Source organism: Solanum dulcamara, chromosome 8, assembly GCF_947179165.1.
Source record: "Solanum dulcamara chromosome 8, daSolDulc1.2, whole genome shotgun sequence".
Taxonomy (NCBI): Eukaryota; Viridiplantae; Streptophyta; class Magnoliopsida; order Solanales; family Solanaceae; genus Solanum; species Solanum dulcamara.
In genome coordinates, this window is record NC_077244.1 from 18,537,385 (window position 1) to 18,609,473 (window position 72,089).

The 72,089-nt window shown below is 36.4% G+C and overlaps 2 protein-coding genes, 1 long non-coding RNA gene and 1 pseudogene across 9 annotated transcripts; 3 read left to right on the top strand and 1 right to left on the bottom strand.

The window, feature by feature from the left end:
* The first annotated feature begins 1,943 nt into the window (after positions 1-1,943).
* Positions 1,944-3,264, top strand: LOC129898613 (uncharacterized). Its single transcript, XR_008769408.1, has 2 exons — positions 1,944-2,203; positions 3,063-3,264. It is a non-coding gene; the product is annotated as an uncharacterized LOC129898613 (long non-coding RNA).
* Positions 3,265-4,574: 1,310 nt separating this feature from the next.
* On the top strand, positions 4,575-37,099 carry LOC129898851 (uncharacterized). Of its 7 annotated transcripts, none has more exons than XM_055973554.1 (24): positions 4,576-4,773; positions 5,241-5,357; positions 14,773-14,903; positions 16,349-16,571; positions 16,750-16,841; positions 16,927-17,024; positions 18,541-18,616; positions 18,789-19,242; positions 30,950-31,288; positions 31,382-31,591; positions 31,732-31,842; positions 31,934-32,006; positions 32,774-32,889; positions 32,988-33,276; positions 33,431-33,588; positions 33,674-33,798; positions 34,066-34,183; positions 34,657-34,712; positions 34,863-34,953; positions 35,035-35,206; positions 35,303-35,371; positions 35,456-35,559; positions 35,642-35,704; positions 36,853-37,099. In XM_055973554.1, coding segments are annotated over exons 5-24 (2,832 nt in total). In that variant the 5' UTR covers positions 4,576-4,773; positions 5,241-5,357; positions 14,773-14,903; positions 16,349-16,571; positions 16,750-16,839; the 3' UTR covers positions 36,961-37,099. The 7 variants fall into 7 exon arrangements, with proteins under 7 accessions (XP_055829533.1, XP_055829534.1, XP_055829529.1 ...); XM_055973556.1 differs by having other exon boundaries at positions 16,349-16,402; XM_055973552.1 differs by lacking the exon at positions 5,241-5,357 and adding an exon at positions 15,826-15,910 and having other exon boundaries at positions 16,349-16,402.
* A 21,750-nt stretch (positions 37,100-58,849) lies between these two features.
* LOC129899532 (omega-3 fatty acid desaturase, chloroplastic) lies at positions 58,850-61,303 on the top strand. The gene is made up of 7 exons (XM_055974534.1): positions 58,850-59,606; positions 59,682-59,748; positions 59,837-59,929; positions 60,008-60,193; positions 60,273-60,353; positions 60,623-60,760; positions 60,847-61,303. Exons 1-7 carry the CDS (start codon positions 59,062-59,064, stop codon positions 61,024-61,026), a joined length of 1,290 nt encoding a protein of 429 aa, XP_055830509.1. The 5' UTR covers positions 58,850-59,061; the 3' UTR covers positions 61,027-61,303.
* Positions 61,304-63,970: 2,667 nt separating this feature from the next.
* Positions 63,971-72,089, bottom strand: part of LOC129899832 (N-(5'-phosphoribosyl)anthranilate isomerase 1, chloroplastic-like) — a 20,819-nt pseudogene continuing 12,700 nt past the window's right edge.

Here is a 72,089-nt window from a genome sequence, read left to right on the forward strand (position 1 = left end):
CAAACAACACGTACAGATAGACATCATCGTTCAATCTGATACCTACTGTATAGTATATGAACAGAAAAATAAGAGAGATCATAAGAATTAAACTCTATTCACTTGTCCACCCCAACCAATAGGTACACTCCTTACCCTCACCCTTAAGGTCTTTACCACTCTACCCTCCAGAGATTTACTATCCACTCTAATTATAATTTAAGACCTATGGACCCACTTTATTACTGTTCATTCTCTCCAACAGTCTCCACTTAACAACTTTAATCGCTCAATGATTTCACCCAGCCTTCAATGTTTGGTCCAAGTGTCTCAAAACATAAGGGCCTATCCATCTCACAACTGCACTTCCTAACTAAACCCTATTTTAGACAACCATTACTACTCCCATAGTTACTCGTGGGAACTTCAATGATAACACTCCCAGTCAACAAGCAACCTCCAACTCTAAGCATACGAATACTGAATACTTCATTTAACACATATGTCACATTAAGGCCTAATACGACCCATCCTCTTACCCACCAATAAGTTTATACCTGCTCACAATTCCTTATAACTAACACCCCTCACCTCAAGCTTCCCTTACAGGTCCTTAATCCCTGGTTCATTTACCACTAATATTATTAATAAATGAAAAATACGGACATCATCAGGTCCTCTCATGGGACCATCCACACACACATACTTGGCTCTCTCAAGGGACCCAATCCAGTCAGATTTGTGTCGGAACGTGACATTCAATCCAAGAATGTGTCGGAACGTGACATCCAATCTAAATACGTATCAAAACGTGACACCCGATCCAAGAATGCAATTCCAAAAACAGGTTTATCACACAACAGGCCAGCAAGTGATCATTTCACAACACGTTTCCCTATTCATATACACATAGGCATATCATGAGGCAATTTTATAAGTATATGACACATATGAAAAACAAGACCATCACCTACACCACCAAATCTTTAAGGTTTATCTTCAATGTCTACTTGTTTTATAGTTGTACACAATACTATGCCCGTTCTAATTTAACCATCTGTATACTATAATATCACAACCAATAAACTTATCCAACCATTACAACACCTTTTTACCCAGGTCACATTCAGATTAAACCATAACACAATCGAATTTTTGTCCGTGACCCATGACCACAACTTAGTTATACGATTTCTCATTAAATTCCTTATATACTACACAATAGGTATAGATTTACTACTCAGAAAAGAGAAACTTAGTCTACCAGGGTGTCAAGCAACTGTGGAGGGATAATGTTGTTGAAATCCTTGGTCCCAGGGGTTCTATGAGCAAGACCGCACTGAATTCCACTGGTTGAAAGCCTTCTAATGCTGAGATTCCCTCTCCTCTTCTTCCCTAGTCAAGAGCAGCCTTTTGGAGAGTTTTTGTCATAACCCTCGCCTTTAACCTGTCTTTTGGAAAATGTGTAAAAAATAAGAAAATTGCGACTTAACCCTCGCCTTTAACCTATCTTTTGGAAAATGTGTAAAAAATAAGAAAATTGCGACTTAAGTTCTGACACACGTCCTCCCATTTTGGTGGCCATATTCCCGCTCTTGCGGCGCTGCTTAGGCGGAACCACCCCCCTCTGGCGGGATGGTGGGATCCAGTTGAGTAAATTTCTTACGATTTCTTTTAATCATAATTAACGACGCTTCGGGTCGTTATAGTTTTCCTATGTTTTGAATTTCTGTTTCTGAGTAATTGGTGATGAAGAAGAAAATAAGGTTAATATTTATTTAGTAATTATTAAAAAGATAAGCTTAATATTTATTTATTAATTATTAAAATTAGGAAAAATTTACATAGATAAGAAAATTTGGCAACGCTATACGTGTAAACCGTATCTTTAATAATTTTAAAATTAAATTCAAATTTTACAGTTTGAAATAACGATGCATCAGTTTTAATCACAATGGACTCTCCTTACTAAACTACCCAATTTCCCCACAAACTCAACTTTAAGTTTTTTTCCGAATGAGTTTTAAAATCTAAATAACACTAAATAAGAATTTGAGACGGTTATTCATGATAAAACTGTCACTATTCACTATCTTCATATACCATTGTCTTCTCTTGTCATTGCTGCCAGACACTAAGAGAAATATTATGAAATTCTCTTACAGATGAAATTGAATAATGAAACAGAGTATCATAATCCGATTAGACTTGGCACTAAATCAGTGTAAGTTCACTTTTCGTGCATTTATATTATGTTAGTGTTTTAGATATTTTGTGGAGAAATCATCCATCCTAAAATTGACCATATCACTTTCACAATTTCTTAGAAAATCACAAGCATTTGCAATGAAGAGATACCTGCAATTGACATTTATGATGATATTGGCATTGATCAATGGTGTTGTCAAAAAGAAAATGAGAATTATCCTAAAAATATTTCAGTTACAAGTTTATTTATTAATTGTTTAAATTGTACCACCTTCATCCTGTTATGTTAATAATCTTTTTCTCGATTTTGAGATGGGACCAATGAGTTATATGATTTACATATTCTTAGATAAATGATTTTTCAGATGCTCACAAAAGCTAAAAAAAATCAGAGGTTATTTGTATTCCCCAAAAACCCCACCTGCGTCACCATTCAATATTTCAATATAAAACTTTTTCATTCTTTTTCTTTTTTAATTATGGAAATTCTTTAAAGGAGAATTATATTGAAAAATTAATTATTTTTTTTTACTTTTAAAAAATGAATGTTTGCAGGTTAATTTCATTTGTGCAATCCAAGGATCATGAACATGGGTTAATATATAAGCTTATGTCTTCAATAAACTAAAATATTTTGTAACCGCAAGATTCTTTCAGAATTCTACACAAACATATTCTCCTCTTCCTCTTCCTCTTCTTCTTCTTTTTCATAGAAAAAACTTTTTGTTGTTTGCAAATTAAATTCAATGTAGCTTTGTATTTTCTGATAATACATGTCTCATGATTTACTAACTATGAAAAATTGATTGCAATTGCTTATGCTTATGTTGGTTTCATGTCTTTTTAGTAATTTTAAAAATTATTTTATTTTGCAGGAACAATTTCAACATGTGTATTGTTGATGAGGATAATGAAACAGATGTTAGTTTTGTTATGATGATATATTGAGGGAATACAATGATAGTTATATATTGAGAGTTGAGGGAATACGATCGACAGTTTGTAAATGTTTCAACTTAATCATTTACTGGCCTAATTCCTTTGATCAACTATCATAGTATTCAATGATTCCTGTTTGACTTGATGTTTTGGAAGATATAATCATTTGCCGAAAAAATTTAACAGTTTCGTTTGATTTATAGGATAAGGCCTATTTTGCTATGTTTTTGTTGTATGTTTAATATTTAATGACTATAAAAAATTGAGTTTTTGGAAAAGTATTTCAAATGAACAGTAGTTTGTGTTTGATAATAGTTTTGGTACTAAATTATTTCTGTTTTATCTATCTTGCTTATAAAAGATTTCAAGTCATGTTATGAGAAGAGACATTATATAAGATATTAATTTATTATTGTATTACCCAAATAAATAAATAATTTTATATATTCATTAAGAAAATTTTGATAAATTTTACCACTTTGGTATATTCTAATTTTTCAAAATCATGACTGAACATATTTTTTTCGTTCCTTTTTACTTGTCAAATTTTGACTTGACACAATTATTAAGAAAACAATGATTGGTATATGAGTTTACCATTTTACCCCTATTAATTGATAGAGTCTTAATCATATTTATTCACTATATTTTTTAAAGACATTAGCTCCATGTTAATAAATTGAGGTTATAAAGGACAGTTCGGTGCACTAAAGTTCTCGCTATGCGCGGAGTTCGGTGAAGGACCTAATCACAAGAGTCTATTGTACGCAACCTTACCTTGTATTTCTGCCAGAGGCTATTTTTAAGGCTTGAACCCGTGACCTCTTGGTCACATGACAACAATTTTACCTTAAAAAAACCGAGGAAGTATTAAAAGAGACTAATGAAACTTCATATTGGTCGTGGTGCAATTGTGATGGGTACTAAATGCAGTGACCATGCATAAATTGCCTATATATTTTTTTTATATTAAAGTAATATTGAATTAGGTAGTGTGTAGATCAAGCACAATAAATTTTAAAAGTGATTATTTTGCTTTAAATTTTTTTTACGAATAAAAAGACATGATAAATTTCTATCTATCATGTTCAATGCATTAATTAAGGTGGTATAAAATGAAAATGCAGGAAGAATTCTACTAATATACTTATATTTTGTAATTTTATTTATTTTCTCTCGTCACAAAAATCTTATATGCATAGTAATTGACTAAACTATTGGAATTGAAGTCTTAGTTATTTTTAAAAAATAGCATATTATAAAATTTGACATTCATATATACTGCAGTGTATCTAAACTAGTAAAACTAGAAATAGACAAAGTGAGTGAGTGTGGTAAAAAAAACACAATTATATATTTTTTCCCTTTTTTTCTCAACCTTTTGTCTCACTCTTTTTTTTTTTTTTAAATAAAATAATTTCCATCGCATTTTTGATATCCACCTTGAAGCTGTTAAAAAGCTCAAAAGTAATTTTGAGATTTGAGCGGTAGTTTTTGCTCATTTTTCTCTCATCTCCTACATATAACAAAGAGCCCAACAATCAGCAAATTGAATAATAACTGCTTCGCTCAGAAAAAAACTAACTCGGTGGATTCAATAGCGCTATGTTTGCTAAATTTTTTGAAAAGCTCAATCCCACGCCACCGGTAAATTTTTCGATTTCACGGTTTTTGAATTATGAATTTTGCATATTAATCTCTTTTCACATTTGACCACAAATCTGCTTTGCTTTCCCGATCTGTTTTTTTTTTTTTTCTTTTTCTGGGTAAATGTTAGAATGATGCAATTATTCTATGATTCTTTCTGCTGAATTTGTTTGTTTAGAGCATTTTATCAGAGGGGTAACCACTGTCAGACATTTTTTGCGTCTTCTTCAATTAGTGCTTGATCTTTTGATTCTTAGAGATTCTATGCTACCATTTATGTTGTTTATCCAATCTTGTAAAATCTGACAAAAAAAATGGAAAGTCTGTTTTACTTCATTATACTTATGCATTAGTAATTATTGCTGCAAGAGGAGATATACCCCACCTAAAAAAGGACAGCAGATGGTATGTCTTAGCACAAATGTTGGCATAGGAGTATTTGACATGACTTCATATCTTTTATGAAGTGGAACGGAGTGTACACTACAGAAGATCAAATGGAGAGTAATTACTACTCTAGGCTTTTGGTGTAAAGAACAGGATATACAAGAGGAGTTCCAATTAGTGGACTTCATAAGCTCTCTGTAAGTATGTTTTTTTTTCCAGTTTTTTCCTTTCTTGTAACAGTTTTTGGAGGTGGCCAGCATAGCCCTTAATGCTGAGGAATACAAAAAGTTACCAATGTCAAAAAAAAAAAAGGATTAGAACTTTTATTAACTTTAAGTTTAGTCCCATGAAATGGCTGATAAGGGTAAGAACTAAAAAGATAGAGAAACCTGTTGAATTACTTCCCTTTAAGTGAAGTAATGGCTACTATTATAATTTTTAGTTGTTTGAGACTAAAAAAAAGATACATTTTCTTCCTCTTCATCCAGTTTAAAAGAAGAATACCCAACACTTTTATTTTGAGCTCTCCTCTGCCTCCACTTCTATGCCAAACAAGGGAATTACTCTTAAAGATATTTTTTTTAAACAAAGTTATTGTTGTATAGAGGTGATAGCAAAACCTTGGTCAAGTGTATACTAAAATATAGAAACTTATGTTTGATTTGCATTAAAGAGCATCCATTCAGCAAAACTAACTTGAATATAGCATACTAAAATTGCAAAGAAGTATATACAACAACAACAACCCAGTGAAATCCCACAACATGGGATCTGGGGAGGGTAGGATGTACGCAGACCTTACTCCTACCAAGGTAGGACGGCTGTTTCCTGGAGACCCTCGGCTCAGTAAAAGCATAAATGCATACAAAAAAAAAATGTTAGATAAGAATAGGAAATTAAAAGTTTTATGAGAAAAACAACAAACAAATAACGAATAGATAACAAATAAATACAAACAAATAAATACCAATAACAAATAATGATTAAATAAATAATGAAAGCGACACAGGTAAAATAGAGTAATCAAAACATAGAAAGTAATAAATAATAACAGAAATAACAGAAATCAGAAGTCAAAGCGCAAGAGATCGTAATGCACTACTACGCCTATGAATAGAGAAGAATAACGAGACTATGAACTAGCCTTCTACCCTAATGTGGGTCCTCCACACCCTCCTATCTAATGTCATGTCCTCCGTCAGCTGTAACTGCGCCATGTCCTGTCTAATCACCTCTCCCCAATACTTCTTCGGCCTACCCCTACCTCTTCTATAACCATCCATGGCCAGCCTCTCACACCTCCGCACTGGGGCATCTGTGTCTCTCCTCTTCACATGTCCATACCATCTCAGTCGCATTTCTCGCATCTTGTCTTCCACCGAGGTCACTCCTACCTTGTCCCGAATAGCCTCATTTCTAATCCTGTCGCTCCTGGTGTGCCCACACATCCATCTCAGCATTCTCATCTCAGCAACTTTCATCTTTTGAATGTGAGAAGTCTTAACTGGCCAACACTCCGCCTCATACAGCATAACCGGTCTAACCACCACTTTGTAGAACTTGCCCTTAAGTTTTGGTGGCACATTCTTATCACATAGCACTCCGGAAGCGAGCCTCCATTTCTCCACCCTACCCCAATACGATGTGTGACATCATCGTCAATCTCCCCGCTGCCTTGCATGATAGACCCAAGATACTTGCAACTACTTCTCTTTTGGATGGCCTGAGCACCAAGCATAACTACAGCGCCAACCTCCTGAGGTGTCTCACTGAACTTGCACTCTAAGTACTCTGTCTTTGTCCTACTCAACTTAAACCCTTTAGACTCCAAGGTATGTCTCCAATCCTCCAGCTTAGCGTTAACTCCTCGGCGAGTCTCATCGATCAGGACTATGTCATCCGCGAAAAGCATACACCATGGCACCTCATCTTGAATTTGTCGCGTCAATCCATCTATCACCAAGGCAAATAAAAAAGGACTAAAAGCTGATCCTTGGTGCAACCCCATCACCACTGGAAAGTGCTCTGAGTCCCCTCCTACTGTCCTTACCCTGGTTTTGGCTCCCTCGTACATGTCCTTGATCACCCTAATGTATGCCACAGGTACACCTTTAGCCTCCAAACATGTCCATAGTATTTCTCTTGGGACTTTATCATAAGCCTTTTCTAGGTCGATGAATACCATATGCAAGTCCCTCTTCCTCTCCCTATGCTGCTCCACCAATCTCCTCATAAGATGGATGGCTTCTGTAGTTGAGCGTCCCGGCATAAATCCAAACTGGTTCTCTGAAATAGACACGTCTCTCCTCACCCTCATCTCTACCACTCTTTCCCACAGTTTCATAGTATGGCTTAGTAGCTTAATACCTCTATAGTTGTTGCAACTCTGGATATCCCCTTTGTTTTTGTATAGAGGGATCATTACGCTCGACCTCCATTCTTTGGGCATCGTTGCCGTTTTAAAGATGACATTAAATAACCTAGTCAACCACTCCAAACCTACCGAGCTCATGCTCTTCCAAAATTCCCCAGAAATCTCGTCAGGTTCGGTTGCTCTTCCCCAGCGCATCCTACGAACGACACTCTTAACCTCCTCGACCTTAATACTCCTACAATACCCAAAATCGCGACGCCTCCCTGTATGTTCTAAATCTCCCAACACAAAGTCTCTGTCCCCTTCCTCATTCAAGAGTTTATGGAAATAGGACTGCCATCTCTGTTTAATGAGGGTCTCGTCTACCAATACTTTTCCATGCTTGTCCTTAATGCACTTCACTTGGTCCACATCGCGTGCCCTTCTCTCCCGCGCCCTGGCTAGCCTGAACAATTTTCTATCCCCACCTTTCTCTTCTAGTTCAGCATAAAGGCGTTCAAAAGCTATTGTTTTTGCCATCGAAACCGCCGACTTCGCCTCCTTTCTTGCTATCTTATAAAGTTCCCTCTTCGTCCACTTCTCCACCTCATTTGTGTTTTCTATCAACTTTGCGTACGCCATCTTCTTTGCTTCCACCTTTTCTTGCACTTCTCCATTCCACCACCAGTCTCCTCGATGCCGACTACGACTACCAGTCGAGACTCCCAACACTTCCCTTGCCACAGTCCTAATACAACTAGCCGTCCTATCCCACATACTGGTCGCATCCCCATTACTATCCCAGGCCCCCATGACCTTCAACTTCTCTCCCATCTCCAGGGCATTTGAAGTGGTCAAACTCCTCCATCTGATCTAGGATCGATCATCCCCGACCCTCTTATTCCTCATCATCTTGATCCCTAAATCCATCACCAAAAGCTTATGTCGGGTTGTAAGGTTGTCTATCGGAATAACCTTACAGTCTTTGCACAGACCTCTATCGACCTTCCTCAGGGGTAAAAAGTCTATCTGAGTCTTAGCCACCGAACTATGGAATGTTACCAAGTGGTCTTCCTCAAAGAAGTATATAGTAACCAACTAAATTCCAGCACCAATATAATGGGATTTGAGATTTGAATTCTACTTTTATGGAAATAATAATTAATAAAACCTAACTAAAACTTTTAAATTAGGAAAACAAATAGAAATTAATTAATGTCAAACTTCATCCCTAACAAATAAGTTAGTGTCAAAATTCTTGGCTTTTTGGGCACCAAAATCTCACGCCTAAACTTCCCCTTTTTGGCATGAATTCTCACGTGTAATGCAGCCCCATTTGGCTTGATTTTCATGTGTATTACAATTTGAAAAATCAGCTCCTTGAACTCTCCTTTGGTCTCCATTTGGGCGTGGAAAATCAGCTCCTTTGGGCCTCTATGTGGGCTCAATCTTCTGCCTCTTAGGTTTGTGATTGGACCATGAAATATGTGTCGCATCTAGCCCGTTCGTCACCACAATTCTTGGGTTCTTTTTCTACGATAAAAATCTTCTAGATCTCCCATTGAAGCCTGTCAACTTTAATGGAGGTTTGCCATCGTGGATGTTATGACCATATCTTCCAGGATCACTAAGGGCCTCCCCACTATTGTGGTAGAAGTTTAATATTTGGGTCCATAGGAGTGCCAATGGTTTTACAACCTTTCATACCTCTCTCCTCAAGAATGTCTAGGGCATATTTACACTGTGAGATGACAATTGTTGATTTAGACTGCCCGACCTCTAGGGCTGGGCGTTCGGTATTCGATTCTATATTTTCAAAGTTCGGATTTGGTAATTCGGCAATCGGTAATTCAAAGTATATACCAAATACCGAACTTTCAAACTTCGGTTCGGTAATTCGGTAATCGGTAAATCAAACTTCGGTTCGGTACGGTATTCGGTAATACCATATTTTTTTAATAGTTAATGTACAATAAACATTTATCCGCATTTAATATTTACATTAACCTAAAGAATACATATCTTAACTTACATTTTTATTACTACACCATAATTAAGTAATATATACATTTTAACTTACCGAATACCGAAATAAAAATTGCTCTGAAGCCACATTCTACGGAGGAGAAATGATACATCGTAAACAAAGAGAAAATAATTTATGAATATATACAGAATAAAAAAAATATTACCATGTAATAAAAATGATGAAAAAGAGTGAAAACAAAAATCTCTAATGTATCACACATAATTTTTATACATATGTTTTTCTTTGAATTATCCAAAAACTCTACATCACTGCACTAATTATTAATTAGTTCCTGCAAAGATATGAAAGAGTTGGAATCTTTCGTTTTCAATGTAACTACCAAACAATTTATGTAGATAACTGATGTGGTGAATCATGCAAAGTGAAATTAGAATTCTTAACCAATTGCATAAATTTGAAATTAGAATTTATAATTTTTACATGTACATGAATTTAAATTTTAGCAGTTATCCATAATGTACGTGTTTGAAAGTGTGCATATAGTATGCTGTAAACGTGGGAAAGTTGAAATAGAAATGGTAAGGAAAATGAAAAAATGGGATAGTTTCCTCTTACTAAACTCTTCTCTTTTTGGTAATTTTTCTTCTTTTTTTCCAGTTTTTTTGTATTAATAAAAAATAAAAAAATAAAAAATCGGTATTCGGTATTTCCCGAATACCGAAACTGAAATACCGAATTTTATATTTCAGTACCGAATTACCGAATACCGAAATACCGAAATAGCCGGTTCGATTCGGTAATTCGGTTTTCGGTATTTTATGCCCAGCCCTACCGACCTCAATGCTTAGGAAATACTTCAATCTACTATGATCTTTCGTCTGAAAATCCTGAAAAAGATGTTGCTTCAATCTAGTTATACCATCTTCATCATTTTCTGTGATGACTATATCATCAACATAAATGACCAAATAAATGCATAGATTTTGAGTTATAGAATGATCTCCTTAATGACAGTGCTGAACTTACCAAACCATGCTCGAGTAGATTGTTTCGAACCATATACGGACCGACGCAGCTCGCATACAAGGCCACTAGACTCCCCATAAGCAACAAAATCAAGTGGTTGTTCCATGTATACTTTATCATCAGAAACACCATGGAGAAAATCTTTTTTATTATCCAACTGATAAGTGGTCAATGATGAACAACAACCATTACTTGGCTTAATGGTTAGCTCAAAAGGGCGGAAAAGATGGTGTTGGTAGTGATAACCAGCCCAAACAGAAATTCATTTACTTATGGCTCAATACTGCAAGGGTGGTCATTCTGGTGATGAGACTACTGTGCAAACATTAAAGCATCTTATATTATTGGAAGGGGATATGTGATGATGGTGTTGAATTCATCAAAGAGTGATATTTGTCAATGAAATATGATAGAACTGCAAGCCTAGAATTGACGCAACGCTTGTCTATTGCTAGCACAGTATGATACGATGTTTCTATGTTTTGTGAATTGGGTAGTAATGGGTTGGTTGAGTAAATATGGCTATTTTGTTTCTCTTCATTCTTATTCTGCTAGTATGGTGGCTCAAGCACTCCGTGACGACATTTTTGAACTACATGGCATGCCTTCCGCAATAATTAGTGTTAGACTACCCTGTTTCCTCAAGTCAATTGTGACAATTCTTTGGCTTTCAAGGCGTCCATTCATGTTATTCTACTGCCTAGTATCCCCAAACAGATGGCTAATCAGAAGTTCTCAATAGATCTTTTGAAACATACATAAGATGCGTCATCTGATTGGCTTAAATATCTACCCTCTCTGAATGATGTTATAATACGACTCATCATTCTGTTGTAAAATTAATTCCTTATGAAGTTCTGTAGGGAAACCTTCATCAGTTCATTTATCCTACCTATCTGGAGAGTCTTCCCCTGAAAACCGTTGACGTGTGCTTGGATGTTAGGGAAGCTAAGCTTTTACTTATTAAACTTCATTTATCTAGAGCTCAGCAATGCATGAAAACAGTGGCAATCTTTATGGAACTGATATAATCTTTGTTATACGTGATTGGGTCTATTTTAAGCTCCATCCCTATTGGCAGTTATATTTAAATACCATAACATTTAACAAGCTGCACTCTATCTACTTTTTCCCTTCTCAGATAGTAGCTTAAGCTGGTGCTATTTCCTATTAATCTGTCTTACCTCTTCCTGTCCTAACACATATCGTTTTCAATGCCTCCTAAAACCTTATCATGTTCTACTTGCACTGCCTCACCATCTACCAACCTCTTATGCTTCATCTTCCCTTTACCATCACAATGTACTAGCTAGGAGAATGGTTAAGAATGACAATATATCTAGTCACAAGTTGCTAATTAAATGGCTTGGTCTTCCAACTGACAAGCTACCTGGGAATCTTCTTATGAGGTGAAAATCAAGTTTCCTCATTTTCATCCTTGAGGTCAAGGATACTCTTATGAGGGGAGTGTTGATACAGATTTTAGGAGTTGGGGGCTGGAAGCTGAAAAGATGCTGAGCTTGTTGAACTTCTATGAGATCAAGTGTGGAGAATGGGAGCTGTTGTGAGCTCAATTACGGAGGATAGAAGCTGGTTGAGCTTAGCTGAAGTTTAGTAGCAGTAGTTATGCCACATTTGCAGCAGTTACATGAAATTAGTTACAACGGGTCCTCTAGGCATTACACATCAACAGTGGAATGTAAGGAGGATTTTCAGACTATGGAGTGATACAAAGTCAAAAATGAAGTCCATAAGCTGATTCTTCAGGCCACTCCTATCATTATTTTCTGGAAAATATGGAAGAGTTGGGCTGCGTGTAAAAATGGGGACAACTCTAAGTTCAACCAGTTCAAAATGGTTCAAAAAGTTACTTGTCTCATTAATGCTACTTTGAATACTGCCTATCCTAATGTTGAACTCTCAGGAAGTTGGGCTGAAATGTGTGAAATTGTGGGAAAGCTCAAACCTGTTGTTAAATGGAGGCTTGTATCCTGGAAAAAAGATCCCTACAGGGATGATCAAGATCAACACTGATGGTAGTTTCGATGCTAGCAATGGCAAATCAGGCATTGGAGGTGTAGTCAGAAATGAATTTGGTGATCTTATCATGGCTTTTTCGATTCCTTCCAGACTGTTCGAGCAACGACATGGCAGAAGCTAATGCGCTCTATATAGAAGTGAATGGTGCATTCAACATGGCAATAACAAATTTATCATAGAATTGGATTCTCTTTTGGTTGCTAACTTGATCAATGGTAAGGCCACTGACAATCTCAAGTTGAGGGATATAATCAGCAAAATCACTCGTGTTCTGAAGGATAAGGAAGAGGATATCATACACTGCTTTAGGGAAGCTAATCAAGTAGAAGACTATGGCAAAATTGGCACCAACAAGTGGAAATAGTACTTCTATCTTTTCAACATCTTCCGAAAGAGGTTAAGGGAATATATCAACTTGACAAAATGCCACTTCCTAGTATTAGGATGAGATGCGACAAATCCATTTTTTTTGTAAGTTGATTTGTTTCTCTTCTAGTTTGCTATGGAGGACTTTTGCTCATTGTATGTCCTCATAGCTTTTTGGATAGGTTGTAAATAGTTGATCTGTTGGAGGTTATGTCAATGTCCCCTTCCTCTTTTTGTATCAATGTTCCCCTTGTGATCAATTGATTCTAATACAATACACCTTTGGTTTAAAATTCTCTCAAGTTCATTTCTTGGTGCTCTTGATGCTCTCAAATCAATCTTGATCCTTGGTTATTTTTCTGCCTTTTCGCTTCCCTTCTATCATATGGTTATACAATTATTAATCATCACTGATTACAGTGTATGGTGCAAGATCTTAATGCAGTAGAAAACCAGTGGGTTCTTAGATTTTGTTAAATATATTCTTAACATGTTAATTATTTGGTAAAATTTATTCATAACGTGTTTGTTAATGACAAAGTTCGAAGATCAGTATATGCTGCCAAAACTGATTTCAGAGCAAGGCAGGATCAGAGTTGTGTTCGTTGAGCTCCCAGAAACCCTAGATCCATGTCTTTCTATTCCTTTTTACTGTGTAAGTAAAATCCAAGAGAAGTCATCAGCAATGATTTCTGCTTACAGTGCAGGAAAGATATGAAACATAAAACAGAAGAATAAATATGCCATGTTGGACAATATGAAGTAAAAGAACTATCATTTCGTGTTGGATCATATGCTATCGGGAGAGCCAATTGTTTCTATTGGAGCATTTTTGATTTCTTATAATCAGGGCTAGGGCCACATTCCAGGATGTAAATGCTTTGCACTTGTCTCTGTCTTTGTTGAACTTTTTTCAGTCTTTAAAATGAAGATTTGAAATATGAGGTAACATTATCTGGACCTTGTTTCATGTCCTGTGAAAATGGGTGTAGGGGCTTTGATTTCAGGCTGTGGATGATATTAGCTTGAAATATAGCAAGAGTATGATTAAATGGTATAAACAGTTTTCTTCTTGAGACAACACCGAATCCCCAGAAGTTTGGTTTGTGATATCGTGAAGGGTAAACTTGATATGTTAGGTTCAGCTAATTGTTGTATCTTGAAGGGTAAACTTTATACGTTAGGTTCAGCTGATTGTTGTTCTTGAATCGCTCCAATACAAATACAGTAGACTGGGTCAGGGGTTTTACCAATTAAAATACAACACAATGTAAGATCTCGCTTCATCTTATATGATCCTCACTCAAGTACGCTACTGTGTGTAGTCTATTTTCATTCTCTTCCTGCTCATGAAGGGGAATCAAGGAGTGTTAACTTCTCTCTTGAGCTGATGTCGACTCGTGTAGTGGCCGGCCTTCCAACCAGAATGCCTTCTTAGTTGAAGAGCATCCTGTGAACTAGTAAGGATGGAGGAAGCCAAAAAGAACTTATGTGAATGATGTTTTCTTCTTCAAAGGTCAAGGAATAGACTGCATTGAAGATAGAAAACATGAGGGATAGAAATGGTAATTCTAAGTTCCACTTGTTCTGCTTTGCCTGTGCTGAGATGATTAATATTGCTCCCATCATGCATTCATTTCCTTCTATCAGAACAAGATATGTTACTTAAAGTTTGATAGTGCATTTAGCAAGTCTTCCAGCTTGCATGAACAATACTTGCTCCCTTCACAAACTAGAACTAATGCTTGTATGCATAGTATATAATTCAAACCTAATAGTCTCTATATGTTGAATTTACTGTATTGTGCTTTAAAACTCCTTACCACATTTTTCTCAGAATAATGCACCCGAAGGAAGTGAGAAATTGACAGACCTGGAAGCAACAGTTTCTGTTCACTATGGAATTCCATGTACAGCATCCATTCTGGCATTTGACCCTATTCAACAACTCTTGGCAATAGGAACATTGTGAGTAAAAAAACATATTAATTTATATGCCTCTGAAGTGCTTATGATGGTGTTTTGTTTAGTCTACCAAACCTTTCTATCACATGTTTTTGTACGGCTTATAAGAAGCAGATGATAGTGCATTATTTGTCTCCTTCAGTAACAAGGTACGGAGGCCTCACAACTTTAGAAGTAGCACATTATTTTAAGGAGTTCATCTGGGGGGTAATGAGTTCCTTGAGAGAATTTCAAACAGTAACAACATAACTAATGACATGAATTTTTCTCATTCTCTTTGTGATAGCCTTAGCAGGATCCCATCGCTGATTTCTTCCCAAATTCCCTGAAATGATCAACTTTTAACATACTGAATTTCTCATGCCTCAGCTGGTTATAGTGCAATCTTTCAGTAGGTAAATTGGCACCAGTATTAAAGAAACCATTGTAGATTATTCCCAAAATATGAGTTGCAGTCTACTTCACTTAGCATCCCATTCTTATCTAAGAGAGGTAAAAAGCTTCAAATGCTGTGATGATGGTTGCATAACCCATGCTTGCAATTAACCAGTATAATCCCTAGAGTGCTAATGGTAAAAAGCGAGGTTGAACAATACTTAGTGCAATAAATACATTTTATAGTTCTTTCAGGGCCAAAGCATCACCATGTAAAACACATATTAGGACCAATTGCCATATATTTCAAGTCACATGGACATAACATTTTGCCATTCTAAGCTGAACTTATACTCCATAGGCCATTCTATGAATACATGAAATTTCTTCGACCTCAAACATAGTTCAAAAACATGCCATTTCAGCTTCTGCATTCATGTGCAACAAGCGGGAATGCATAGCTTGAAGGAACTGCCATCAACTAGAAATGTCCCATCCTCATGTCTCTGTCCTAGTTCTTTTATACAATTAATAATCATTATAATTACAGGGATGGAAGGATAAAAGTGATTGGTGGATCTAATGTCGAGGGCCTTTTTTTCTCTCCGAAGCCATTGCCATTCAAGAATTTGGAGGTTTGTAATATGAGCTGCCTGAGGTCTCTCTGTGTATCTGTGCGTATGCACTTTTCTAAATTAAGATTGCGAGCATGTGGGAATTCCAAGCGCCGTTTCTCCAGAGATTTGTTTATCACTTGTTGATTTGGTTTTGGAGTTTGGCATTATCATCTGATGAATTTCATATCTGGTTTCATGATATTTTTGCCAAGCTGATTCTTGACTCTACGCTTCCAATATTTGATGCTGTATAATTTACTACTGGGGTGATGGTTAGCATGCACTTCAAATGTGTATGATTATGAGCTTTAGAAATGGCTGTGATATCGGTAAAATGAAATAGGACAAGTGTGCTGTGCCCATGTGGAATTTGTAGTTTCAACCCTTATACTCTCTTGGTGCATATGTGTTGGTGCTCTTTTGATATAAATATATTTTTCTCTTACCTCTTTCCAGTTCCTGCAAAACCAAGGATTTTTAGTGGGCATCTCAAATGGAAATGATATCCAGGTAATCTGTGATCTTTCTGCTGTGCAATATGACCTGGTAAAGACTAGTTTCCGAGCTGGGCATTACTTGAATCTTTTAGCTCAGTGGTGGATATGTCTAGCAATATGCTTTTACTTTGAGGGAACCTTTTGATATCAGAGTGTAGGCAAGTTAATTCACACAGACACAGGTACCCAAGAAACTCTTCTCTCGCATTCATGTGTTTTTGGGAGAGATGGTATTACTGTTAATCAGCCATGAATCTGCACCACTCTATTCTTCTCCTCTATCAGTGCTTATATCTCCCCACTTTTCCATATGCTGCATTCGTATCTCTTTAACAGTTAATTTCCTTTAACAATTGACAGGTTTGGGATCTAGAGAACAGGAGAATATCTTCTAGTTTACAATGGGAGTCAAACATTACTGCGTTCTCCGTTATCTATGATACTCATTACATGTAAATGGGTAGATATTGTTGTTTCAAAGGATTTTCTCCATACAGTTAGTTTTTTGTTTGATACATGCGATATGACTGTACACAGGTTCGTGGGAGATGAATATGGTTATCTCTCTGTTCTGAAGTACGAGGAAGGAATCATGGAACTGTTGCCTTATCACATCCCTCCGAACCTTATATCTGGTAATGGGATTGCTTTCAGATATCTGGTGTATAGTAGGTTCATATAGTTAAAGGATCATGGCTTTACCGGAAATTACTGACTAAATGTTCTTTCAGTTGCATCTTTCTCCGGAGAAACTTAAGATTATGTGAAGCCATTATGTTTCTTTATTATTTCATTTCTTTTAAGCCTTCCATTCCAAGTTTGGTTGTGGAAACTTTCAGGTAATTTTGACCGAAGGAAAAACCTATTGCTAAATCTTTCTTCTTTTCCTGATGCATTTTCACTGTCATTTAATCTCTTGTTTGGAATGTCCTTTTGTACCCCATTCTTTTTCTTGGATTTCTCTCTAGTTTTAATTTGCACAGTGCTATGTTGTATTTATTGTTTATTATTCTATTAGTTGGGTTTGAGGCACTTGAGCCGAGGGACTTTCGGAAACAGTCTCTCTACCTCCTCGAGGTAGTGGTAAGGTCTGCGTACACTCTACCCTCCCCAGACATCACTTAGTGGGATTCCACTGGGTTGTTGTTGTTTTAATTTGCCCAGTGAGAAGTTAGAAGGAGAATAAAATTTGGGAATTAGTGTCTTAATTATTCCATCAATCTACTGGGATTAAATAGTTGTTACAAAGAACGTAAATAAGAAAGGAAACTAATAAGAATATTACACAATCTCCTAATTGCCCAATTACAGAGATTTGGGGGTATTCCCATATCTACAATATCTAATTAACCATATTTAACACAGTATCTCAGATCTGCATTAGTGAGAGACCCAGGTAATTTGACTTATTTCTCTTGTTATACATGAGTTTTTAGGGAAAACTTATGGTTGATCAATTTGCAGTCGAGAGATTTGGCAAGAAAATGACTATATAAACTAGTTGACAATTTTGTCTTAGCTCAATTGCATTTGTAGTCACAGCACTACTGGGAAACTATAACTTGAACTAGAGGCGAAGCAGTGAAACGTTGTTTGACATGCACTAAGAATATCTGCTATATGTGATTTATGATTAGCATCTAGTAAGCCTTAGAATTAGCACATAGGTTGATGGTTCGTCTAAGAACATTGATATTAACTCTCAGGGTGATGTATGCCAAACATTACACCAGCCAGTCTTTTGGAAATTTCTCTAAGTTTTGATGTGCTCCTAATAACTCAATTGCTTTTTCAGCAATGGTTCATATTTTTAGGATTTTCCAGAAGAGTGCAGCATCAATAAGCTTATGATTTTACCATGAGAACCACGAAGCTTTCGAATAAGAAGGTAGAAGAGTAGGATGACAACTGATAATTAAAAACTCTTAAGGTCAATATGAGTAAGAAATGCATTTTCGTGAAAGTCTTCCCCTTTTCTTGGAAGGTGCTGACTTGTAGGAGTAAGTCAGTATCCTGCTCTTTTGGATCTTCCACTTCTTGCAAATTGCAGTGTGGCTTTTATCCTCCAAAAGAAAGTGTACAGATGAATACAATTTCTGTAGACTAACTTATGTGAACATCTTCTCATACTCCCATAATCATCTGTTGCAGAAGCTGCTGAAATTTCAATACCCGACCAACTCGCCATTGTTGGTTTACTTCCCCAACCTAGTTCAAATGGAAATAGGTAAGAGCTGATCGAAATTTCTCCCTTATTTTCTCGTCTTTAGTTTTTCATTTTTAGAGTTGTAATCAGCATCCACATTATTCTGCTTCTTATCACTCATCTATCCTTGGTCTCCTGCTGCACTCAAATACTTTTTAGGGTCTTAGTGTTGTCTTTCTTTTTGTTTCCTCAGAGTCCTGATTGCTTATGAGAATGGATTAATTGTTCTCTGGGACATTACAGAAGATCGGGCTGCTCTAGTTAGAGAGTTTAAACAACTCCAATCAAAGGATGAAATTGTTGTTTATGCTTCAAAAAATGCTAGCGAAGAGAAGTTTCGTGCTTCATCTGATAAACAAGAAGGGGAAAAAGAAATAAGGTCACTCTGTTGGTTGTCATCTGATGGGTCAATTTTGGCTGTTGGTTACGTTGATGGCGATATCTTGTTGTGGAATTTATCAGTTCCTGGCAAGAGAAGTCCAGAGGCTGAAGCTTCGTCTAGTTATGTCAAGCTCCAGCTCTCAGCAGGAGACAAAAGACTCCCTGTTATTATTCTGCGTTGGTCTGCTAAAAATACACAGAATGATTGTGGGGGGAAGCTATTTGTCTACGGTGGTGATTCAATTGGATCAGACGAAGCCTTGACGGTAAGCTCTAATCCTAATCCTAATTTAATTTCCCATCTTAATCTTTTTGTGTATCTCCATCATAATTTTGTTAGCATTCAGCAAATGTGGCGTTTAAAAAAGATTGAGACCTGTATAATCAAAGCTCAATTTATTGACTTTTTGAATGAATGGATCCAGATGAAGTCAAAAAGATAATAGAGGGCCATATAGTTGATCTTAAATGGCTTGAAATTAAGGTTTAGTTGTTATGTTTTAATTGGTAAAAGTCTAAGGAGTAATTTGACTTGCACATCCAAAAAAGGTAACAAAACTGATTTTCAAAATTTTAATCAAAGTGTTGAGAATACAATTAAGTAAATAAAAGTGTGTTCTCACTAACAACTTAATCTTTAAGATGAGATGGTCACATACTTCGACATGGTACTAGAGCAGACAAATGTCCTGGGTTTGAGTTTCCATGCCACCCATTATCAAAAAGAATTTCCACATACTTCTTGTCCCTTTGAAAAAGAAATCAAGCCCGCACTTAAGGGGTCAACAACAACAAACCCAGTGTAATCCCACCATGTGGGGTCTGGGGAGGGTAGAGTGTACGCAGACCTAACCCCCACCTTAAAAGGTAGGGCGGTTGTTTCCGAAAGACCCTCGGCTTAAGAAAGAAGAACAAGGGAGGAGAAACAAGGGAAACAAGACATAGGTCAGTAAAGCCAGGCATATAGCAGACAATATAAAGATATGAATAATGAGAGCGATAAAGCGATAAAGTCAGGGTAGGAAAGATCGGGGATAAAGGAACATTAACTACTATAGATAAAATAGGATACCCAAAGTAAACTGGGCCAACTAATATAAGCAGTAATCCCAAGCAAAATCATATGTTAAGACAAATGAGCGCGACTACGACTACTATGGAGAACCGATAGGCCACCTAGCCCACTATCTTAGTCTGAGTCCTCCATAGCCTCCTATTTAAGGTCATGTCCTCGGAGAGCTGCAACTGTGCCATATCATGCCTAATGACCTCTTCCCAATATTTCTTCGGTCTCCCTTTGCCCCTCCTGAAACCGTCCATAGCCAACCTCTCGCACCTCCGCACTGGAGCATCTGTGTCTCTCCTCTTCACATGCCCAAACCATCTCAGTCTCGCTTCCCGCATCTTGTCCTCCACCGATGCCACTCTCACCTTGTCTCGGATATCTTCATTCCTAATTCTATCCATCCTAGTGTGCCCACACATCCACCGCAGCATTCGCATTTCCGCGACTCTCATCTTCTGAACATGAAGTTTCTTGATTGGCCAACACTCCACCCCGTACAATAGGATCGGTCTAACCACCACTTTGTAGAACTTTCCTTTGAGTTTTGGTGGCACTTTCTTGTCACACAGCACTCCGGAGGCGAGCCTCCATTTCATCCACCCTGCACCGATGCGGTGTGAAACATCGTCGTCGATATCCCCATCTTCCTGTATAATAGACCCAAGGTACTTGAAGCTTCTTTTCTTTTGAATGGCCTGGATACCAAGCCTCACTTCCCCGTCAGCCTCACGCGGCAGGCCACTGAAATTGCACTCCAAGTATTTTGTCTTGGTCCTACTCAGTTTAAATCCTTTAGACTCCAAAGTCTGTCTCCAGCCCTCCAGCTTGTCGTTAACTCCGTTATGAGTCTCGTCAATCAGGAATATGTCATCCACAAACAACATACACCAAGGCACCTCACCTAGTATTTGTCTTGTCAATTGATCCATCACCAGGGCGAATAGAAACGGGCTAAGAGTCGATCCCTGGTGCAACCCCATCGTAACAGGAAAGTGCTCCGAGTCCCCCCCTACCGTCCTTACCCTGGTCTTAGCTCCATCATACATGTCTTTAATCGCTCTAATGTATGCCACAGGTAAATGTTTCGCCTCCAAGCATCTCCATAGGACCTCCCTTGGGACTTTGTCATAGGCCTTTTCTAGGTCAATAAATATCATGTGTAAGTCCCTTTTCCGCTCCCTATACTGCTCCACCAATCTCCTTAAGATATGAATGGCTTCTGAAGTCGAGCGCCCCGGCATGAATCCAAACTGGTTCTCTGAAATAGACACACTACTCCTCACCCTCATTTCTATCACCCTTTCCCACACTTTCATAGTGTGACTTAGCAGCTTGATACCTCTATAGTTGTTGCAGCTTTGAATGTCTCCCTTGTTCTTGTACACGGGAATGATTGTACTCCACCTCCATTCTTCCGGCATCTTCGATGTCCTAAAAATGACATTAAACAGCGCAGTCAGCCACTCCAATCCTACCCTACCTGCATTCTTCCAAAATTCCCCAGGGATCTCGTCAGGTCCGGTCGCTTTTCCCCTGCTTATCCTACGAACAGCTCCCTTAACCTCCTCAACCTTTATTCTCCTACAATACCCAAAGTCGCGACGCCTATCCAAGTGCTCCAAGTCTCCCAACACAAAGTCTCTGTCCCCTCCTTCGTTCAAGAGTTCGTGAAAGTATGACTGCCATCTCTGTCTAATGCGGGATTCCTGTACCAGTACTTGACCATCCTCGTCCTTGATGTACTTCACTTGATCCAAGTCGCGTGACTTCCTCTCTCTCGCCTTGGCAAGCTTAAATAGCTTCTTATCCCCGCCTTTTTCCTCTAGTTCTGCATAAAGGCGTTCAAAGGCTGCCGTTTTAGCCGCCGAAACTGCCATCTTCGCCTCCTTATTCGCCAACTTATATTTTTTCCTGTTCGTTCGCTTCTCTTCATCAGCCTTGCTATCTACCAACTTTACATATGCCTGCTTCTTTGCTTCTACCTTTCCCTGGACTTCTCCATTCCACCACCAATCCCCTCGGTGCCCGCCATGGCGGCCTCGTGAGACCCCCAGCACTTCTCTAGCTGTTTCCCTAATGAAGCTGGCCGTCCTATCCCACATACTGCTCGCCTCCCCCCTACTATCCCACGCCCCCATAGCCATCAGCTTCTCCCCCATCTCTAGGGCACTAGACGGAGTCAAAAGACCCCACCTAATCCTCGGTCGGTCATCCACGACCCTCTTCTTCTTCTTCCTTCTTATCTCCAAGTCCATGACCAATAGTCTATGTTGGGTCGTAAGGTACTCACTTGGTATGACCTTGCAGTCCTTACAGAGGCTTTTATCATCTTTTCTAAGGAGCCAGAAGTCTATTTGCGTCGCCGGCCTCGAGCTACTAAAGGTTACCAAGTGCTCCTCCTTCTTTGGGAAACTCGAGTTGGCCACCCTTAAACCAAAAGCTTTTGCGAAATCCAGGAGTGAGGCTCCTCCACTATTCTTGCACCCGAAGCCAAATCCTCCATGCACCTCGTCATAGCCCGTCGAAACAGACCCAATGTGCCCATTGAAATCTCCTCCTATGAATAGCTTCTCAGTAGGCGGTATATTGACCACCACTTCGTTCAAGTCCTCCCAAAAGTGCCTTTTTGTCTCCTCGTCCAACCCCACTTGCGACACATAGGCACTAATAATGTTCAGGGTGAGCCCTCCAACGACTAACTTAATCGTCATCATCCTATCATTGGTTCTCCTAACCTCTACCACCTAATCTCTAAGCTCGCTATCTACTAAGATCCCTACTCCATTCTTAAACCTCGACTTGCCCGAGAACCAAAGTTTGAACCCATCCACCTCCTTAGCTTTAGGTCCTACCCATTTAGTCTCTTGGACGCAAGCTATATTAATCTTCCTCTTCTTAAGAATCTTAACTAACTCTATGGACTTTCCTGATAAGGTCCCAATATTCCAAGACCCTACTCTCAATCTAGAAGCTCCCTCAGCCCCCTTAGCCCTCCCAACCCTGGCCCTCGATCCCAACCGAGGACATGACCCTAGTCTACCATCGCTCACTAAAGCCAGAAAAGCAGAAATACGCTACTGAAAGGTTACTCTCAGATAAACGGACGATCAATAGTATAGCACAAGTTAGCAATTGTTTAATAACAGTGAGACAGGTACTTAATTTGGCACTGCAATAAATATTTATAGGCTAAAATATCGGAAATGGACTATTGGAGGTACCAACTCCAAGTTAGTAAAACCTGTTCACTGTCGAAACACTGTTCATTGCCGGGAAAGCACTGTTCACCGCCGGAGCACTGTTCACTCGCCGGGAAACTGGGTACAAATATATGGTCAGCCTCGGAATGCAGAGGCGACCACCCTGGGAGAAAAAACGGAGACGAAAAATGGTCGGAAACTGCCACACGCGCCGGCGCGTGCAGCGCGTGGCGTCGCAGATCTGGGGCTGCTGGCGGCGCGTGACGGCGCGTGGCTGAGCAGATCTCAGAGGAGCTACCTGGGGTTTGCTCGCCTGAGTGTTCCGCACCTCGTGGTGTTGTTGGTTTTGGCAGCAGGCGCATAAAAATTGAGGAGAGAGAGAGAGAGCGCAGAGAGAGAACTAGCCGTTAGAGAGAGCGCAGAGAGAACAGAAGTCCAAATAATATCAATCCAAACAGTTAATGGATCACTTAAGGGGTCATGTTGAGAATATAATTAAGTAAATAGAAGTGTGCTCTCTTTGATAGGTACCAACCCTTCTTCCTTTCAGATCCAATAAGACAGTTTTGCACAAAGATGGGGGAGAATGGGATTTACTTCATTGCTGGTTTTAAGTCCTTTGACATCACTATTGGCATCTGATAGTTCCATCTGGTATGAATGGGTGGAAAGAAGTCGTAGTATGATGAAAAGATCACCCATAAGCAACAAGATCATGGAATGGATTTGTTTTGTGCTTAGAGAGGTCTCCAAAGATCAGCAAACAATAGTCAGGAGATGGAAAACCACAGAACATGATGCAGAGCACTACTGCACCAGGATATTTAATGAGTATGGTAGATACATGAGCAAATTATCCTTGAATGGAGGTGGGAGGACAGTCATTATTATCCCCGAAACAACTTTGAATGGTGCTGGTTGGTGTGATATTGCATTTAAGATTGAGAGATTCATTAAATGTTCTTCAAAGTTGGACTTGATAGTTCTTCCCAAAGCAACTGAAACCAACTACTCATATGTTAAGGTAGTACAAGAAAGTAAATGGTAGCCCAAGAATCTTAGATAAGCTGAGGTGAGGATACAGAAGGGTATAAAGGTTTGAGATGTAGAAGAGAAAGATGATTTTATTCATGAACAACGTGCTCCTTATATAGAGCAGATACAACACTGAAATACTAATCCAATGATGCATCGTAATCTAATAAGATACAGTGCAACTAAAATACAGTAAACTATTGAAAGTCCTAAATGAATAAAATTACTAGAATACGGAAAGCAGATAGCTAGAAAATAGGAAACAATAATAAAACTCCCAGTGTTTTGGGAAGCGAGAAGCGGAAAAAGCGACTAGGACTCGCTTCAAGGAAGCGAGAAGCGTGAGGTGAAACACACACTTTTTTCAAATAAAGCGCTATTTAGTACAAAAATAAAAAAAAATTAAATATGCATAGATAAATAACCAAGAACTGAATAGAAGTAACATATTAAGCAAATCTTTCAATTCTTAGATTAAAATGCGCCCAAACTGGATCTCCTTTTTGTGCCATTGAATAAGAAAATAGAACTGACTACAAGAAAAAACAGAACAGAGACAGAAGTCACAGAACAGCAAAAAAAGGGGAAAAACAGAGCAAGAACAGAACAGTGAAAACAAAAACAGAGACAAATCACAGAGTACTGCAGCGCATTAGCAGAGTAGATGATATTGCAAATCACAAAAAAAAAAGAGCATAGAGAAAGATATACAAATCAGAAAAAAGAGAGAAAAGAAATAGAGCATAGCCAGTAGCAAAGAAGATTAAATCAGAAAGAAAATCCCATTACTGTCACTGCAGAGAAACAGAAAACGAAGAAGAGAAAAAAAAAAACCTTGCCTTGAGTCGCTTGAGTTGCAACAATCACACGAGTCACAGCAGTAGCCACACAATGGAGGGAAATATTTGGAAAAACTTACCGTAAGTATTTTCACAGAATTAAAGAAAAAACTAGTTAACGCTTTAAATAAAAGCATGCTTCTCGCTTTAGTCCCAAAAGCGCACTCTTCTTCACCATCTCATCGCTCTAAGGCATTAAAGCGACAGGTTGTCGCGTTGCTTCGTGCTTAAAGCGAGCGCTTCGTCGCTTTGCAAACTTCTAATCTAAAGGATAACCAATATTATCCGTTAATACGCCGGTCTCCCCTGCAAGTTGGGGGTGACTGGAACAAGCCCCAACTTGTGAAAATGGCGCAAAAAAGCTGTACGTGGAAGATGCTTGGTAAGGATGTTGGCAACTTGATCAGCAGAGTGAAGGTGACAAACTTCAAGTGCTTTTTGTTGAAGTTGCTCACAAACAAATGGAAATCAATAGCTACATGCTTCATCCTACTGTGAAACACTGGATTAGCACAAATGTAGGTGGTGCTAACATTATCACAGAGGACTGTTGGTGGATCAGAAAGAGAAAAACGAAGCTCATGGAGCAATTTCGCGAGCCAATTGTCTTCAAAAACAGTAGCTGCTACAACTCAGTACTTAGATTCGTGGATGAGTGTGAGGCAGGATTGCTTTCTGGAAGACCAAGAGATTGATGAGTTCCCAAGGTAGACAACATAACCTGTTGTTGAGGTTCTGTCTTGTGGATTTCCAGCCCACTTGGAGTCAGAATAAGCAAGCAAACGATCTGTTGGTTGTTGACTTAGCTGGATTCCCATTGTGCTTGAGTGTTTGAGATAGCGCAACAAACGCTTGATGTCTTTCCAGTGAGACACTTTCTGATTATGCATAAACCGAGACAACTTGCTAACAAAAAACCCAATGTCATGCCTAGTGAAGGATAGATAGTGAAGCTTACCAGTCTCTGTACAGGGAAACGTCAACTACAGAATCATCTTTTGAATCATTGAAGGAGCAGGTTGATGTCATTGGTGTTGGAATGCCCTTGCAATTAGTCATATGCAATTCATCTAGAAGATCCATGACATATTTGTGTTGAGACAAATATATGGCAGTTGTCGTGGATATCACCTCAACACCAAAAAATAATGCAGGAGCTCAAGATCTTGTAGAGAGAATCGTTGGGAAAGTGATGTAGTTATGGACCCGACACTTATCTGAATGCTTCCAGTAATAACTATGTCATTAACATATATGAGAATGTATACAATGACACCATAATTATGAAGGATAAACAAAGTTGGATTTTGATTTAACAAACCTAATACTTGTCAAAGTAGTTGGTGAGCTCGGTGTACCACGCCCTAGGATCCTGCTTAAGTCCGTATATGGCCTTTTGAGCTTGCAAATGTATGTGGAATTTTGAGAGGACTCAAAACCAGGAGGTTGCCGCATGTACATTCCTTCTTCAAGACTACCTTGCAAGAAGGCATTGTTGGCATCTAACTGATGAATAGGCCAGGAGAGTTGGGCAGCAATTGCAAGAACTAAGCGGACTATTGCAGGCTTGCCAACAAGGCTGAATGTGGAATGATAATCTAACTCGGGTCTTTGAGTGAAGCCTTTGGCTACAAGGCGAGCCATATATATGTCAATGCTCCTTCAGGTTTATGTTTAATTCCAAACAACCACTTACGGTCCACAACATTCCGAGAGGGATCACTAGGGACCAAATCCCATGTCTTGTTTCTGACTAGAGCATCATAGTTTGCTTTCGTCGCTTCTTGCCATTGGGGATATAGTTGTGTTTGGCAGTAGGAGCAAGGAATTGGTGGCGAGAGATTTGCTTTGGCAAAGAAAATTCTTGGGTATCAGGCTATTGTTTTTGAGCGGGTAACCATTGGGTGAGAAAGGGTGGCAGGTCGGTTGCGATGGAGGGGCATTAGGGTGTGGTGGCTGCGATTCAGTGGTTGGCGGTAGCTGAGGGGCTTGGACAGATGTTGTAACCTTAGAGGTCCGAAGGTATAGGTGTGGGTGATGAGTGACTGACTTAGTGCTGGAGGAAGGAAAATAGAATTGGATTGAGTAGGGCAGGGAGAAGCAAAGGTGGTTGCTAGATTGTTGTGAGACGGTGGAGATGAACCTGAGTTTCGCAACACCGTTGGAGAAGGAATAGAGAGAGACCTTTGTGCATCCGTAGACAACAATTGAGGTAGTTCAAAACAATGTGGCCCTGTTGGGATATTAGTGTGTGTATTTGTCGGAGGAGATAGCAAGAAACCAGTAGCAAGAAACACATTACTAAAAACTAAAAGCATGTCCATGAGCATAACACTTAGATACAACCACAATTTCAAACCAAAAACAGCCTTAAAATACATAGGACTCAATGCTAATGATTCTCAAATAAGTCTCATGACTTAACTAATAGCTACTACTTTTCCAATTAAGACATCAAAATAAAAGATGAATACTTAGAATTTTAAGACTTAATAATAAATCAACCTTAAGAAATATAGATTAAATTAATAGATGCAACAAAACTTGCAACATTCGTGTGAGAAAGTTAATACGACTCAAATATCCATTCTAAAAATAATAATTATTTTAATAGGTTAGCACCAAATCAACTTACCAAACTTATCAAGTGAAGATACTGCTTAAAGGAGGGCTAGAATTTTAAACCAAAGCAATGTAAATTTGAGGTGCATATTTCAATATGAATAACATTGGTATCAGAGCCCTACTTCTCAAGGGACTTGTGAGAGACTTGTGAGGTTCTTTTTCTGAGTGTTTTATCCAAATTTGTTTCTACAAAATACCATTGAAACAATGGAGAATGCAGGCTCTTTTTCTGCTATGGCTCCTCCAATTTTCTTTGGAGAAAACTACCAAGCCTAGGCAGTGAAAATGGAAGCATATTTGGACGCCTGCTATTTGTGGGAGGCTGTTGAGGAAGACTACGAAGTGCTTCCTCAGCCGGGGAATCCAATGATGGCTCAGATTAGAACCCACAAGGAAAAGAAGACAAGAAAATCCAAAGCTAAATCCTGTTTCTTTGCTGCAGTTTCTGCGACCATTGTCAGTAGAATAATGACATGTAATTCAGCCAAAGCAATTTGGGATTTCCTCAAGAAAGAATACGAGGGAAATGAAAGAATAAGAGTAATGAAAGTAATGAACTTGGTTAGAGAATTCGAGATGCAGTGTATGAAGGAATCCGAAACGATTAAGGATTATTCTAACGGGTTGCTTGGGATTGCCAACATGGTAAGGATACTTGGAACTGAACTTACTAATAATAGAATAGTTCAAAAGATACTTGTAACTGTACTTGAGAGATATGAGGCAACTATTGCTTCATTGGAGAATACTAAAGATCTGTCACAGCTTAGCTTGGCAGAGTTATTGAGTGCATAGCAGGCACAAGAACAACGAAGGATGATGAGGCAAGAGGGAGCCTTGCAAGCCAAGTTGCAGTTTGGTTCAAGTGCCAGGGGAAATAAAGGAAAAGGAAAGAAAGGGAATTATGGAAACTACGAAGCTACAACAGCGAGAAATAGTGTTGTTGCAACCAGAGAAGGAAAATATCCTCCCTGCCAACATTGTGGGAGGAGAAATCACCCACACTTCAAGTGTTGGAGAAAACCTGATATGCAATGCTGAAAGTGTCAAAAACTTGGTCATGTCGAGATTATCTGCAAAGAGAAGGGTTTAGAACAATCAAATGAAGCACGAATTGCAGACCAAGAACAAGAAGAACAATTGTTTGTGGCTACCTATTACGCAAGCAAAAGTTTAAGTGAAACCTGGCTTATTGATAGTGGTTGTACGAACCACATGACCAGTGATGAAAAACTTTTTAGAGAGCTTGACAGATCAATTAAATCAAGAGTCAGGATCGGAACTGGGGAATACTTCCCAGCGACAGGAAAAGGGACTGTAGCAATTGAGAGTTATAAAGGTACAAAGCTTATTAATGAAGTTTTACTTGTTCCTGAAATTCACCAGAATCTATTAAGTGTTGGACAACTGCTAGAAAATGGATTCAAATTATTATTTGAAGATAACGCGTGTCTAATCAGTGATCCCAGTGGTCAGGAAATGTTTAGACTTAAAATGCAGGGAAAAAGTTTTTCCTTAAATCCATTGAACGAGGAACACATAGCTTTTCCAAGCCAGTCCGCAGTTGCGGAAACGTGACACAAAAGGTTGGGGCATTTTCATTATAAAGCTTTGTTGTTTATGCAAAGGAGAAAAATGGTAAATGGTTTACCAAATTTGGAGGAGAACCCCTCAAGCGGTAAGGCTTGCTTGCTTGAGAAGTAGACTAGACTTCCATTTAAAAGTTCTACGTGGAGAGCTATAGAGAAGTTGCACCTTATTCATACCAATCTTTGTGGTCCACAAAGAACTCCGTCACTCAATGGTAGCAGGTGTTATATTATCTTCATTGATGATCTAACAAGAATGTGTTGGATTTATTTTATGAAGTTTAAGTCTGAGGAGTCACCGGAAAGATGCACGATGCTACACAACTCAGATACGAAAAAGTAGTCCGAAAAGATGCACGATGCTACACAAATCAAATATGAGAAATTAGTCACCGAAAAAATGTACGGTGCTGCACAAATCAAATATGAGAAAGTAGTTACTGAAAAGATTCGTGGTGCTACGCAAATCAAATATGAGAAAGTAGTCACCTGAAAGATGCATAGTGCTACACAAATCAGATATGAGAAAGTAGTCACTGAAAAGATACACGGTGTTACACAAATCAGATCTAAGAAGACACGGGAAAGAAGTATGGTTACTACTTTCTTTGTCCCAGATGCTTCTCAAATCATTCCTTTTCATGCATATAGTATTGCCCCAACTTTTGCTAACATAATCATTGACCAGATGGGCGCTATAGGAGTTATAACCACCCGCCGGCTGTGGAAGCTGTTTTTATTCTTTAGCGGGTCATAGAGGCTCTGATATCATGTGAGAAATATTGGAGAAGAATATTATTGAATTGTGTATCTACATTATTACCTTGAGACCCTAGTATAGACACTACATTAGACTCCTTTTCCAACTAGGACACTACATTACAATCCTTCTCCAAGTAAGATTCTATATACTAATCATTTTCTAAATAGGATTCTATATACTAATCCTTTTCCAAGGAAGACTATTCTTGTTCCTTTGCCTATTCTAAGACACACAATAGTTACCAATTTCAAAAAGAAAAAGTGTGCTCTCTCTAACAACTTAAGCTTTTAGATGAGATGGTCACACACTTGACACTAAGTTTGTTAGCCAAAGGGAATATCATGGCATGTACCTTTTTTATCAGCAAAGAGAGAACATCATCTCATTGTTATTTTTGTAATTCAAAGGACACCATTGTGGTGGGGAATTAGTCTATGACCCCAACTTGTTAGTTTCATCACATCATTGAATGATTTAAATTTACATTCTACAAACTTGTGTGGTTATCTTAGTTAATTGTTAATTTTGGATAATTAGCATGTTAACTTGGTTAGATAAAAAGTACAACATTACAAGAATGTGGGAAATGTTAAAAAATCCATTAGTTTCCATATCATAACTAATATATTGAATCATATGGAATTTTTAAGCTTTTCCGCATTCTTGTAGAACCATATTTCAGGCTAGGTGTTCTACTTTTTGGTATACTGCTTGTATACAGGGATTTCCCCGATATTAATAAAACTATTCACCTTCTCAAACAAAAAAAAGAGATATAATTTTTTGTGGTATCTAGTTTGATGTGTGCCTACACTTATGCAAATTTTTTTCATTTTCTTCTGCTTGTGTTAAGCAGGTTCTGAATCTTGATTGGTCCTCCGGGATAAAAGCACTGAAATGTGTTGGACGAGTAGACCTTGGACTTGATGGATCTTTTGCAGATGCCATTGTTGTTTCAAATGCTAATGAAACAGGAATTGATGATGCTTCTTCCTTGTTTGTGTTGTCAAATCCAGGGAAACTGCAGTTTTATAACAAGGCCAGCTTGTCTGCTTTAAAATCTAACCCAGAGAAGAAGCATGCAGCTTTTGCTGTTGAGTATCCTACAGTTGTACCTACCCTTGAACCACGTATAACTGTGGCATACCTATATTCAGTGGATGGGAAATGGAATTCCTCAAGGACTCCTTCAGAGGTACTAGATGTTTTGTAATTTAAATCATTCAATACAAATCCATTATCGTGTGTTTTAATAATCTTCTTCAACTAGTATTAGTTGTTTCCTTAGGAAGTTGTGGACGCGCAACTCCGTCCAGCTCATGGTGTGACTAAATTGGAAATCGAAATGCCTCTAACTAGTAGTATTCCCAGACAACTTCCTCCTACTAAGGATGATGGAATAGAGAGAGTACTTGTTGCTGGCTATCTGGATGGATCTGTCCGTCTGTGGAATGCAACATTTCCAGTCTTTACACTTCTAGCTGTTCTGGAATCTCAGGTCTTTGCATTTTGCACTTATTTGACTCTTAACTGATAAGCTACTGCCTTGATGTGTTCACATATTCACCTATTTATTAATAAAAATAGTCCCTAGTTTCATTGCCATATCAATAGTAACCGAAAGCTTACATGTCAAAGTATGATGTCGGGTTGAAGGGCATTCAAGACACTGGTCCTAGAACAGCAATATCCGCTTTGGACTTCTCCTCCACAGCTTTAACTCTTGCCATTGGCCACCAATGTGGCCAGGTAAGACCCATCATGTGTTCAGATGTCTACATCTTTGAGAATCCGGTTACACCAGCTGTGCATAACTTACTGATACTTTTGGTTTGTATAGGTGCATTTGTATAACCTCAAAGGGCAGTCTAAGACAACTAGCTCCAACTTGACTATGGATGCTGAACAGGACGGTATGCCTTTATGTTCTTAACCTTTTCAGTAACTTGTGTTATTTTGAAATATTCTTCTAAACCATAGATGGATATGACATGACAGGGAATCTGAAAATAGTTCATCATTTATTAGGGAATCTGAAAATAGTTCATCATTTATTAGGACTTAGGAGCCTCCAGGACAATAATCATCACTGTTCTGTTTACATTAAGTTCTGATTGCGCTGGGCGGTATTGACAATTGATCGGAAAGGAGAGGCATGAGGGGAGGAAATTTGTTTTCCTTAATGATTAAATTCAGCATAAAGGAGCTCTTATATTGGAGTCTTTAGACACTAGATCATAGAGGAGTGGCAAGAAGAGTAAAAAAAAATTTCCTTGATGATTAAACTAAACTGTAACAGCCCACAGGCTCTGGGCGGTTGAACTCAAGAGGGGTTTGCTGTGAAACATGCCTTGGAAAATCCCACATCAGAATGGGAGGGAAAAGTTAAGGGCCATATAAGATGGGTTCAGGAATTTAATTGTTGCAGCGCCTTTTGGGTGAAAGCCCAAGGGACAAAACTTTGAAGCCCAAAAGGTTGGGCCAAAACGGACAATATACCTTGGCAGTTGGATTACATATTTCATGTCATTACTAGTTCTGAACTGGTAGCTAACCTAATGAAAGAAGAAACAAGTTTTATGTTTTCCATTAAGTTCCTTGTCATTGCATATTTTCACTCTTACACACATACCATCTCGTTCTGCATCATTCTGGTGATCCCTATGTAGTTCGTGTTCAGTTCAGTTCTGTCCAGGTGATACTGGATTTCAGTTTTCCCTGATAAAATCTCCAGTATGCATCCTAAAATTTGTAGCAGTGGGTGCCAGGCTTATTGCTGGTTTTGAAAGTAGCCAGGTAAGATCAATCCAGACAGAGTCTTGTGATCATTACTAATTATTGTGGCAGATACTTTTGGAAATCTGTCAGTGTTTATTTTTCTGTTGTCCTGTCAGGTTGCCATGCTTGATGTTAGTTCATCATCAGTTTTGTTCATTACGGATTGTTTATCCAGCTCAAGTTCCGGAATCACTTCTGTGGCTGTGAAAACATTGGGTAATGTTGTTGAAGACACTGTGGAACCCTGTGAAGATGGAACAACAAATGCATATGTGAAGGAAGTTATTTCAGTATTAACCAGAGATGCAGAAGTAGTATTGCTTGATAGCTCCACTGGAAAAAAAATTAGCTCCCAGGCACTACACCCTAAGAAGATGTCAACTGCTATATCTCTACATATTTTAGGCAAGCATGACTTTTTCATTTTTAATCAATTTATGATAGCTCTGAATGAAAATGTTTATGAAAAGGAAAAATGTCACTAGGTTCATATTTAATTTCTTTTATCAATAATGAAAAAAGTAATTAGCTTCTTACGGAACTTTTTTGTTGTCTGTAGATAGCATCACATCTGTTTCTGAAGAGTCACAAAAACATTCTTCAATGCTAGACAATGCTGTGCAGCCTGAAGATTTGATGCAGAAGTATATTGATTCACAAATTTTACTTTGTTGTCAGGAGGGCTTGCATTTGTTCTCCTTAAGTTCTATAATTCAGGTGCCTTTCTTTTACCATTCACTACTGCAGCATTTCCTGTTATTCTCCTAAATTCACCAGTTTGTAATAGACTATGTAACTGTAGGGCGATATCAACCCTGTACATGAAGTGAAACTTGCTAAACCTTGTTCTTGGACTTCCATTCTTAAGAATGATGCTGAAAATTTTGGACTGGTTTTAGTATATCAGAATGGAACAGTTGAAATAAGGTAACAAGATTTTATTTGCATCTTTCTTTACTATCGTATTCTTCTCATGCGTACCTTTAGCAGTGAGATGAACATTACTATCTTACAGACACGTTCCAATTGTACATTTTTGGTGGTGGATGTTATTTTTTCCTGACATTACCAATTATTTTGAGATTCATTTGTCATTGTTAGAGTGTTTGATGTATGTTTGTGGAAAATGTATGTTTAATCTCTTCCTCAAAAAAAGAAGAAGAATTTATGGTTAATCTATCCAATCTCTTGCAGGTCCTTGCTGGATCTTGATGTCTTGGGAGAATCCTCATTAATGTCTATACTTCGATGGAATTCCAAGATAAACATGGATAAGACCATAAGTTCTCCTGATAAAGCGATGATTTCACTGGTTGGTATTTCTTTCACTATATTTTCTCCATTCTGCTTAAAATATATACTACTTGTTTTACTCTTGATATGCTTGCCATTTACATTATGAACTATTCAGTTGTCCATAACATTTCATTAGTATAGTGGAACTCTATGTTATATTGAAACTAATAGAACTGATTACGACTGCTTATCATGCCCACGTTCCAGATTATAGTTAGGACAACTTCTGACTCTCACCATAATTATTCTTCTCAGTTTATGGTGGTTGTAAATATTTTCCAGACAATTACAACTGGTTAACAGTCCATGAGACTATGACAATGTTTCAAGGTGTCAAGCAATTAAGAAACAATCTTGAAAGAATGAGGCAGGAAAACTTGGTACAATCTTAGGGGTTATGATAGGCTGCTAAGGACTCAGTATTGACTTAACTCTTGATTGTGTTTTCTTTATGCTAATATTTTTGCTAAGTGTTCTTTCAATATTTAGGTGAATGGGTCTGAATTTGCTGTCATTTCACTGTTGGCCTTTGGAAATGACTTCAGGTCTGTCACCCTCATTATATTCTGTCTTGCATATAATCCCCATTCCTGAAATACTCGGGCTGAAGTCCAGGGTAAGATAAAAAAAAAAAGTTTCTCCACACATTCGTGAGTTTTCTGTTCATGATACAAAGGATAATAACCTGTTTATAGGGCTCCGGAAGGTTTACCTTCACTGCATAAGAAATCTCTCGCGACTGCTGCAGATGATGTCAGTACATCCCAGCATCAAAAGAAGAAACAGGTTCGTACAATGTGTTACCAGGCTCCTATTCTACGTCTTTTGCTAGACCTCTTATGGAAGGTGATTTTCTGCTTTTGCTAGAATACCAGTATATTTGGTGGCATCGTGAAAGGGTTTAAAGGACAGCAGGCTGCTGATTACGTTAATGCTCGAGATTCTCTTGTTTCTCATCTGGAAAACATATTCTCGAGATTTCCTTTCTCAAACCCTACAAATGTAACAGATGACCTTGGAAGCCTGGAACTGAAGTTAGGTAATTTTCCTTGGCCCTACTATGCCCATTCTTGAAAAATGGTTATGGTCCACTAGTACAGATTTTCCCTTAACTGCCTGAGTTCTTCCGTTGCAGATGATATTGAAATTGATGAAACTGTTCATGTTACTTCATCATCTCTCAGCAGTGATGATGTCAAAATCGGTATTCTTTTATGCTACAAGTAAATAGAATCTTATTTCCTTCTTCTATCCTTGATGAATTTGTCGTTTTATTCCACTCATCCAGAAAAGGAAACCGATAGAGACAGGTTGTTGGAAGGTGGTTCTACTGATGCCAAGCCAACAGTAAGAACTCGTGAAGAAATCATTGCTAAATATAGAAACAAGGGGGTAATATTATCCTACAAATATATCTCACATTGAATTGCCGCATTTGGGCATCTGCATTTACTGACTTGCTCATCACTTGTAGGATGCTGCCTCTGCTGCAGCACAGGCAAAAGATAAGCTTCTCGAGCGTCAGGAGAAACTCGAGGTATGTCTATTTAAAGCAAGTTTCTGTTAACTACCTCCTGCAATATTCATTTGCATGTTTTTGTTCTTGTGCTAGTATATTGCACAATGTAAGGCGATAATTTCTTTTACAATTTATCTTTTTTGTTTAATTTTCTATTTTGAATTTAAAGTTGTAGTTATTTCCACGAAATGACATTGAGAGAAGTCATGATGCTAACTTGTCAAAATCATGAACCTAGACACCTGTAGTTGGTTACAATGAGCTGAAATCTCACCTCCTAAAGTGTAGTATCATCTCTTTACCTTCTTGGAAGGATTTTTTTGTACCTAAAGATACCTGGCTCTAATTTAGAAGACCTTCTTGATGAGGCGTAGTTTGTGATATTGTTTTAGATCACACCAATCTTTTTCTTAATTTAAATTGGACAATGGACTTCTTGAGTGCATGGTGTTTAGGCCAGAAGCTTCAGTGGGTTGACTGAACGTCATGAATAATTCCTCCACACGTCGTAATTTTGTCATTATTTGATGGAAATGAAATAATTTAATTAGTGATGTGTCAGTCGAAATTAGTAAATACGATTCTCTCCTCCATAGTTTGTTTATTCTTAAGCTCTAAGAAGGACCGTATGATTTTTTTGGATCATGTAGTGTTATTAAACTTTACGGCTGTACTAGAAAGTAATGGCACCAGTGCTTCATTGTCTCGGTATGGGTTCAATGTTTTGTCACATTACAACTGCTCGGGTGTATTTATTATGTAGGTAAAAACTTCCCTTGATGAAATCATATTTATACTATAGGGCTACCTCGAGTTTTTGAAAATGTTTCTCCAGGGAAAATGATTTCCGTTAACTTTCCCTTTAAATGTATCACTTGCTTCAATCAATACACTTGGACATTGTCATCAACTTCAGTCAAAATTATTGTTAGAACACTATCGTCATATCCCATCATATGTTCTGCTACCGTATTCACTTAAGTTGTCAAACAGTAAAAATGATTCAAGATAGAACATTTATTTCCATGAAAAACGGCACCCTTCTTTTACATAGGTGGCTTTAACTTTCTACCATCTTTTTGTATTAAATTTTGCCTAATAACAATCGTGCTCAGCTGAAATTCTGATACCTCTCCCACATACTTTCTTGGTACTGTCTTTACTAGAGGCTCAGTAAAAACACTCAAGAGCTACAAAGTGGTGCGGAGAACTTTGCGGATCTTGCAGGTGAGCTTGTCAAAGCCATGGAGAAACGTAAGTGGTGGAACCTGTAATTGTAAGGCTAATACGCACACACAAAAGGCATAATTGTACATATTATAAACGTGTATGATACATTTTTCTCTATGTTAAATGGTACAGAAAAAGCTAAATTTGACACGCGTAAAGGTCTACAGTGAATTGTTGACTCTTCTTTAGTGTTGCAGAACCAAAATTTATGATTTGACTAATTTGTTGGTGGTCATTAACCAATAGTAATAGGGTAGCGTGATTAAACTTGCTACTACTGATTTAGTAGGAGAAGAAAAAAGTGAGAATATGTATCACATGGTCTATAAAATTGACCACAATTGCATGGACGGCACTTGGCATAAATCACACTTTCTGACCAACCACTAATAAACTACTAGCAATTTTCAGAATTGATATTTTCCTAGTCCCAAAATTTCGATTCATTGCGGTCAATTGTTTTTCCATCTGTAATGTAATGTTCCTTTTTAATAAAAGAAAAAAAATGGTGTTTCTATTATCAACCAAGTAATATCAATCAAGTAAAATGGTGGATAGTCCATTTACTTTTTAAGTGGGTAAAATGCCCATTAATATTTTCCTCCACTTGTAAATATGGCTATAAATATAGCCTTAAACTTCAATGTAAAAACACACAAAACATATAAAAGAAGGGAATTACTATTACTCTCTCTATATTACTACTCTCTCTATTAATACTTTCTATATTACTCTCTTGTTCTTCTTCCTTTACAAAATTGTCAAGTAAGTTAATTTATAACACGTTATCAGCACGAAGCTCTAATTTTTCAGAAAATTAACTTCTATATCAGGTATATCTACTAAAGAAATTTAATTTTTAAGTTATCTTTGTTACTTTCAAATTAATTTTCATCATGTCAAACTTGTCAAAATTGGAATTTGTGGCACTTGATATTTCTGGTAAAAATTATTTGTCATGGGTACTTGATGCTGAAATTCACCTTACCGCTAAGGGTCTTGGTGATGCTATAATTGAAGGAAATACAGCATCAAGTCAGGATAAAGCAAAGGCTATGATTTTCCTTCGTCATCATCTAGATGAAAGCCTAAAAATGGAATACTTGACAGTGAAAGATCCACTTGAATTGTGGAAAGACTTAAAAGGGAGGTATGACCACCTCAGGGCAACGGTATTGCCAAGGGCTCGTTATGAGTGGATGCACTTACGGTTTCAAGATTTTAAAACCGTAATTGAGTATAATTCTGCTGTATTTAGAATAACTTCCCAATTAAAATTATGTGGGGAAAATATAAATGATGAGGACATGTTAGAAAAGACACTAACTACTTTTCATGCCTCTAATGTAATATTACAGCAGCAATACCGTGAAAAGGGTTTTAAAAAATACTCTGAATTGATATCATGCCTTCTGGTGGCTGAACAACATAATGCCCTTTTAATGAAAAATCATGAAGCCCGTCCCACTGGAACTGCTCCGTTACCGGAGGCAAATATGGTAAAAGCACATGGCCAGTCTGAAAGAAGACATAATAAATATCAAGGTCATAATAATGTGCGTGGGCGTGGCAATGGCAGAGGACGATATAATAATCGTCGTGGTGGTGGTCAACATAAAAGGGAGAACAATATCAGTTCTCAAAATGGCCCTTCAAAAAGTAACTGTCATCGTTGTGGCATGAAAGGCCACTGGAAAAATGAATGTCGGACGCCTGAGCATTTTGTAAGACTTTATCAAAATTCTTTTAAAAGAAAGGCAAATAAAGGTGGTGCCTCTTCTTCTAATGCTCGGATAGAGTCACACTTGGCGTTCGAAAATAATGTTGAGGAAAGGCCTTTGAATAATGATAATATTGAAGCAAATATGGCCTTAAGGGATGATGATTTTAATGACCTCAATGATATTACTCATTTGGAGGTTGAAGATTTTTTTAAGGATCTTAATTGATGTTTAATTTCATGTTTTTCAATATGTTATCATGTACTTTGAATTATTGTGTTTTTACGTTTATGTATTTGAAGAAAAAAAATAATAATCAAGGTTACATTTTTATGATAATTGTATATTATTTATTACATTGTGCTATTTTACAATGTTGTAATTAATTACTATTAGTGTGCTATTATTTAATCTTAATATCATATTGTTACTAAAAATAATATTCGCCTTATTTAATGTCATTATAATAACTATTTATTCTTGTTAATGTTTTAGACATTAATAATATATAATGATTGTATTATTTTTGTCAATAAACAAATTATCTATACATGATGAATAATATTATATTAATGTTTTATAATATTTTATATTTGTTTTTAATACTTGTGTATAATATTTATTTAAGGTTAATAAGTATACAATTCCATAAACTAAATTATTGTAACATTCATCATAATTGAATCATATAATTTTTTTTTAATTATAAATTACCATAATTTAACTTTAAAAAAAAAAAGGACTTATGTTTTTCTAGCAAAATTGTTACTTATTTTATTTCTTACAATGCATTTTTATTTTATGAAGATAAATAAATTTATCAGTCTTCAATTGGATTCAAGATGAATAATCTAGATATGTGCATTTTGGATAGTGCCACAACTCATACGATATTAAAAGAAAAGAAATATTTTTGTCATTTGATTATGAAAAAGGCCTATGTCAATACAATATCTGGTAGTACAAAATTAATTGAAGGCTCTGGAAAAGCAGCCTTATTACTACCTGGAGGAACGATATTGGTAATTGATAATGCATTATATTGTAGTAAGTCTCAAAGAAACTTGTTAAGTTTCAAGGTTATTCGCCAAAATGGCTATCATATTGAGACTGCAAATGAAGGAAAGGTTGAATACCTTTATATTACTACAATAAATATGGAGAAGAAAATTGTGCACGAAAAATTACCTGCACTTTCTTCTGGGTTGTACCATACAAATATTGGTACTGTTGAATCACATGCCATTGTAAACAAAAGGTTTACTGATTCTAATGATTTTATCATTTGGCATGACCGGTTGGGCCATCCCGGTTATAATATGATGCGCAGAATTATTGAGAATTCACATGGACACACTTTGAAGAATCAGAAAATTCTTCAATCTAAGGAATTCTCTTGTGTTGCTTGTTTCCAAGGAAAACTGATTATCAAACCATCAGCAACTAAGGTTGGGATTGAATCCCCTGCGTTTCTGGAACGTATACAGGGTGATATATGTGGGCCAATTCACCCTTCATGTGGACCATTCAAATATTATATGGTCTTGATAGATGCATCTACAAGATGGTCATATGTGTGCTTATTATCAACTCGCAACATGGCTTTTGCGAGATTGTTAGCTCAAATTATAAGGTTAAGAGCACAATTTCCAGATTATGCAATAAAGACAATTCGTCTTGATAATGCTGGTGAATTCACATCTCAATCATTTAATGATTATTGTATGTCGATTGGAATAAAAGTTGAGCATCCGGTCGCTCATGTACATACACAAAATGGTCTAGCAGAATCATTGATTAAACGCCTCCAATGGATAGCTAGACCATTGCTAATGAGGACAAAACTTCCTATTTCAGTATGGGGGCATGCTATTTTGCATGCAGCAGCACTTGTGCGCGTAAGGCCAACAAATTATCATGAATTTTCCCCATTACAGTTGGCGTTTGGAAGGGAGCCAAATATATCCCATCTTAGAATATTTGGGTGTGCGGTATATGTCCCAATTGCTCCACCGCATCGCACAAAGATGGGTCCCCAAAGAAGGTTGGGAATATATGTTGGGTATGAATCTCCTTCTATTATAAAATATCTGGAACCTATGACTGGAGATTTATTTACGGCAAGATTTGCTGATTGTCATTTTGATGAATCAGTATACCCAACATTAGGGGGAGAACATAAGCAGATGAAAAATGAGATAGATTGGAATTCATTGTCACTATCTCATTTAGATCCTCGAACAAATCAATGTGAGCAAGAAGTTCAAAAGATGATTTATTTGCAGAATATTGCAAATCAACTGCCGGATGCATTTACTAACCTTCCACGGGTTACTAAATCGCATATCCCAGCTGCTAATGCTCAAGTTCGAGTTGATGTCCCGGTAGGATAACTTATTCAGGCAAATGAATCTAGACCACGCTTAAAACGTGGAAGACCATTTGGTTCCAAAGATAAAAATCCTCGAAAAAGGAAAGGAATGAATGATCAAGATGATCATAATTTGGAGGCGAGTGCTCAAGAAGAGCCCAGAGACACAACAAATGGTGATACCACCGAGGAGGTCCAAGTACCTGAAAATAATGAGAATGAAGAAATCTCAATAAGTTATGTCTCGACAGGAAAACGGTGGAACCGAAATAATATTGTGGTCGATAATATTTTTGCTTATAATGTTGCCATTGAAATAATGCAACAAGATAAGGATCTTGAACCAAAATCTGTCGATGAATGCAGACAGAGAAATGATTGGCCAAGATGGAAGGATGCAATTCAAGCAGAGTTAACTTCACTTGAAAAACGTGAAGTTTTCGGATCAATAGTTCGAACACCTAAAGGTGTCAAGCCAGTAGGGCACAAATGGGTTTTTGTGCGTAAACGAAATGAAAAGGGTGAAGTCGTAAGATATAAAGCACGACTTGTAGCCCAAGGTTTTTCGCAAAGACCTGGCATTGACTATATGGAAACATATTCCCCTGTGGTGGATGCAATTACTTTCAGGTATCTAATGAATTTGGCAGTTCATGAAAAGCTTGAAATGCAGTTAATGGACATGGTCACTGCCTATTTATATGGCTCATTGGACCACGACATTTTTATGAAAATTCCCGAAGGGTTCAAAGTGCCTGAAGCATACAAGGATTCTCGAGAAAATTGCTCAATAAAACTTCAAAAATCCTTGTACGGGTTGAAACAATCAGGGCGAATGTGGTACAATCGTCTTAGCGAATATTTGCTAAAAGAAGGATATAAAAATGATCCAATTTGCCCTTGTGTCTTTATGAGAAGGTCTGGATCTGAATTTGTCATAATAGCAGTATATGTTGATGATTTAAATATTATTGGAACTCCAGAAGAACTTTCAAAGGCAGTAAAATGCCTGAAAAAGGAGTTTGAAATGAAAGATCTTGGAAAGACAAAATTTTGTCTTGGTCTACAAATTGAACATTTTACAAATGGGATATTTGTCCATCAGTCAACATATACTGAAAATATTTTAAAGAGATTTTATATGGATAAAGCACACCCATTGAGTACTCCAATGGTTGTGAGATCTCTTGATATTAATACAGATCCGTTTCGGCCTTATGAAAATGATGAAGAACTTATTGGTGCTGAAATACCATACCTTAGTGCAATTGGTGCATTAATGTATCTTGCCAACAATTCTAGACCAGATATAGCTTTCTCAGTAAACTTGTTAGCAAGATTTAGTTCTTCACCAACACGCAGACACTGGAATGGAATTAAGCATATATTCAGATACCTTCGAGGTACCATTGATATGGATTGTTTTACTCAAATGATTCCATGTCACAATTGATCGGTTATGCAGATGCGGGATATTTATCTGATCCCCATAAAGGTCGATCGCAAACAGGCTATTTATTTACATGTGGTGGTACAGCTATATCATGGCGTTCAACAAAGCAAACTATGGTTGCCACTTCCTCAAATCATGCAGAGATAATAGCCATTCATGAAGCAAGTCGAGAATGTGTTTGGTTAAGATCAATAACTGAACACATTCAAGAAACATGTGGTCTTTCTTTGACAAAAGACGCTCCAACAATATTGTATGAAGACAATGCTGCATGTATAGCTCAACTGAAGGGAGGATACATCAAAGGAGACAGAACAAAACATATTTCACCAAAATTCTTTTTCACTCATGATCTTCAAAAGAAGGGTGAAATAGATGTCCAACAAATTCGTTCAAGTGACAATTTGGCGGATATGTTCACCAAAGCATTGCCAACTTCAACCTTTGAGAAAATGAGATACAAAATTGGAATGCGTCGTCTTCGAGATATTAAGTGATATTTTCATCAGGGGGAGCAAAATACGCGCTGTACTCTTTTTCCCTTAGTCAAGGTTTTGTCCCACTGGGTTTTCCTGATAAGGTTTTTAATGAGGCAGCACTCAAGGCGTATTATCAGATATGTGTACTCTTTTTCCTTCATTAGGCTTTTTCCCACTGGGTTTTTCCTTATAAGGTTTTAACGAGGCACATTTCTCGTGGACATCCAAGGGGGAGTATTATCAACCAAGTAATATCAACCAAGTAAAATGGTTGTCCACTTAAAATGGTGGATAGTCCATTTACTTTTTAAGTGGGTAAAATGCCCATTAATATTTTCCTCCACTTGTAAATATGGCTATAAATATAGCCTTAAACTTCAATGTAAAAACACACAAAACATATAAAAGAAGGGAATTACTATTACTCTCTCTATATTACTACTCTCTCTATTAATACTTTCTATATTACTCTCTTGTTCTTCTTCCTTTACAAAATTGTCAAGTAAGTTAATTTATAACAGTTTCGTGTTTGTTGCTTTAGTTTGTTTTCATCACAAGACTATGCCTCTCCTTGCTACAATTGTATGTATTATTATATAGGAGGACCACCAAAATAGAGCCATACCCTCGTTGACTCACAAGCCAACAATTTTGTCACAATACAGCTCATAAATATTAACCATTTATGAGAATAGAATTTTTTAAATTAAATAAAACAATATTTTGGAATTAAAAACAGTATAACATGGATGCATCTTCATCTCTATTTGTCTGACTCTCTCTTTCTCTACCATTTTCTCTCTCATTCATAATTTCTCCTTCACTTCTTCTTCTTCAAAATTTCATGGAAATAACTATTTTTAACTCATATCTTCAAATTAATTTCCGTCCATGTTTCATGATTTTTACTCAAAGACGATGAGGAGAATAATGCAAAGACTCAAAATTTGTACAAAATTGTGTGCGCTAATAGATATTTCAAGTCTCTAAAATTACAGCCACAAGGGTTCACCATTGATGGCCATTAAAAAGGTTCAAGCTTTAAATTCATTATTTGGGTTTTACGAATTTGTGATTAGATTGATTGTTCTTATAAATAATTGAAAATAACATTTGGAGTTTATTTCTCAATTTTAAGGGGGTGGTTAAGTTTAGAATTGTTTTAGGAGAAATATTGAGTAAAGCTCGAAGAAGATGAAGTTTTTAGAATTATTTCGCAATTGTATTAAAATTGAATTAGATTTGTTTCACAATTGTATTAAAATCATTAATATTACATTTATAGTACATATTAACTCACTTATAATATATTTATAATATATGCACAATACATTTTTAATACATATTGCAAACACTACTCATTTTCTTAGTCATACAAATCAAAATAAATTATAAGACACATATAATACATATTTTATTCATGAAAAATACATTTATAATACATATTGCAGACTTCACTCCCTTGTTAGTAATACCAACTAGAATATTTTAGATAACACACTTTAATACATTTATAATTATAGACATGACACGTTTTAAATACATATTACTAACATCACTCATTTTCTTAGTGATACAAACCAAAATAATTTATAAGACACATATAATACATATTTTGTTCATTAAAAATACATTTATAATATAAATATCATAGCCATCATTTCCTTTTTAGTGATGATACCTACAACAATAATTTATAATACACTTATAATATAATATAATAAATGCACAACACATTTTTAATACATATTGTAGACATCATTCCTATTTTTGTACAATCTTCAAAAATTCATATTTTCAAATCTTCATATCTCTGAACCTTCATATCTTCAAATTTCAAATATTCATCAGGTATGAGCACAATTATTAATATAACCTTCACTAGAATAAAAATCATAGCCATGACGGTAAATGAAAAACTGACCGACTTCTTCAGCAATCTGAGCATCCCTAGTTCTTCGGCCTATGAAAATAGCCCTAACTTCTTTATGATTCTTCAGCCTATGATTAAAGCCTGATTTTTTCACAATGTTGAGAGTTTCAGAAGAGGAGAGAGAGAGAGAAAGTGCAAAGAGAAAGAAAGGGAGGAAGAGTAGAGCAGAGAGAGAGATCTTTACCAACAAGGCAGTCTAACATCTGGGCAATGAACGACATTGGGAAGTGATCTTTCTCTGTCCACTCATTCAACTTGTGATAGTCCATGCATACTCTTCGACTAGTGACTAACCTCATCGGAATGAGCTCATTTTTTGCATTCGACACCACAGTGATTCCTTCCTTCTTAGGCACATATTGAATATGACTTGCCCATTTACTGTCAACAATCAGATAAACTACTCCAGCATCTAGCCACTTGATGAAAGAAATCTCTTTCTTGACGACTTCTTGCATAGGTAGATTAAGTCTTCTCTGATGCTCAATGCTATGATTACAATCTGGCATGACTTGGATTTTACGAGAGCATATGCCTTTGGGATGCCTATGATATCAGCTATGGACCATCCAATTGCTCTCTTGAAATACCTCAATACATATGTCAATGCTATCACTTGCCTTTCGTTTAGATCAGCAGCTGTAATGATCAACAAGGTGTTGTCGGGCCTAAAAAATACATATTTCAAGTCAGAAAGAAGGGCTTTGAGCTCTAATGTTGGAGGTTTATCAATTGACGGTTTTACATGTAGAGTTGCTCTATTTTTCAAATCTAAGTCGAGTTTCTTTGGTGCAAAATTGTACTTCTCCATACCGTCAAGTGCATTAACCATCTCCTCGTACTCTCCAATGTGCTCTCCATCAAAATTCATGATCATTACCGCTAGTGCTTCAACATCCAGTCTCTTTTCAATAGGTACTTCAGGTTGCATCTCATCAATAAGATCGATCACTGAAACTACTCGCATGTCATTATGATGCTTCATTGACTGACATACATTGAAAATCACTTTTTTATTATTCAATCTAAACTTCAGTTGTCCAATCTCCATATCAACTAGAGCACATTCAGTGGCTAATAATGGTCTTTTTAGAATGATAGGGACCTCGAAGTCAACCTCGCAGTTGAGAATAACAAAATCGGCTAGAAATATAAATGATTCAACCTTTAACAGAACATTATAAAGAATATCTACGGGCCTTTTTCACTGTATGATCTTTCATAAGTAGCCGCATTGCTATCCATTTGGCCCCCCCAAGCCAAACTATCAAAATGCTGCTAGCGACATTAGATTAATGCTAGCAGCCAAATTACACAAAGCTTTAGCAAAGCTAAAAGCTCCAATAGTACATGAAATAATGAATGCTACAGGATCCTCCTTTTTCTGCACGAGCGAACATGTGGCTATTGCACTACAATGATGAAAGTTATCGGTAGGTTCGAAGCTCACTGTTCTCTTCTTTGTCACAAGGTCCTTCATAAACTTCGCATATCTAGGCATCTGCTCCAACGCTTGAATCAGAGGGACATTAACTGATATATGTTTCAACATAGAGATGAACTTGTGATATTTTTCATCCTCGACCTTTTTTCTCAATCTCTGTGGGAAAGGAAGAGGAGGTCGTGACATGAGAGTTGGATTTGGAGTGGTCTCTTTCTCTTTGTCAACCGTAACATGAAGCTTTTTTTTCCTCTTTTAAGGTTGTTTGTTGCTCAAATTCTCGCCCTCAAATTTCTCTTCTAATTGGACAACTCTCTCATCTCCAATAGAATTGGAGTCATGTGCCTCATCCACTACAAATTGCATTGGTGGATCTGTTGTCCGGGTATCACTTTAGGTGGTTACTATCATGCACTGCCCGTTATTTTTTGGATTTTGGACCATACTGCTTGAAAGTATTTTTTTTGGCGTGGATTTAAGGAAAAGGAAATTTGACCCAACTGTTGCTCAATGTGTTTTATGGATATAACATACAAATCTACTTTCTGATTCATAACCAACAGATCGTTGCGTATATCTTTGCGATTTTCTTCAGTAGAGTCATACTTTTTCATCATCTTTGTCATTATGTTTTCAAACCTTGCAATTCTTAATCCTCCATCTCGATTGCCTGGTAGTACATGTGCACCACTCTTTTCATTTTTGTTAGTTTCTCTCCTTTCCCAATTTCCTTTTCTGTCTTGGCTCTGATTTTGGTCATTAGATCCATTCCGATTGTAGTTGTTATCAGGATTATAGTTTTCCTCTCAATTGTAGTTATTGTCGTGGTTGTATTTTGCTCAATTGGTTGGTTACCTGAACTTTCACTTTGTTGGTGAGGGTTCGATTCCTCACCTTGTTATCTCTCTACCTCAAATTTTATAATCAAAATAGTAATATATGCTTTTTTTTTCTTTAAAATTGTTAAAGAATTCAAACCCTAAAGAACCCACAACACAAGAAGAAGAAAACATCAACAAATATGAATTGATGCTTGAGGAAGAGAGTGAGATCGGAAAATGGCAGTTGCGTGTTCATGGGTATCGAAATAAAGGGAAGGGGGTAGGTGGATGAGGTGGTGATGTGTGTGTGTATATATATATATATTAAAATTATGTAATACAATTTAAAATAGATTTCTTTTTTTTCCTTTCTCATATTTTATTTTTAAAATATTTTTTTAGAATTCATATGCCAAATATCCTCATTTAATTTGTTGCTTTGCCAAGTCACCACACACATTTTATATTTTCATCTAATTATAAAAAAAATATTTAAATAGTTCAAATTCGAAGTGGTAGAGGTGTTCAATAGGTATAAATCTTAATTAAGGTGTTCAAATAAATTATGCGGACAACTTTAAGGAGCCACGTATCACTTAAGCCTATATTATTTGACTTTCTTCACAGGACCGTGGGATATTATTTTCTCCGTAATAATTTATATGACACTATTTAATTCTTTGTGTAGCTATAAACTATATTATAAAAAATAAAAGAATAATTTTAAAGTTGAATCATTTCTAATTACAAAATAAAATGAAATTGGGATGAATCAAAAATAAAAATATGTCACATAAATTAAGACCAAATAAACACTTATTAATTATTAAATTTAATTAAAACATTAGTTTGGATAACTATTTGTATTAAATATAAAATAATATTTCAAACAAGTTTCTACCAAAAAAAATAGAAGAAAAGAGTACGTGCAATTTCACATATAACATTGTATTTTCCGATCCGTTCCCATCAAGTAGGTTATTATGAGGTTTGAATTAAAAAATTTAACGACAAATTAATTTCTTTCATATTTTTATTGGTGAATCAAGAGAACTAACTAAGATTTGAAACTTTTGATTAGGATTTCATACATTGTCTATTTTAAAAAAAATTAAAATCCATTAAAATTTAGAAGTAACGAAATTGAAGATAGAAAATAAGTTTAGAATAAACAAAATGATAAATTAGTGTTAGTTTTTTCTTAAGGTGTCATATGTGTTCATAAAAATCTCGTCCATCCATCTATTATTAGTTGTCTTTAAATTTTGCATACCCTTTATAAAATATTTGATTCCGCGACTACATGCACATCAAACGAAAAATTTCAAGATCAATGGGCAATGTTTGAATTATTCTCAAAACTGATAAATTTGTAAAATAAATCACAAAATAAACCCAAGCTAAATGGCCACCCCAGTATGTATTTGTATTTATGCACTTGGGCCATATTTGCCAGAGTAATTTATACAGGCTACTATTTTGGCCGTGTAATCATTTAAAATTTATTAAATATAAATTTATAGAATGATTCAATTTATATTAAATTCAAGAAAATAGTTCAAATGACGTGGCAATTCAAGTCAAATTAAATGAGCCACAAAAATCACACCACGTGTCAAATTTATATGACAATCCAAATCAAATTAAATGAGTCATTAGAATCATGTCATGTGTCAAAATTATGTGGTAATCCAAGTCAAATTAAATAAGCCACTAAAATCATGCCACGTGTCAAAGTTATGTGGCAATCTAAGTCAAATTAAATAAGCCACTAAAGTCATGCCACGTGTCGAAGTTATGTGGCAATCTAAGTCAAATTAAATGACCCACTAGAATAATGTCACGTGTATATGTGACATGTTCTGACCAATCAAATTAAAATCTTTCACCAAAGAAATCTGATTGGTCAGTTCAAACCAACCAATCAAATCACACCCTCATACCACTCCCTACAACTATAAATAGGGGTCCTCATTATTCTGAGAAGGTTTTTTTTAAGAACAAGAAGCAAGAAGAGAGCTCGTGGATCAAAGACTGCAAATTCTCTACAAAGCTATAAAGTTCAAGTAATCAAATTCAAGTTCAAGTTCAAGATCAAGAACGAAGAAGAATATCAAGAAGATCAAGATCAAGATACTAGTTCATATTTACTGTTCGTCATAACCATACAAGTGTTCGTGACGAATAATTCAAATCCAAATTTGAAGGCGAAAATTCAAGATCAAGCTATTCAAGCCCTTGACTCTAAATCAAATTCAAGTTCAACGTGTTCCATATTATTTGAAGAATCAGAGGATTATCATAGAGATTGTAACCCGCACTACATTTTGAAATAAAATATTACACTTTGTTACTCCAATTTTCTGGTCTTGATTATTTATTTTTCTCAGCTCGAAAATTTGTTGTTTACAAATTTTGGCATGCCCAGTGGGACAATCTCTACCTCTCATCTCTTTACATTGATCATCAAACTTCAAGAATACTTAAAATGACATCTAAGAAGTTTGACTCCAAGGCTATTATTGCTAAGGCTACTAATTTCAAATTCTCCTCTGAGGTGGAGAACATACTGGATGCGACTATGGGAAGTTTGGGACCCATCACTAGGAACAGAGCAAACTTGCTAGGACAACAAGCACTCCAAGTGCCGTCCGCATCGGTTTCTGTTTTTGATCCTTCATCTTCAAAGGGGGCAAGATTCTTTCCAAATGAATTAGAAGAAGGAGAGAATATAGCTGATATTGTTGAAAGGATGTTGGCTCAACTTAGTCCTTTTAACACAAGGAATTGCACTATTCAAGATGAAGATGATGTCCTGATCACTAGATCTGCCCCAGTCACTCCACGTAACTTATTTCAGACAAATTTCAGTTTGAGAGAAAATCCATACTTTGCTCCATCATCCATAACAGCCATCCAAGCGATGATGACTAACACCTTAATTGTTGAAGAACAATTGGCAAGTTTGACAAAGGCAATTGAAGGTCTAACAAAATATGTGCAAGATCAAGATAATCGAATTGTCAAGTTGACGGACAGAGTTGAGAGCGTTATGGAGGGGGACTCAAGTCATGCACCTGGAAAACGTCTGATGATACAAGAAAAGGGAGATTCAGTTACAAAGCAAATAAATGTGGGTGATGAGCTGCAAGTATCTGCTGAAGGAGGAATTCCCATTCATCAACTGAAGGACTTCATTATGGGAATCAAAGATAAGTATGACATGTCTTCAAATTCATCATTTACGTATGCAAAGCCATACACTTCAAAAATCGATGTTTTGAAGATGCCTACAGGTTATCAACCTCCAAAATTTCAATAATTTGACGAAAAGAGAAATCCAAAGCAACACATTGCCCATTTTGTTGAAACTTGCAATAATGCTGGAACATATGGAGATTATCTGGTCAAGCAATTTGTGCGCTCCGCGCGGTTGCTTGACATCATACCCTCTCCGACTCAAAGGATGATGATAGAGAGAGGGTATGATGTCAAGCAACCGCGCGAAGTCTTGGGTTACAAACAACCATCACCAGTTCGAATCTCTATAAAAAGGATGAGCATCAACTACATTACCCCTGTGGAGGAACCGATGATGTTCAACAAGAAGCCTTCTGTGTTTGATCGACTTAGTGGCATGACTCCTAACGTTTCTATATCTGATCGGCTAATAGGATCAACTCCAAAAACTTCAGTATTTGATCGATTGGGACCAATGAAGAAAAAATACAAGCGCCAAGGAAATTATAAAATAATGGAAGAACGGGTATATGCTCGGGAGCATAATTCACCTAAGAATTGGCCTAGTTTGATCCCTTCTAGAATGAGGCGAGAGACAAAACTTATAGTTTCATGTGGAGATGTCCTGAGAGCAAGAACTCATACCATAGTTCACACTAGGGAGCGAGATGAAGATGAAGAAATTGTGAGATCATCAAATCACATATCTTTTAATGATGATGATCCTCAAGAAGATGAGGATGCTGAAGATGCGCCACCTGAACTCGAGGAAGGGATAAAGAATACTGTTGATGTATTGAAGGAAGTAAATCTTGGGGTTGATGATGATATGAGGCCTACATATGTAAGTGTTTCACTAGATGACGATGAAAAGAAGAAATATATTGAGCTGCTTATGGAATTTAGGGATGTATTTGCTTGGAGTTACAAAGAAATGTCAGGATTAGACCCTAAAGTTGCAGTTCATCGTCTTGTTGTGAAATGAGGCACTCGTCCTATTAAACAAGCGCAACGTCGCTTTAGACCTGAACTGGTTCCTTTGATCGAAACTGAAGTTAACAAGCTCATTGAAGTAGGTTTCATTCGTGAAGTCGAATATCCTACATGAATTTCAAGCATTGTACCTGTAAGAAAGAAGAATGGCCAAATACGAGTTTGTGTTGACTTTAGAGATCTTAATAATGCATGCCCTAAGGATGAATTTCCTTTTCCAATTCCTGAGCTTATGATTGATGCTACAACTGGATATGAGGCAATGTCTTTCATGGATGGTTCATCTAGATATAATCAAATTCACATGGCACCAAGGGATGAATAACTTACTGCATTTCACTCTCGTAAAGGTATATATTGCTACAAAGTAATGCCTTTTGATTTAAAAAATGTTGGAGCCACTTATCAACGAGCCATGCAAAATATTTTTGATGACATGCTTCATAAAAATGTTGAGTGTTATGTCGATGACTTAGTGGTGAAATCAAAGAAGAGTTATGACCACTTGCAAGATTTGAGAATGGTGTTTGAACGACTTTGAAGATATCAACTCAAAATGAACCCTTTAAAATGTGCCTTTGGAGTTACTTCGAGAAAGTTTCTCAGTTTTATTGTGCGATAACGAGGAATCGAGATTGACCAAGATAAGATAGATGTTATTTTGAAGATGCCTAAGCCAAAAAATATTCATGAGTTGAAAGCTTAAAAGGAAAATTAGCATATCTTAGGAGGTTTATCTCAAATCTGGCTGGGAGATGTCAACCATTCAGTCGCCTTATGAAGAAAGATGTTCCTTTTGAATAGGACCAAGCTTGTACCAATGTTTTTGAGAACATAAAGTCTTATCTGATGAAACCTCCAGTACTTGTAGATCCTATACTTGGAAAACCATTGATTTTATACATTGCAGTACAAGAAAGGTCAGTAGGAGCACTTCTCGCACAAGAAAATGATGAAGGGAAAGAAAATGCCCTATATTACTTGAGTAGGATGATGACAAGATCAAGTATTCGCCTATTGAGAAGTTATGTCTGGCACTCGTATTCTCGATTCTGAAGATGAAGCATTACTTCCAAGCTCATATTGTGCAACTTGTCTCTAAAGCGAATCCTATCAAGTTTGTCATGTCTAAGCCTGTCTTAAGTGATAGACTAGCAAGGTGGTACCTCCAGTTTCAACAATTTGAAATTGTGTATATATCTCAAAAGGCAGTAAAAGGACAAGTGCTAGTAGATTTCTTAGTCAATCATCCAATTCTGAATGATTGGGAGTTATCTGATGAATTACCTGATGAAGACTCAATGCTAGTGGAAATTCAGCCAACTTGGAAGATGTATTTTGATGGTTCTGCACATCGTGAAGGAGCCACTGCTGGAGTGGTATTTGTCACTTCTCATGGAGAAGTTTTGCCATACTCCTTCACTCTAACACAACACTGCTCCAATAATGTTGCTGAATATCAAGCACTCTTACTTGGGCTTGAGATGACCATTGATATGAAATAATTGTAACTACAAGTTTTTGGGGATTCCAAGTTGGTGATCAATGTAAAGAAGCTTGATTTAATCCTATACTGCAATTACGCTCAAAAGATGATAGGGTGGCTTGGAGAGGTGACTATTCAACATGTCCCAAGAAAGGAAAATAAAAAGGCTGATGCATTGGCAACTTTAGCTTCTGCATTAGTATCTCCTGATGAAATGCAAGTTGTGGTTTGCCAAAGATGGATAACTCCGCCTCCAGATGAGCATGAAGAACAATTTCAATAAGTTATCGCCACTTCGGAAGCTGAAATTGACGATTGGCGACAACCAATAATAGATAATTTGTGTTATAGAATATTGCCAGAAAACCTTCGAAGAAAAATAGAAATCCGACGATGAGCCCCTCGTTTTCTTTATTATAAAAATACACTTTACAGGCGGTCGTTCGATAGAGTTCTCTTACGATGTTTGGGGGCAGATGAATCTACTCAAGCTATGTAAGAAGCACATTCTGGAGTATGTGGAGCGCATCAGTCTGGGCCAAAACTTCATTTTCACATAAAAAGGATAAGATATTATTGGCAAACCATGGTGAAATATTGCTTGGATTACGTCCGAAGATGTAAAGCTTGCCAATTTCATGCGAATTTTATACATCAACCCCCAGAAGTATTGCACCCAATTATTGCCTCATGGCCATTTGAAGCTTGGGGTTTGGATGTTGTTGGACCATTGCCTAAGTCCTCTGGTGGACATTTTTACATCCTGGCTGCAACTGACTACTTCTCAAAATGGGCAGAAGCTGTTTTTCTTAGAGAAATAAAGAAAGAGAATGTCGCCAACTTTATTCGAGTCAATATTATCTACCATTTTGGTATTCCTCGATACATATTGACAAATAATGACAAGTCATTTGATAACAAGTTAATGACGAAGATATGTGATCTTTTTGGCTTCAAGCAACACAATTCCTCTATGTATTATGAGGCTGCTAATGGTCTCGCTGAAGCATTTAACAAGACACTTTGTAACTTGTTGAAAAAAGTTGTTTCCAAGTCTAAGAGAGATTGGCATGAAAGAATGGAAGAGGCGCTTTGGGCATATAGGACTACGTATCGCACGCCAACACAAACAACTCCCTATTCTCTTATTTATGGAGTTGAAGAAGTTCTTCCACTTGAACGTCAAATCCCGTCATTGCGCCTTGCCATTCAAGAAGGGCTCACTGATGAAGAAAATGCTCGGTTACGCCTTGAAGAATTGGAGGCTCTTGATGAAAAAAGACTAGAGGCCCAACAAAATCTGAAATGTTATCAAGCTCGTCTAGCTCGATCTTTTAATAAGAAGGTTCGTCTTAGATGCTTCCAAGTGGGTGATCAAGTTCTTGTTGTGAGAAGGCCCATTATTACTTCTCGTCAGTATGGAAGCAAGTTCTCCGCTAAATAGGATGGACCATATGTGGTACAAGAAGTATACTCAAGTGGCGCTTACAAACTGGTTGACTCAGAAGGATTGCACATTGGCCCCATTAACGGAAAGTTCATAAAGAGATACTATCCCTAAAGAAAAGAAACGCACTCCTTAAGGTACGAGTATAAACTGCATGTTACTCCTGGCCCGTAAGAGTATAAACTGTGCACGGCATAATCAAAAAAAAAAAAGAAGTTCCGCTAGGTTGAAAATCTCGAAAGAGGCGGCCTAGGCAAAAATTAGGACACAAAAAAAAATAAAAAATAAAAAAATCACTCTTTCAGAACTACGTTATGACTTGATCCTCTTCACTGACGTACGTAGGCTCTTAGAATTACATTCTGAGTTCAGTCGCATGAGTATCTAAAGAAAGCATAGTCTCTCTTGACCCTCTTCACCGTAATCCGTGAGTTACATCCTAAGTTTAGTCTCATAAGTTCAAAAGAAATGGGGCACGCTATTATTTGAGCATCACAATGTTCTTGTAGATTATCATATATAACGTGCGAATTAGAGAAGGTCAATCAAGACAGAATTTGAATTGACCTCAAAGAAGTATTTATAAAAATCCATAAAGCTATTAACTGTGATTATTGTACACAGTGTAGTTCTATGAACCTTCTTTTCGACTTCTCTACGCTGAGATATGAGTGTTTTTTTAATAAGATCATGCGAATATGAATCTGTCAGCTTTCCTGCATGTGAAGTTCATTTTTGAAGTTTGTTTAGAACGATCCTGAGAGACTTGAGCTATACATTTTGGATATGTTTTAGATTAATAAGGTTAGTTTCTGATAAATTAAGTCTCTCCTAGCTTTGGTTCTCTCATACAATGATATATCTCTTGTACTATCGAAACACAAAAGGTATCGCAACTCTGAAGAAGAGGAAGTCAAATCTCTAAAGTAAACCATGATTCAATCTGTAAAAAAATTTTAAAAAAAGTGTTAGCGCTTAAATTAGTAATTCAATAATCATGGTAATGAATCTCAATAATGAACGATTATATTCTTTGAGCAAAACCTATGCCTTTGACTCAGACGGTGTAAAGTCTTTGCCACAAATCATGTAAAGTCTTCGCCTTAGACGGTGTAAAGTCTTTAGCTCGGACTATGGAATGCCTTTGACTCAGACGGTGTAAAGTCTTTGCCACAAATCATGTAAAGTCTTCGCCTTAGACGGTGTAAAGTCTTTAGCTCGGACTATGGAATGCCTTTGACTCAGACGGTGTAAAGTCTTTGCCACAAATCATGTAAAGTCTTTGCCTTAGACGGTGTAAAATCTTTAGCTTGGACTATGGAATGCCTTTGACTCAGATGGTGTAAAGTCTTTGCCACATATCATGTAAAGTCTTTGCCTCAGACAGTGTAAAGTTTTTAGCTTGTACCATGGAATGCCTTCGACTCAGACAGTGTAAAGTCTTTTCCATAAATCATGTAAAGTCTTTGTCTTAGACGGTGTAAAGTTTTTAGCTTGGACTATAAAATGCCTTTGACTCAGACGGTGTAAAGTTTTTGCCATAAATCATGTAAAGTCTTTGCCTCAAACAGTGTAAAATATTTGCCACAAATCATGTAAAGTCTTTGTCTCAGACGGTGTAAAGTTTTTGGCTTGGACTATGGGATGACTTTGACTCAGACGATGTAAAGTCTTTGCCACAAAATATGTAAAGTCTTTGCCTCAGACGGTGTAAAGTTTTTGCCACAAATCATGTAAAGTATTTGTCTCAGATAGTGTAAAGACTTTGGCTCGAACAATGTGGCACCTTCGGGTCAAATGGTGTAAAGTCTTTGCCAAGAATGATGTGAAATTATTTTCAACAATGCAACACCTTTGATTCAAATGATTAAAAAAAATAAAATAATAATAATAATAATGCATGGCTACAAAGTCAACAAAATGAGCTTCTTCAACAGTATGCTTGAAGTCTTTAAATCCTCCAAATATGCAAGTAGATAACACAAAAAAAACACTATTACCTGTCAAGTCGAGGAAGCCACACTAGACTAATCAGGCTAGACTTGAGACAAGATTTTCTTGGTGATAATAATGCCCTTCAAGTCTAGTTTCTAGCAATCCCAACCCTTTTCGGTAACGATGTTCCTACATCAAGATATAAAATATTTTGTGAGGCAACAAAAATCTGAAGCTTTCAGTATGACAAAATTTGAAGTTAAACTTCAATTTTTTTTATCTAGAATGATATTGAAGGAGTTTAAATCTAAATTTTGGATATGTTGTAGAACTTTGTGTCTAAATTCAGAATAATCAAGCGGCTTGTAATTTTGAAGTTCCTACATGAAGATACAAAAGTTTTAATAAAATCACGCAAATCTGAAACCTTCAGCATGGCAAAATCTAGAGCTAACTTTAAAAAATTATCTAGAACGGTCATGAAGACATTAAATTCTCAATTTGGGATATATTGTAGATCGAGAAGTCTAGTTTTTAGAAAATCAAACCGCTCTTGATCCCTACGTATCTACAATAAGATATGAATTTTCTACGACAGATATGTCAAGATGTGGAAAAGGTTGGTGAAAATCAAAGAAAAGAGAAGAAGAAAGTACCACGGCGCTGATTGTCAAGCCACATTGATGCAAAACAATGAAGGTCAAACGTCTATTTATAGAGGTTTATTAGCACCTATTGTAACTAGACTCAAACTTGAATTAGGCTTCTACAAAATTGACTCCTAAGTGAATACCAATTAGTGGTGGAATCTTGCACAACAAGCAAACATATTTTTATTTTTCCCTCTAGCCTAGTTGGTGTAAAAAAAAAGGGGGGGGGGGGCTGGTAACGTACAGCAAAAAAAAAAAGGGGGCTGGTAACGTACTCCAAAAAAAAACTGGTAACGTGACAAAAAAAAATCTTTTTTTTTAAAAAAAATTCTTTCTTAATCCTAATTGGATAGGACTAATTTGCTATCTCTACTCCAACAATGATGAAAGGGTGCATCAATATTGTATGAATTCACGGTGCATCTCAAAATACATGGCATGTCATTATCCTACAATTAATACTTCAAGCCTAGTCTTCAAAAAATAAAATATCTCGACAAGACTTGAAGTAAGGGGCATTTGTAATCATTTAAAATTTATTAAATATAAATTTATAGAATGATTCAATTTATATTAAATTCAAAAAAATAGTCCAAATGATGTGGCAATCCAAGTCAAATTAAATAAGCCACTAAAATCACACCACGTGTTAAATTTATAAGGCAATCCAAGTCAAATTAAATGAGCCATTAGAATCATGCCATGTGTCAAAATTATGTGGTAATCCAAGTCAAATTAAATAAGCCACTAAAATCATGCCACGTGTCGAAGTTATGTGGCAATTTAAGTCAAATTAAATAAGCCACTAAAGTCATGCCACGTGTCGAAGTTATGTGGCAATCTAAGTCAAATTAAATGACCCACTAGATTAATGTCACGTGTATATGTGACATGTTCTGACCATTCAAATTAAAATCCTTCACCAAAGATATCTGATTGGACAGTTCAAACCAACTAATCAAATCGCACCCTCATACCACTCCCTACAACTATAAATAGGGGTCCTCATTATTCTGAAAAGGTTTTTTTTTAAGAACAAGAAGCAAGAAGAGAGCTCGTGGATCAAAGACTGCAAATTCTCTACAAAGCTAAAAAGTTCAAGTAATCAAATTCAAGTTCAAGTTCAAGATCAAGAACGAAGAAGAATATTAAGAAGATCAAGATCAAGATACTAGTTCATATTTACTGTTCGTCATAACCATACAAGTGTTCGTGATGAATAATTCAAATCTAAATTTGAAGGCGAAGATTCAAGATCAAGCTATTCAAGCCCTTGACTCTAAATCAAATTCAAGTTCAACGTGTTCCATATTATTTGAAGAATCAGAGGATTATCATAGAGATTGTAACCCGCATTACATTTTAAAATCAAATATTACACTTTGTTACTTCAATTTTCTGGTCTTGATTATTTATTTTTCTCGACTCGAAAATTTATTGTTTACAGGCCGATCGACTAAAATCCACTATTTGTTTCGACGACAGACCGACTAATATGAGAAACCCAAGTCTGCCCACGTCTGCCCACTCTTTTCACCTCCACACGTTTTTGACTGGTGATACTTGTTTCCTTGATTTTCTTTTTTTTAGTTTTAATAAAAAGAATTTTGGTGCCCACTGCTCATTCGGGTTATGCAAAAATATTAAGAGATTAGGGTTATGAGAAAATCCCCTATGGTGTACTAAACTTAGGGCCTCCTCATGGTATATAAATAAAATACTAGTAATATATTATAGTAATTAGACAAGTAGTCAACCATATTATTTAAAAAGCACAATTAAATGGTGGAGAAGAAAAAGGTTATGTTGAGTTTGAATTCTTATATTTGCATAAAAATCACGTTCCTCTTGTTAATTTAGTGTGTTCAGATTAGGCGGAAAGACAGAAGAAAGAGAGGTGGTGGGTGGGTAAAGATGAACATAACAACACAACTGGACTTGTATATAAGTATAACAACAATTGGACCATGAAGAGATAAGAGAAACGAGACAATCAACGAGAAGCACAAGTTGAGATTTCTGTAGCTCTCTGGTCCAAGGAGAGACACACATCCAATTGGTCCTTTAGCCTAAAATAAATAAATAATTTTAATTTGAGACCCTTTTATATTTTCAGCATCCAGATTCAAGGGAAGTTAACCCAACATCTTTCTCTCTCTCCTCCCAAAAAAGAAAATGGCAAGTTGGGTTCTATCAGAATGTGGTCTGAGACCACTCCCAAGAATCTACCCAAAGCCCAGAATAGGGTTACCTTCCGCCACCAATATAAATCTGAGAAAAATTTCACCTTCACCTACACGGACAGATCCAAATTGCTGGGCACTGAGGGTAAGCGCACCACTTAGGATCCAAATTGCGGGAGAAGAAGAGGATAATAAGACAACAACAAACAATGACTTCGACCCTGGGGCACCACCCCCATTCAAGCTCTCCGATATTAAGGCAGCTATTCCTAAGCATTGTTGGGTCAAAAATCCATGGACCTCCATGAGCTATGTTGTTAGGGATGTAGCTATTCTCTTTGGACTCGCTGCTGCCGCTGCTTATTTCAACAATTGGCTTGTTTGGCCTCTCTATTGGTTTGCTCAGAGTACAATGTTTTGGGCTCTCTTTGTTCTCGGTCATGATTGTGGACATGGAAGCTTTTCAAACAACCACAACTTGAACAGCCTTGCTGGACATATCCTTCATTCTTCTATTCTTGTTCCTTACCATGGATGGTTTGTTTCTCCAAAAACTTTTAGTAATTTATTTATTCAAATCCTGTTTGTTGTCTAATGAAGTTGCAAATTCAGGAGAATAAGCCACAGAACTCATCATCAGAACCATGGACATGTTGAGAAGGACGAGTCCTGGCATCCTGTAAGTTTTTTTTTGATGCATATTCACTTGTCAAAAACTATTTTTCGCTTCTTAATTACCCTTTCTTTCTTTCTGTTTTTCCCCCCAGTTATCTGAGAAGATTTACAATAGTTTGGATGATGTCACAAAGAAATTTAGGTTCACTCTACCCTTCCCCTTGCTGGCATATCCTTTCTATCTGGTGAGTTACTACTCCATATCCATATATATTCTTGGCAACAACAAAATTTGATATATTCTTTTAACTTGGAACTCACAGTGGGGTAGAAGCCCTGGAAAGAAAGGTTCTCACTTTGATCCAAACAGTGATTTGTTCTTTCCAAGTGAGAAGAAAGATGTGATCACCTCAACTGTGTGCTGGACGGCAATGGCTGCATTGCTTGTGGGGTTGTCCTTTGTCATGGGTCCTCTTCAATTGCTTAAGCTTTATGGCATCCCCTATTGGGTTAGTCCATTTTCCAACCTTTTTTTTGTTTCTTCTTTATTGGTATTCATTAATTATCTGAATTCAATTCAACATGTAGGGCTTTGTCACGTGGTTGGATATAGTTACCTATTTGCATCACCATGGCCATGAAGATAAAGTTCCTTGGTACAGAGGAGAGGTATAATTTTGATTCGAGTTTGATTTTGCTAGCAAAGTAGTATCTCCTACTACTGCTAAGCCAGAATACCAAATGAAATGTATATTGTAATGTGTTGTGTCTTTTAGATGTATTCTAACTGGTCTAATCATGTCTTGAGAAATATTACAAGTAGTATTATTTTATAAAGCAGTTGCCTTGGGATATAAGCTGTTGGTTGTTAGCTACTCCTATTTTATGAACAAAAAATTGGGAGCTGATTCCCTAATTTATATGTATGTATCAAACAGGAATGGAGTTTTCTGAGAGGAGGGCTTACAACGCTTGATCGCGACTATGGATGGATTAACAACATCCACCATGACATAGGGACACATGTGATACATCATCTCTTCCCTCAAATCCCACACTATCATTTGGTAGAAGCAGTAAGTATCACATAACATTTCATGTAAGCTGCTCCAATCAGTGTCTGTTGGTCTTAATAACATGGATTGGTTAACCACTTTTGCAGACTGAAGCTGCTAAACCAGTGCTAGGGAAATATTACAGGGAGCCAAAGAAGTCAGGGCCTCTACCATTTTATTTGTTGGGGTATCTCATAAAAAGCATGAAGGAGGATCACTATGTCAGTGACACAGGGAATGTAGTATATTATCAAACTGATCCCAATCTTCATGGGTCTAAGAAATAGAATCCTCCTAGTATAGCAAAACCCTGTTAGGTGATTCTTTTTCACTAACACTATGGCCATGCCATTCAAGGTGATGGTATAAGCACTACTAAGGCACAAAGTAAAGTTAGCTAGCTCCCATTAAAGAATGGGGAAGGCATATAGAAGAGCAGTTTCAATTGTAATAATTGAGTGGAAAAAGAAATTATTGTCTTCAGGACCTTCTTTTGGGTTGGCCAAGAAAGTATATTATTCTTGTATTCTGAAATGATTATAAAAAGATACTCCAGTCCCACCATTGTTTTTGCTGTGCATGGATCTATTAACATCATTTATCAAGGCAATAGATATTTTTGCCCCAAGAACGTGAGAGGGCCAAAAAAGAAGGGGCATGATTTAGATGAACCGATAAGAGAATGAGAGGGGGTGGTTAAAGAGGAAGGAAACAACCAAGGAAATGTCACTTTCAATAATAATCAATTTAGACATTTTGCATGTTTTGCAGGAGTTGTTAATTGGTTGTTATCATGGTAGTCAATATCCACTCTCTATCGAACAAGTCATGTGTTTCACTCCCGTAAAGAAGTTGACGTCTTAATTGTAGTTAGTAACACAATTTTGATGTGCCATGAGATATCAAATAAGGATTTAGTACAACAGTTTAATTTCTCTTTTCTATATAACAATGTAATTCTATTACAAATCTAATTAGCAAGAAAGACACCACGATAAGCTACTGCTCTAGGCCTCATTTTTTTTCCATTAAGATTTAAATGTCTGAATCTGAATGCATATCTGAATGATTAAGATGTTGTCTTTAAAACTAAACATTAAATGATTAAGATTGTTTGTTTTCAACATTTGAATGTACATAATTTATTCATATGTACATGATAAATATATAATTTAGATAAAAATTAATTAAATATTAAAAGATTAATAAAAATTAAATCATTATTTGATTTTTAAAAATGACACACTTATACTTGATTGTGATTGTGGAGATAATTTGGAGTGATGGTAATAATTGATGTTAGTATCTAGTAATGGTGGTGGTGATAGTTATGGCTCTGAAGGTGGTTGGTGTTATGGTGACTATAATAATGGTTGCGATTGGTAGTGGAGTAGTGGTATTGGTAGTTGTAATGATGAAGTTGGTTGATTTTATTAGTTGGTAGCTTGATGGTGGCGGCTAAAGAATGTGTAATTGTTGATGATGTGCTTATGATAGTTGGCAGTGGTGCTAGTTATGATGATTTAGGTGGTTGATAATAGACATTAACCACAGTGGTGGCAGTGTCTTATAGTAGTGGTGGAGGTGGCAAGGATTGTGGTGGTGATCGAATAATATATGAGGGTAGTTGAGGGTGGTGCTACTTTTGATAATGGAGTTTGTTGGTAGTAGTAGGAATTGTCTGTAGTGGAGGTAGTGGTTAATAATGGTGTTGGTGGAGGTGGCGGTGACTGTAGAGATAGAGGTGGTGGCAGCGACAATGGATATAATTATAATAATGGAACTAAGTGTGGTAGTAGCTGACAGTATTGGTAAACAACAGTGGTGGTTGTGATGGCATTGGTGGTTGGTAGTAGACGATGATAATGGTGATGGTGATGATGACATAGATGGTTAGTAGTAGTAGCTGCAATGAATATAATTATAATGATGGAGGAGGTAAGTATGGTAGCAGCAAATAGTAATAGTTAGCAATGGTGGTGGTTGTGATGACAAAGGTGGTTGGTGTAGACAACGATAATACTGGTGGTGGTGATTATGGCAGAGGTGGTTAGTGATGGTGGTTGATGATTGTGGATAAAGTGATTGTGAATATTATCCATATTAGAATACCTCTTAATTATATTAAAACTTTGTTCTAGATCTTAATGATTTAGACCTATTCAAACTAATTAAATTCTTAAATTTTAATAAAAACAAATATATTTAATGACCTAATGTCTGAATCACCCTCCTTTTAAGTGTAAACAAATGAAAACCAATGAGACCTTACAACGCCAATTGGAGCCATGATGACCTTCCTCGGTACACACAAAAGGTATTCTCTTGGAGAATATCGATTCCGCTACTAAAATATTATTTCCACTATGATAAGACAGATATCTACATGATAGGTTGGATTCCTTTTAAAGAATTTAGTCAATTAAATTTTGTAAAATCATGTTAATAGTGTACATGTTCTGCTTCTCAAATCCCACATTATTATTTGGTACAAGGGAATAAGGACGTTGTTGGATATTTATACGCAATTTTAATGTGTTTATCTGGTCAAATAAACATAAAATTAGGTACAACTGAGGGGAACAACTACACACTCCAACAAGCTTAATGCGTCTCATAAATGGCATTGGTAAAGTCAATCCAAGTGATCTAAGTTCACACTGAAGATTGAGGAAGGCATGTAAATACTGTAAAAGAGCAACTTCAATTGTTGCCACATAGCTGATGAAATTTTCCTACAGTAAGGTTCTATTGACTGAAATAAAAAATCTACCATATTATCCTTTGGTCTTCTTCTCGTTGGCCAAGAAAGCATACTATCTATATTCAGTACGTACATTTTTATGTTGCGCTCAGAGATCACTTATGCAGATTTTATCATGCTAGAATTGCACAAGGGCATGGCTTAATTGATTAAGTTAAACAAATTAGAACCGAAAAGAGTTGAGGGATCGGAAAAGGAAACTACAAAACGTTAAATTTCCCAACTAACATTGTGCAGGTCATGGTTAAACCCCTTCCAATAGCATCTTACTTCATGAGTTCATTAGTTGCTCGAGGGAAGTTGCACTCTTACAAAGAAATTGATGTTTTTCTAATAATACAAAATTGATGTCATGAGATATTAGTCTTAGCCTACACTATTACAAAGAGGATCTGCACCAATATTGCAGTTGATTTAACAATCTGTACTAGGGAATTTGCCTCAATAGTGTAGCTATTCAATATCAACTAAAGGTTTAAAGGTTTCATTGCATTCATGAATGATAGTATCCGGGACTCATCCTTTTTGATGCCGTCCTGTCTACACATGACACTATGGACATCCACTACATTGGGTTTAAGTGCAGAAAGATCTTCACAAACATTCTCCAGGTTAATTCCTCCAGCCAAGAGCCACCCAATGTTTGCTTCTAACTGATGGTACCTTAAACTGAGCCCAGTTGAACCCTTTGCCACTGCAAAAGTATGTTAATACAAATTTTATTTCATAATTTACAGTCCAACATTTGCTCAACCTTAGCTATAAATTCATCCTCTAAAATGGTCAGCGTCGTCATTGCTACTAGTGCTATTCTTCTTCTCATTACAATGTCACCGTCAAGAATCGTTTGGTATAGTTAATTAGAAAAATAATGCATGCATTAACTTTGTCTATAACTAGTACCTTATTTGGTACACTTTTTCAACCTAAGTTTTAATGCATACATTAGCATGACTAAAGATATAATTGCCTCCTTAAAAACCTTTTCGACATCCTTTCCACTGTATTTGTGGAGGATATTTTTTGTAATATCCAATGTTATTTCTAATACACCAAACCAAGCAATGCAATAAGAAATAATTTCTACATAACTAATGATAACATAACTTATATCAGCATTACTAATACACCCTATTCAACATTTTTCTTATACATCCTACTAAATAACCCCTTAGTGGTTTGATTCCTATCACAGTAGACTCAGTTGTTCAGTCATGCTAAAGTTACAGAAAACAAGTTTGCTTTGGTATGAATGAATCCAAAAAAAGAGTTTGATAATACTAACCCAATGGAATTGCATTTTTGTTAATTAGCTCCATGGGGTGGGATTAAGCTTAGTCCAAAAGAGACTGTATCATAACATACACCACCTATATCTAAGTTATGCAGACTCTTTATATTTGCTGCTACACCTGTATCGACACGAGACTGGTGCGGGTAAGGGATACATTTGTGATTCGGTCAACCCACATCGGATACCTTGACCAAGAGTCCATGGGCAACCTATATCAGATACATCAGACGGGTGCGGTTGCGGGATGCGGTCAACCCACATCAGATACTTTGATCAAGATACTTTTTCTCTTGGTCAATATTCGTAGCTTCGTGTTTCAAGTCAAACAAAGAGATGCTAAATATTCAAGCGGTTGTGTTCCGACTTATGGTAGACAGTAACAATGGTCTGTATGGAGAGTTAGTTGAAGGTCTTGAATGACTTTCTCTATCTTTTCTGAGAGGAAGAATTTATTTATCTTTATAACTGTATTAATATAATATTGAATATTTTAGCAGAATTCCCACATCCGTATCCATCCTCGGATTCGTATCCCCGAATCTTAAAATTTAGATTATGCCGAATCCAACTCTCGGATTCACATCCGTCTCGGACACCCGCACCCGAGTCCGAGCAACTTAGACCTATATGTATAAGGAAAAAATTGTACACTACTAAAAAACTGCCAAAAAGCGATGGACTGCATCGCTTTTTTTGTCAAAATCAACGGAAAAGCGACGCAGTCACTGCCGTCGCTTTTTTGCTCGACGCTTTTGAAGGAGCGACGGATAGGGTCGTAAAAAGCGACGGACTGCGTCGCTCTTATTTTTTTTAATTAAAAAAATATATAAACAAATACGACGGACTCCGTCTTTTTATTTTTTTTAAAAAAGAAATTATTTAATAAAAAGCGACGGACATTTAGTCTCCGTCCGCCGCTTTATTTATCTGAAATTTTTCCAGGAAAGCGACGGACAGGGTCGTTCTTTCCGTCGCTTTTCTGGAAAAAAAATTAAAAAAAACCCAGAAAAGCGACAAACTAAAGGACCCTGTCCGTCGCTTTTTTGAAAAAATATGAAAAAAACATAACCAAAAAAGTGACGGACTAAAGGACCCTGTCCGTCGCTTTTTCTACAACAATTTTGACAGCAGAAACCTGCAGTTTTTGTTGCCCACCTGCAATCAAAATTCAATTCAATTGTATTCAATTCAGCCTATTCAAACACAAATAACAACAAACAAAATTCGCAAAATACATAATAACAAACATAATTAAACACTTAAAATGAATAAAATCATAATTTAGAACGATTTAAAGTATTTCAAAGTTAATAAAAAATATTTAAAATATTCATAAACAAACATAGGGAACCCTAAGGATTATTTGCTATATATTCATCACTATCGTCGGAATCATCCGGAGTGGACGCTTTTGAATAACGGGGCGGAGGTTGACGGGCGAGGTTGAGCACTTGTTCTTTAATTTGCTTAACTTGTTCATTCATACTTTTTTGATCCTCAATCCTTTTTTTCTCTGATTCTACCAATGCGCGTGTAAGTTCTATAATTTGCTGAGACACTGCAGCTATCTGAACCCCGTCAATGGCCTCGGCTTGACGCGACGATCCAATACTTTCTAAACCTGATTGGAGTCGTCGTACATTATTCCTAGAGCCCATTCCATATATTCGGCCCTTGTGGCTGCCTCCAACCACTTTTTCTGTTCAAATTTGAGTGGACTGTTCAGGCGTTAGCTGAACCGAATCTCCCATCTCACGTACGTGCCACTCATAATCTTGATGCATATTAGAAAATAAAAGTTATAATCAAATTATATATATATATTAAAAATAAAACTTAGAAACAAAATACATTATAATATATCTTGAATAACTTACATAGGCTCGTTCGTCCCTTTCCTCCACCCACTCATCCGGATCTGACTCATTAGTCTTTTTCTTCACATGAGTCTTTTTAAAGACTTCATGGCGATAGGAAGTGCGTCCCAATTCTTGTTCCTATAAATAAAAATACAATTAATGAAATAATATTTTGTGAAATAATTTATTTTCAGAAAATGAATTTAAACTTAAATCTTAGAAACCTTACCATCTTTCTCTGAATCGTACCAACACTCTTTGAACCTCCGGTGTGCAACGAGCCACCCTTTAGGCTGACTCTTGATTTTTTTTCCTTGATCGGACAAGACCTTGAATTATTCCGTATCCCAATACCGGCATAATTCTTCAAATATATGAGACAACATCCAACTCGAAGGTGCCTGATCATCCCTAGCTTTCTTTAGCCAGCTAGACAGTCTGACGCTCGTTTTTCTTTCAAAAATGATCGCAATGACTATATTGTACCTTGGCTCCCAGGTACATAAAGTCTGAAAAAATAAATAACGTGAAATAATTAGTTAAGTAGATTTTAGTAAAAATATTAAAGGTAACTTAAAAAACTAGAATTAAACATACATATACCTTGAATTCATTAAACATTGCCTGGTGAATATTATTTGGAATCTCCCGCCAAGAGTGATAGGGCTCAGTATATAGCCTCCTAACACTCTCCTGAAGAGCCCTAGCAGCATCCTTCGAAGGATGCCACCTGCAAGACACATAATAAACATGTAAATATATCATCACTAAGTTATTAATCTAGCAATAATAAATAAATAAATAAAATATTAAACTTACGAGGATCCATCAGGCTCAATCATGACTCTCTCAAGTCTGTCCCTCTTTCCAGGAGCTAACCCAGACTCATCATGTAATGCCTCTGTTCTAGAAGTAGAAGAAGGTGTATGTGATGCTGTGGGAGTGTCAGTCTCAATACTAAATTCTCTAAGTCTCAGATTAGATATGTGAGGAGACTGAGATCCGGGAGATGGAGTAGAAGAAGATGATACTCTTGGGGGTCGAGCAATAACCTCCGTGGATAGTTGGTAGGTCTGATCATATGAAGTATATCTGACCTGTGAAGAAGAAAAAGCGTCGCGTGGTCGGCGGAACTGACTATGGTAAACTAAAGGATCCATAGTCCCAAAAGGCTCAACATTAATATGTGTACTAGGACTAGCTCGGCAGTGCTCCATCTCCGGCGCTGAAGAAATATGTCCTGGGATATCCTCAGGATCAACAGGTCTCCTAGACTTCTTTTTACTTCTACCAGAATGACTAATACCAAGATAATCCCGGAATCTATCACCATCACCAAATGACATCTGCATGTAAAGTAACAATACAATATATAAAAACCACATAGTTGATTAAATTTAGGGTTAGAGAAATAAATAACTTACATACTAGTGATAATATACCACTCTATTCCTCCTCACTTGTTTTATTTTCGTCATCTTTTCATTCGTCCTCCTCAGATGTTTCATATTCATTGTCAATCCATTCCTCTCCCTCAAATGATTCATATTCCTCGTTTACTTCTTCCTCAACATTTGGCATTATAAGTTCATCATCGGAAACCTCTTCTACTATGTGATGAGGATGTTCTAGTGTGGTTTTCAACTCAACATCAACTTGTTGTTGAACAAGTGCAACATCATTTTGGTACGCCACATCTAATACATTCTCAATTTCAATTCTTCCCACATGCTTTGTCTTAATAATAACCCACCAATCAGCCTTATCTCTACGCAACGGATATGGAGAGTAATAGACTTGCTTAGCTTTTTGGGCAATGATGAAAGGATCATAACTTTCGTATTGTCTGGTGTGCTTAACTTCAATTAATTTTTCTCAATATGCATCACATCAAGATTATGTCGTAGGAGATTATCCTTCCAATACGGCAACTCCCAGAATATGCTCTGTTTGGTTCAATTATGTTCAATACCATATCCAGGAAGTCTAGATGGTGGAGTTTCTATAACTTTAGGCAATTGAGAAACTCTCTCCCAAATTTGTTCTCATGTCAGTGATGGAGGTGGAGGGTCATTTTCAACCCTATTTTTTTGAATGCATGTTTCATCTTTCTAAACTCATGGTTCATTGGCAAGAACTGACGATGACAATCAAACCATGAATTTTTTCTTCTATGCTTTAAGGTGAATGCCTTATTATGTTTCATGCAACGAGGACAAGCAAGCTTTCCAGCAGTTATCCAACCAGACAACATTCCGTATGCAGGAAAATCATTAATAGTCCACATTAAAACAACACGCATAACAAAATTCTACTTAGTTGATATATCGTAAGTCACTACTCCTTCAAACCACAATTGTTTAAGTTCATCTATCAATGGTTGTAGATAGGCATCAATCAAACTTTTAGGATTGCGAGGACCTGGAATAACATAACTTAGAAAGATGTACAGAATTGTCATGCACATTTCAGGAGGAAGGTTGTACGGGGTAAGAAATACATTAGATAATGCTGTGAAGCCATCTGCACAAAACCACAATCGTACATTTCTTGGTTCACTAGCAAAATTAGGATACATGTTATTAAAATGTTTCCATGCTTCTCTGTCAGATGGATGTGACAAGACACCCGATGACCTTCTATATTCACGGTGCCATCTCATATGTGGGGCAGACCTCATCGATGCATACAACCTCTTTAATCTGGAATAAGAGGTAAATAATGCATCGCCTTAATTGGGACCATCTTTCCAGCAGGAGTCCTCTTATAACGAGCTTGTCCACAAAACTTATAATTTTCTAATTTACTATCAGTCTTGTAGAACAACATGCAACCATTAACACAACAATGAATTCTATCATACGACAATCCTAACTTGGAAATCAATCTCTTTGCCTGATAGAAGTTCTTAGGTATGTTAAACTCAGGATTAACCAGTTCGCCCAAAAGATCAACCATTGAGTCCATAGCCGCATGAGGAACACTCCAATTTGATTTAATATTCATTAACCTGACTGCAACTGACAAAGCAAAATGCAGACTCCCTTCACATAGTGGACGACTAGCCTCTTCTAAATGTTGATAGAAACGTCTTACTTCTTCATTAGAAGTTTCATCAAAACACTGTTCGGGTTCCATTCCACCTTGAACCCCGAACGCATCATTAACCATTTCATGAACTCTATCATGTTGAAATGTATAATGTTGAACTCTATCATGTAGAACCCTATCATGTTCAACACTAATTTGACCATGTGGTGCAAGCATATTATATTCATCCACGAACAACAGATTATAAAATATATTATTCAATAATCCATCTATTTCTCTATGATCAACCCATACAAAATATCTAGGCTTAAATCCATTACCATACAAATGAACCATAACTATATCTGGATTAAAAAATTTCAAGCACCTACATTCACGACAAGGACACCTAACCAATCCATTTCGCTTAAAAACATTAAGTGTCATGGCATGATCGATAAAACTTCTTACACCGTCAATAAATTCAGGTTTCAAACCACCACCAACTTTATAATGCATGTTATACATCCACAAACGATGATCCATCTACAAAATTACATATATTCAAGCGTAATTAGTTCATAAAGACTACAATTCAAGTTATAATTAAGTTCAAGTCCAAATTAATTCAAGTTATAATTAAGTTCAAGTCTGAATTAATTCAAGTTATAATTAAGTTCAAGTTCTAATTAATTCAAGTTCTAATTAATTCAAGTTATAATTAAGTTCATATTCTAATTAATTCAAATTATAATTAAGTTCATATTCTAATTAATTCAAGTTATAATTAATTAATTTATATAATAATTAAGTTCAAGTTCTAATTAATTCAAGTTATAATTAAGTTCATATTCTAATTAATTCAAGTTATAATTAATTAATTTATATAATAATTAAGTTCAAGTTCTAATTAATTCAAGTTATAATTAAGTTCATATTCTAATTAATTTAAGTTATCATTAATTTCATGTTCTAATTAATTTCAATTTCTAATTAATTCAAGTTATAATTAATTCAAGTAAAAATTAAGTTTCAAACCTCATGACATTCAGGTTGAAGTTATAAATTAAAATATCCTAAAATTCAAGTATCTAAGTTATTCAAACTATATAAAGTTTAAAGAGTTCAAAATTTATACAAACCTAAAAAATTTCTAAGTTTAACTTCAAAAGTCCTAAAGTTCAACTTCATGACTTTAAATATCTAACTCTACTTAGCTTAATTAGTTTTAAAGTCTAAAGATTTCAAATATTATACAAACCTAAAGTTCAAAATTAGTATCTAAGTTATTCTAATTATAAGTTCTAAATTAAAGTCCTATATATAATTCAAGCATCCAATTTCCAATATTTTTCTAAGTTTCAAACTTCAAAATTTTCTATATTCATGTATCTAAGTTATTCTAAAGTTCAACATTAGCTTAATTAGTTCAAAAAGAAGTTTAACCTCAACAAGATTTCTAAAGTAAACAAAAATTTCAACTTCAAAGTTCTAATTAAGTTCAACTTCTAAATTTAAGTATCCTAAAATTCAAGTATCTAAATTATTCTAATTATAAGTTCTAAAGTCCTAAAACTCAAGCCTCTAATTAAGTTCCAATATTTTTCTTTAAGTTTCAAACTTCAAAACTTCCTAAATTACAATCCAATATACAAAAAAACTACAATAAACTAAATGAAATAAACTAATTAAGTAACTACTAAATCACAAATTACTATCCAATTTACAATCTAATTCAACAACCCAAATCTAAATTAAACCCTAAAATTAAAACTATAACTACATTCACTAATTTTACAATCCAATATACAAATGAACTACAACAAACTAAATGTAATCACCTAATTAACTAACTAACATCACAAATTACTACAAAATTTACAATCTAATTCAACAATCCAAATCTAAATTAAACCCTAAAATCAACATTATAACTACATTCACTAATTTCACAATCCAATATAAAAATGAACTACAACAAACTAACTGTAATCACCTAATTAACTAACTAACATCACAAATTACTAAAAAATTTACAATCTAATTCAACAACCCAAATCTAAATTAAGACCTAAAATCAAAACTATAACTACATTCACTAATTTTACAATCCAATATATAAATGAACTACAACAAACTAAATGTAATCACCTAATTAACTAACTAACATCACAAATTACTAAAAAATTTACAATCTAATTCAACAACCCAAATCTAAATTAAGCCCTAAAATCAAAACTATAACTACATTCACTAATTTTACAATCCAATACACAAATGAACTACAACAAACTAAATGTAATCAACTAATTAACAAATGACAAATAAAATAAATTAAAATTTAATTTTAGGTTTAAGCCCTAACCTCTTAAAAATGACTAATAGTCCAAAAGCTCCACAAGA

Bases quoted from the DNA above. Each gene is read 5' to 3' on its own strand.
- LOC129899532 (XM_055974534.1), top strand. From the start codon at position 59,062: ATGGCAAGTTGGGTTCTATCAGAATGTGGTCTGAGACCACTCCCAAGA. The intron at 59,607-59,681 runs GTTTGTTTCTCC...TTGCAAATTCAG, and splicing joins CTTGTTCCTTACCATGGATG to GAGAATAAGCCACAGAACTC. The intron at 60,194-60,272 runs GTTAGTCCATTT...TTCAACATGTAG, and splicing joins TTTATGGCATCCCCTATTGG to GGCTTTGTCACGTGGTTGGA.
- LOC129898851 (XM_055973552.1), top strand. From the start codon at position 4,732: ATGTTTGCTAAATTTTTTGAAAAGCTCAATCCCACGCCACCG. The intron at 17,025-18,540 runs GTAATGGGATTG...CATCTGTTGCAG, and splicing joins CCCTCCGAACCTTATATCTG to AAGCTGCTGAAATTTCAATA. The intron at 31,592-31,731 runs GTCTTTGCATTT...TACATGTCAAAG, and splicing joins TAGCTGTTCTGGAATCTCAG to TATGATGTCGGGTTGAAGGG.